This window comes from Natator depressus, chromosome 6 (assembly GCF_965152275.1).
Source record: "Natator depressus isolate rNatDep1 chromosome 6, rNatDep2.hap1, whole genome shotgun sequence".
NCBI lineage: Eukaryota > Metazoa > Chordata > Testudines > Cheloniidae > Natator > Natator depressus.
Window position 1 is genome coordinate 48,970,935 of NC_134239.1, and position 72,089 is coordinate 49,043,023.

Sequence of the window (72,089 nt, forward strand, 5' to 3'; positions counted from 1 at the left end):
TCAGTAAATGTTTAACTGAAAATGTTATGGAAAAAATGGGTTCATTTTGAACCCTGTGAAAGGGAAACAAAATAAAAAATTTTGATTTTTGTTTCAAAATCATTTTTTTGCTTTTCAAACAACTTTACCTGTGAAGAGTCCTGCAGACTCTGCTCCTTATTATATTGATAGGAGTATTTTAGTAAAACACTTCAGCCTCCAATAGTGTCGATCCAGCAAGATTTTCATGTAAAACAATATTTCTATACTCTGAGGAGATCCCAGTTCTGAAAATTCTAGGTTGCTACAGGTTAGCTCAGGATCAGATTTGATATGAAACAGTCAGGTGGAAAAAAGCAAAGGGTAAAATCACTTTTGCACCAAAATGTGTGTGAATTTTTGCACAGGGAACATCAGTTTTGACTGAGTTCAGGCTGAGTTCTGAGCATGTTTCTTATGTGAAATGGAGAGAAATGCTGGGAGTTTGAAGGAATCTTGTTTTGAGTTTTGAGTCTGTCCAAATCTGAAACTCAAATTAAATCTTGAGGGGTCAAAAGCCACATGAATCAAAATAGAAATAAAGATCTGAATTTGTATTGTTCACCTTGAAGGATTTATTCAGTTTTTGGAAGGACTTGGAGATACCTTGATATTTGCTGCTGCTGTTCCACCAGGCATCACTTCCCACTCTTCAGACATAGGCACATACAGCTTTCAGTTAAGGATTCACAGTAGTGTGGTCCAAAAGGCATGTCCTGTACTGAAAAGCACCATAATTCAAACTGCCTCTAGACATTATTCAAAATACTATGCACCTTTTTCAAACTAGTGGCATGAAAATAGTATAAAATTCAAGAATTTCCACTATTTGCAAGATGGAAAAGAAAAACCAACATTGTGCCCCTCAAAATAGCATGATTTTTGAGGCCATTTTTCTCACTATGGTTCTGACAAGAGATGCTGGAACAAACCATTGGTTGGAAATCCTTGAGAGTGGAACATCTGTAAAATATGTTGTGTTCACACACAATAGCCACCCCACTTATTTTATGAACACTGGCTGTACAGATTCGAATGCAACATGGGACAAGATCTCTAGCTTAGATCCAACTGAACTCATGCAATCTACAAAAATGTCACTCCAGCATGGACAAGAAGCCACAAGACAATTGCACAAGTCAGCAGGCTCATATAACTCCATGCCACACTGAAATCTAGCCTGACAAGAAGGGAGGAAAGGGGGACAATTGTACCAGGGTCTTGAGCTTACCTGTAACATCTATGTAAATAAAGTGAAATGGGAGGGGATGTGGCCCCAGAAAACATGATGTACAGGGTCCCCAAATTTCTCTTGACAGGCCTGAGTATACATGAGAATATTCACTGGGTTAGCCCTATGGTCCATATAGCCCATTATCAAGTCTTCTGACAGTGGCCAATGCCAGATGCTTCAAAGGAAATGAACAAAACAGGGCAATTATCAAGTGATCAGTCTCCTGTCTTCCAGTCCGATCATCCAGCAGCCAGAGGCTTAGGGACACCCAGAGCTTGGGATTGCATCCCTGACCATCTTGGCTAATAGCCTTTGATGGACCCATCCTCCATAAACTTATCTAATTCTTTTTGAACCCAGTTATAGTTTTGGCCTTCACAACATCCCCTGACTATGGGTTCCATAAGTTAACTGTGCATTGTGTGAAGAAGTACTTCTTTTTGTTTGTTTTAAACCTGCTGCCTATTAATTTCATAGGGCGACCCCTGGTTCTTGTGTTATGTGAAGGGGTAAATAACACTTCCTTATTCACTTTCTCCACACCACTCATGATTTTATAGAGCTCAATCATATCCCCCCTTAGTCATCTCTTTTCTAAGATGAACAGTTCCAGTCTTTTTAATTTGTCATCATATGGAATCTGTTCCACAGCCCTAATAATTATTGTTGCCCTTCTCTGAACCTTTTCCATTTCTAATATCTTTTTTGAGATGGGGTGACCACAACTGCATGCATTATTCAAGGTATGAGCATACCATGGTTTTACATGGTGGCATTATGATATTTGCTCTCATTATCTATCCCTTTCCTAATGGTACCTAACATTCTGTTCGGTTTTTTTGACTGCTGCTCCACATTGAGCAGATGTTTTCAGAGAACTATCCACAATGACTCCAAGATCTTTCTTGAGTGGTAACAGGTAATTTAGACCCCAACATTTAGACCCCATCATATAGTTTGGAGCATGTTTTCCAATATGCATTACTTTGCATTAATCGACATTGAATTTCATTTGCCATTTTGTTGCCCAGTCACACAGTTTTGCTGGATCCCTGTGTAACTCTTCGCCATCAGCTTTGGACTTGAGTAATTTTGTATCATTTGCAATCTTTGCCATCTCACTGTTTACCCCTTATTCCAGATCATTTATGAATATGTTGACCAGCACTGGTCCCAGAACAGATCCTTGAGGGACACTGCTATCTACCTCTCTCCATTCTGAAAAACAAATTGTTTATTCCTACCCTTTGGTTCCTGTTTTTTAACCAGTTACTGATCCACGAGAGGACCTTCCCTCTTATCCCATGACTCCTTGCTTTGCTTAAGAGCCTCAGGTGAAGGACCTTGTCAAAGCTTTCTGAAAATCCAAGTACACTATATGCACTGGATCACCCTCGTCCCCATGTTTGTTTACCCCTCAAAGAATTCTAATAGGTTGGTTGAAACTATAGTAAAAAACAGAATGATCAGACACACAGAAGAACACGATATATTGGGGAAAAGTCAACACAGCTTTTGTAAACAGAAATCATTCCTCACCAGTTTGCATGTTACTAAAGTTAGGCTTACCAGCCTGTAATTGCCAAGATTGCCTCTGGAGCCTTTTTTAAAAATTGGCATCACAATAGCTACCCTCCAGTTATCTGGTACAGAGGTTGACTTAAGTGATGGGTTACACACCACAGTTAGTAGTTCTGCAATTTCATATTTGAGTTTCTTCAGAACTCTTAAGTGAATACTATCTGGTCTTGGTGACTTACTATTGTTCAGTTTATCAATTTGTTCCGAAACCTCCTTTATTGACACCTCAATCTGGGGCAGTTCCTCAGATTGAATGACCCAGGTGTGGGAGACTCATTCACATGCTCTGCAGTGAAGACCGATGCAAAAAATTCATGTAGCTTCTCCTCTATGGACTTGTCTTCCTTGAATGCTCCTTTTGAACCTCAGTTGTCTAGTGTCTCCACTGATTGTTTGGCATATATACTTCTGATATACTTAAAAAACTTTTTGCTGTTAGTTTTTGAATCTTTTGCTAGTTGCTCTTCAAATTCTTTTTTGGCCTGCCTAATTACACTTGACTTGTCAGAGTTTATGTTCCTTTCTATTTTCCTCACTAGGATTTCACTTCCAATTTTTGAAGGATGCCTTTTTGCCTCTAACCACCTTTTTTATGCTAGTTAGCCATGGTGGCATTTTTTTTGGTCCTCTTACCTTTTTTTTTTTTTTTTAATTTGAGTTATACATTTAATCTGAGCTTCTATTGTGGTGTTTTTAAAAGTTTTTATGCACCTTGCAGGCATTTCATTTTTCTGAAAGGTAGTGCCCTATTTTTAAAAATTAGCCATTCCCAACCGCGAGGATGGGCCTACTATGGGATAATCGAATATACAGATTCAGAATGCATGGACAGAATGACTGTTCTGTACCTCCTATGCATGCACGCTCCAAAATTGTTTTGTCAGAAACAGAATATCTGTGTGGAATGCTTGAACTATTACAAAGAGAAATAAGGAAAGACCCACTTCATGCAACCAACATCCCTGCAATAGTCTCCTCGCTTAGGGCTTGATCAGAAGTCAATGGGCTTTGAACCAGGCCTTTAATGTAGATCCACCCTATGTGTGTCCATTTACATCTCTCTTTTCTATGAAAACTGAAACTCCTTCAAGGACTTTCTGAGTCCTTCAAGGACTTTCACTTTGAGTAGTGCAAAGGAGAATTCCCAGTATAAAGTAGGTGTGAGATCAGAATCACTCTCTCAGTCTTTCCCAAGAGGAAAACCTAGTATATAATTATGGCTTGTTAAATAATTACAATAATTAGCAATGCTTTGTATGCACTCACCATACCTGTTTCTATTACAGAGATAAAGGTCAATTCTGCAACTCATTCTCATACCAAAGGTGTTTTCTACTCAATGTGAGTAAAGGTTGCAAAATCCATCCCCCACCACCTCATTTTCACTTTGACTTTAATCAGCCTCAGCAGCTATTTATTGCTTTGTATGCTAGAAAACAGCAAAGATTCTCCATTAATTGACCCTCTGGAATGATGAGGAATGACAGCAAAAATTGTTTATGAACTCCATCATTCTAGTGGGAACAATGCAGGGTGCCATGTGAAGTAAAACCATCCGGCAGGGAGACCTTGCGAAGCTGGGGTGAGGGATGTCTGAACAGTAATTAGGTTAACCAAATACAAGTCACATGTTTCTAGGCAGTAGCAGCAGCAGCAGCAGCAAAAGTATTACAGTAGCTCCTAAGAGCCCCGGTCATGGACTTTGACCCCATTGTGCTAGGCATTGTACGAACACTCTGCATAGATATCTCTTATTAATCTCGTCTCACATGGAAGCTTTTCCATCCCCCCCCCCCCCAATCATTTTTGTTGCCCTTTTCTGAATCTTTTCCAATTCCGATATAATTTTTTTTTGAGATGGGGCAACCACATCTGCATGCAGCATTCAAGATGTGGGCATACCATGGATTTATATAGAGGCCATATGAAATTGTGCGCCTTATTAGCTATCCTTTTCTTAATGATTCCCAATATTGTTAGCTTTTTTGACTGCCGCTGCACGTTGAGTGGATGTTGTCTGCTATGTCTCATTTATAAAAACTAAAGGCTTGTTTCATCCACCTCAGGCTGAACTCTATATGTATTTTACATGTTATCACTCTCTGGGCTGAACATCTGTTGCCTAATTATTTGTGCAACCTGCAAGCTATAGGCCCATTCTGGTTGCTGTTGATGTGAAAGGGAGTTTTGCTATTGACTTCACTGGGAGGTGGACCAGACTCTGGCAATGAAAATCTTAGGGGCTTGTCTGATTGAGGAGTTGCTGGCCAGTGTTTCTGCAAGTGTACTCTAGAAGTTTCAAGGCACCATTTGCACTAAGAGCATAACTTCTACTCATGTGCTCTTTTGAGGTAAAACAGAACTGATGGGATGATCACTCACTGTTCAGACAACATCTACATTGAATAATATTACCTACCTCTTAGAGTACTTTTACATCAGTAGATCACAAAGCACTTTACAAAGGAGGCCAGTATCATTATCCGCATTCTACCGATGGGGAAACCAAGGGGCAGAGAGGAGAATTGAACTACCCAAAGTTGCCCAACTGGCCAGAGGCAGAGCTGAGAATTGAACCCAGCTCAACTGAGTCCCAGCACAGTGATCTAGCCAACAGGATCATACACGCACATGGTACTTGCAAAGCATTAAGTGCCAAATTCTGCCATCATTAGTGCAATTGCACTGATTTAACTGGGGTTGCCGATGTGTAACTGAGGGAGCAATCTGGCTTTATAAATAATCTCAGAATAGGGTCAAATCCTGCCTTTATATTTCATCTTAGTAACCTGCTCTGTGCAATAGTAATGGTCATCTTGAACTTAGTATTGCATAGCACTCCAAACCTCAGCAATGCGCTTGCTTACTTCTGGCATGGCTCGTTAAACAGCTCTGTCCTACTCCGCTGCTGAGATCAATCTTCATTCTCCTCATTCCTGGGAACTTTGGAGCTGGAAGTTGGAGCTAGTGAAATATCACTCCCTGTGATCTCTTCTATCTGCTTCCATTTGCAAAAAGGGATTCTTTTTGTTCTTGTGTCCAGTGGAATCTAAAAACAAAGAAAAGCATTTCAGAAGCTGATTAACGGTGCTAAACTAAATCACTTATCAACAGTGAGAGATCAATGTTCCAGTGAAGTAAGAGCAGAGTGCATACCAGTGAAAACTGAATGGGCAGAAGGCACTGGCCTGGCAGATAACTTGATGTTGTAATGTAGTCAGCAGCCTTATTCCTTGATTGTGTAGTGCATGCCAGAATATAGGCAGATCCCTTGTGGTGACACAAGGCAACACATGCTGTGTTAACCTAGGAGCTAGAATGCCACAGAGAAGCACAGGGCCTAAGTCCAGGAGTCTTAAATAAATCTCCTTTATTTTCATTAGAATGACGTCTATTCTCTGCTCAGCTGTTGGGATCTCTCTCAGCACTTAGGTACTATGGGGGTGGAGGCCAGATAATCTACTGGTAATGCTGCAGTTTGTTCTCTTTAGAGTAATAGACTCCACTCCAACCTATTGTTAAAGATAATCTACAATATAAGCCCAACTGCAAAAGGCCTGCTGATTTTAATGGAGGTAGGAACAACCCATATAAGTCACCTCTGCAGGAAAACCAAGGAATTCACAGATCCTGGACACTGACAAGGCAGACATAATCATGTGGTGGCTACTGGATAGTCTCATGTCCAGATAGAATGCACTTAGTGTGATTCTGGATTTACTATGCATATGCTAACTTGTCACTGATGTCAGGGAATGCTAATGGCCAATGGGAGCACAGCAGTTGGAGAACTACCAGCAAAAGAGAGAGACCTTATGAAATGTTAGTTTCCTTTTCAATGGCATCCTCAAGCACAATACGCTGGTAAGTGCCCAGTTTGACAGCATTTCTCTCCCACTTCTATAAAACAAGGTTTGACCCTGTTGCTTGCAGAGCAGTGCAACAGTTAATTAAATAAACAGAAACCTGAAAAGTAAGCCTAAACCAAACATACCACTTAATAAAATGACCTGATCTTGTGCACTGAAGTGAAAGGACTTGACTGGAGCCCACAGACAAGATTAGAGTGTGGACAGGACATTTTAAAGAAGTGAAAAAATAAATAGCCTTGTTAACAAGATTGGATCGATCTGCTCCAAGATGTTTGGCAGGTTTAGATGCTTTTTACACTCCTATGATTAAAAAATGGCTGATTTCTGAACAGGTGGAACATTAATTTGAAACATTGTTAATCCTTCGGGGTGGCAGTGGGGGCTCTGTTCATTTGATTTGTCTTCATTCTGTATTGTTACAATGTATAAAAACTAGCTACTGTGCATAAGGAATGAAATTCTCTCCAGGGGCCCATGCACAACTTATGTCACATTTAAGCTTTATTTTCAGGACTTTCTACTGGCTGTCCGTACAGGGGTGAATTCACCCAATAAGCACTAAATGGTGGATCTAGATATCTCAGGGAAATTTTAAAATGGTACAGAGAGACCCCAAAGAATGCAGTCATCTCAAGATATCACTAGTGACTAAAAGTCATTGCCATCTGATGGCTGTTTGGTGACTCATGATATGTGAGCTAATGATCCATTTGCTTGTGAGCTGAGATCCTTATCACAAAATCACAATGGTCACAATTGGCATCTCTCCAGCATTTGGGTTCAGGAACTTGTTTATTAGTCATTACCTGTATCAGTTTAGTAATCTTTCTAGTATCTCCATGACACTTTCCCCACCACAATAGGTGATATATTTGCTAAAAGTCCACTTAACACATCCAGATCTCTTCCATGATCACAATACTGTTTGATCATGTCTTTTAGAGTTCAGATATGATCAGTGCATCCAAACCCTTTTCTGAACCTACTCTGACTTTCCTTAAGCCTACCATTCAGCTGTACCACTTCCTTGTTCAGAAGCACTCAAGCAAACATTTTTGCAAACATTGTGAGCAGGATAATGCCTCTTGAGTTTTACACTCCTTCCTGCCACCTCCCCATTTTCTACAGCGGAAATATAATCAGTCCCATTCTGTATAACTGCATTTGAATAAAGCAGACAGGTCCTTCCGGAGCCTTGTGAAATTCTTATTCCTGCAGCTATCACGTTAACACCTTTGTCACCAATATAACAAGGAGAGGATGTGATTCTTTTGGAATCTCCTTTAACATGCCTCATTTAGGGCTCGATCCAAAGGGCACTGAAATCAGTGGGAGTCTTCCATTTACTGTAATAATCTTGGATGAAGCCCTTATAATCCCGTGTTTTATTGTACACAGATCTCCTGTTTTCTAGTTCCATTTCTACTATTTACATTTCCCATGATGCACTGCCACCATACTTTTCACCTCACTTTTTTTTTCTAATCTACATTTTTAGTCAATTTTTAAAATTTCCTCAGTGGCATTTTATGCAACGAAATGTCTCCTACCGATACCATACCATTCCATACTGAAACATTCCATACCAAAACAGTTCTAGTTATCCATGCACATGGAGGTACCTGAAAGGCCCAAAGAGTTTGATCTACTGCTTCTGTCACTTATCTTTCAAAAGGTAAAATTTTAGTAGAGGTTTGAATTTGCAAGAATCTATTTAGAAACTCATTGGGATACATTGACTCAAAGGTGGATTCATGCATCTGGAACCCAAACTGAGGTCTTAATTCAGTATGTACTCAGGCAAATCTCAAAATGGGTCAGATCCTCACCCAAAGTTTGCTCAGTCGTCACTTAGCCATTGACATAACTAGGAGTTTGCCTCAATAAATAGTGAATAAAAATATTGAGTAAGGATCTGGCTGGTGTGTGTGTGTGTAGGTATGTATGTTAAAATTATAAGCAGGTAGTATCCAGCATCAAAAAGCCAAATGTTAAAGGAATGATCTGACCAATCAACAATAATGAGGTATAATCACAGCAAGTAACACCAGTGACCAAATTAAGTCATATAAAAAGAACTGGGAATCCCTGTTTATTTTTTTGTCTTGAGTACTAGATTTCCCCAGAACTGTATCCACAGCTGGTAAAGGACTCATCAAATTAAAGATGAAGTGACCCACCTTCAGACCCAGGTTGAAATGAATGCAGATCACATTTCTTTCAATGGGAATTAGGAATTCAGCTAAAACTTTGTGATTATGGTATGTAGGGGACGGTTATTCACAAATATTGGCAAGATTCTACAGATTTCAGAGTAGCAGCCGTGTTAGTCTGTATTCGTGATAGTCTGTTATTCTGTATTCACATTTAAGAATCTTCTTCTTAGAAGTCCCATTCTAGAAAGTTTAGATTCTAGGGAGACAAACTTCTCTAGAATCTTCTTGACACTCATATCTAAAGTGTAACCATTTTCTGTTTGCTTCTTGTTGCTAATTTTAATGTTATTGCTGCCACAATAAGATGATGTTGAGATAAAATATTTTCAGTTATTGCTATTGTTTATCTTTAGCACCTACTCACCCTAATCAGGCCCCCATAGTGCTAAGCATTGTACAAATAGGTGGTAAAAAGACATCCTGTTCCCCAAACAGCTTATAATCTTGGGTAATGATGATTTATAATAAATATATTTAAAATCTTATCCTACCTAAGGTTTTGGTACTTTTGCCAAAAATTGAAAACACTATAAATCAAAAATAAAGCCAACAGCTGCTTACCACCCCAATCAAAAAATGACCACAATAAAAAAAAATAAAATAAAAGGCCTAAGAATAAATTATATTCTTTGTATGTGTGTGTGTGTGTGTGTGTGTGTGTGTGTAAGTAAGTGTAAGTAAGTGTGTAAAATATGAACACAAACTAATCCCCTCTCACCTCTAAGTATCTGAAACTTTTAGTTACAATTCCAGGGGAATCTTCAGGAAAATTTGTGACATTTTATTTCTGCTAGAAATGGAGATAAACAATTGCAACTTGTTCCAAATTCAAGATTCAAGCAAACATTTTCCTTCCATTGCCTTTTTACTTTATTCATTCTGTGCCAACTCTTATAAAATAAGATACCACAGGATTTCATTCTAAAAATCTAATATTACCGCCTTGTGGTAAACTGAATACTACAGATTCCTGCTTGATAATACTGTCTCATAGGATTCCTGCATGGTAATTGAATCCCCTAGGATTCCTGCCTGGTAACCATATCTCATATCTCATTGGCCTCTGGTAGTATTTCTTCCCATTGGATAACACCAGCCCCACCGGATAAGTGATAATAAAGCTTACACTCTCATTATTTCACATGACATTATTTTATGAGAGTCTGATGCTGCATGATTGAAGTCATTGGGGGTTTGCCACTGATTTCCACTGCAGCAGGATTAGGCCTCTAATTAATACAAAAACAGAAATTCAAGAGAAAATAATTTGTTGGAATATTTAACTTGCTTGATGGTGATAACCTAAGAAAATATTGTTTTAAAATGGCAAGAATATACAAAGACACTGCTTCATGGCTACACTATCTCCTCATTATTCTTTAATTTCTGGAGGGGTGTGCTTTCATCCTTAACAACACATGGACTAGAAAGTCTCATTGCTTATTCTGAATGAGGGAGACTATAATAACCTTTCTCTTTCTTGCCAATAAAGACATGCTCTAGTGAATGTTTTGTATGGATTACACAGATAAGTCTTGGGGAATGTTTTCCATATAAAATTCTCAAAACAAGAAATAAGATGTAAAGGCCTCTGCACCAACTATTTATTCATCATTATTATTCCATCAAAGAACCCCAGTCAAGGATATCTAGGCCCCATTGGGCTAGGCACTGTACTGATAACTAACAAAGGTCATCATTATCATGATCCCCATGTTATAGATGGGGAAACTGAGGCACAGAGCAGTGACATAACTTGCCCAAAACCGCCCAGTAAGCCAAGGAGAGAGCTGAGAATAGAACCCAGGTTGCCCGAGTCCCAGGCTAGTGCTCTATCCACTAGGAAACACTTCCCCTCTGTGCAAACCTGAGACAGATGTATGGCCAAATGGGGTTCTGTCTCATAAACAAATTGCTCAGTTGCTGACTAACTGGGGCTTTCCTGCTGGGTAATTTCTCATCCCTGAAAAGTTGAAAGACTGACTATGTAGATTGCCATGAACAGTTGAATAATCTATCCCACATTAGACATTCCTATGAGGTTCCATCTAGGTGAAGAAAGGTTTGCTGCCTTCTTTGCTCATTTACACCTGCTGAGGATTTGGCCCATTTTCTTCCTGGCACAAAATTGACTTCAATGGAGCTGCCCGTTTACATCAGCTGAGGATCTTGGCCAAATATGAGAAGTCCGTTCATCTGGGAAACTAGAGACTATTAGGATTAGAACCCAGGGACAGCAGCTCAACCTGGGACATTTGAAGACTAGAAATTGGAGATTAAAAAATGAGGTCACATCTCCCTGATAGTGTAGATTATCCCCTACAGAATATTTTCCAATGCTTTATCCAAATTAGTTTTAACTGTCTCAAATGATGGGGCTTCTACCTTTCCCCTGGGAGACTATTTCACAGTCTAAAATATCTCCCCATTTGTTAGTTTTCTCTGATGCTTTCCCCACATTTTCTTTCCTTTTCTTTTCTTTTTTCTTTTCTTTTCTTCATACCTTTACGTCTAATTTTGCCCCCTTGTACAATTCTGTCCTACCCTTGGGGTTTGTGCTAATCAGATATGCAGACAGTTACCATATTTCTTGTCAGTTGTTTTTAATTTAAACTAAACATAATATTAACAGCCCCAGCATACCACTAGATACCGCCTTTATTCTTCACTCAGGATTTGGAGACACAAACTCCTGAGTGCTAATCCTGCCTCTGACACTGACTCCTTCTGTGGTCTTGGGCGAATACCTTAGCCTCTCAGCTTCCGGTTCCATGCTACAAAGGAAATAGTAATAACCCTTACCTATTTCACATGGGTTTTGTAAGGGATAATTAATGTTTGGGTAGCACTATTAGTGGGTGTGATAGATGAACCTGTGTAGAACAGAAGAGTTCAGCATTATTACGAGTGCTTGTGGAGGGTGATAAAGGGAGTCACATTCTAAACTCACTGATTCTGTGTCTTGTAGGTGCTGCCTCAGAGGGTGCATCCTGCATTATGGCTACTACATTGACAATGGAGTGACAAAAATGTATGTGAGTGTTATGAATACAGCTGCAGTCAGCCTATGTAATAAACAAGCAAAACAAAATACTTCTTCAAAAAGTGGCTTTGGACAGCCCCTTAACAGGCCCTCATGACTTTCTTGTGAGTCACCACCCCCAAAATACTGGAAATACTATTGGCTTAGTGGGGTTAGCAACACAGGGTTGGAAACAATCTAGGGAACTCTTGTCTTCAGGTCAGTGGGGGTTGGCAACATGCTTCCAGTCTTTGGGGTTGAGGGGTGAGAGAAGGAAGGTGCAGTATGTATCTTGCTGTTAGGCACTCTGGTTGTAGAATGCTATTGCAGTACTGGAAGAGATTACTTGCCTTCCAAAAAACAAGCCCAGGGCCACATTGTCAATAGGAGTTTTATGTAGCTGAGGGTAGAACATGCCCCCCCTCCCCCCCCACCGGGGTGAGTACAGTGTTCATACAAACTGGGAGCAACTACTGGGACACATGGAGGGAGAGATGCTCCATTAGGAAGGGGAACATACAATTACTATAATCCCACCACCTCCTAATCTTAGTTTCTGCCTCATGCAAGTGACAGTCTCTTTGGTGTACATCTCATTTAAAGTCTGGAAGACCCTCTTACATGCCTGGAGCCCTTCCACTATAAAAATAGGGGAGAATTCTTAAAAGCTACCTCATATCACATATATGACAAATCTCTTCCTACAAGACGGGCAACAAGTTAAATTCCTCAATTAGAAGTCATGGTGTGGGGGTTTTTGTTTTTTGGTATGTTACAGCTAACAACGCAGCTCTTGATTGAATACCAAGGCAGTAAATCAATGGAGGATCTCTGCTACTGTTCATGAAATGCTCCAGTTGTGCTCCTAAGGATTATAGTGTCAACAGAAGTCTTGATTTGAATCACACCCTTCCCTTCACTCAGGGGCTACATATTAGTCTTGAAGAGCAGACAGTGTTTGATTACTCAAAGCAAAGAAAATCACTGAGCTGAAAATACAGGGGTGATGTAGGGGAGTAATACTGCAGAACAAACTGAAACACAGAGAACTTCAGCACAAAACTGATTTGACTCACCTTGATGTTCAAATATGGTTTAACGTTAATAAAGGAAGGGTTTAATTGGAATTCTGCTGTATATTTAGACATATAGGGCTGGGTCCTACAGGCTTTACTTATGTGAGTAAGGCTTGCTCATGGTTGCTTTATAGTGCCCATAGAGATTGTTTTCATGCGGAGTAGACTCTTGGTTAGATCTGAGCTAGTGTGATTTACCACAGTCCACTGAATTTAATGCACCAATGCCAATTTATACCAGCTGAGGATCTGGCCCTTTATGTTGAGTATTTATAAGACTGCAGTACCATTTATAAGACTGCAGTACCAGAGTCACATATTTTTGGAAACACATAAATAGATTGTATCAGAAGGGTATCTGACAAAGTGGGTATTCACCCACGAAAGCTGATGCTCCAATACGTCTGTTTATCTATAAGGTGCCACAGGACTCTTTGCCACTTTCACATAAATAGATTGGTAAGAGAAGAGCTTTGGAGAATCTTCTTCTGAATATTTTTGAAATGTATACTTCTGCTTTAAAGTTTTGTACTGTTGATGGAAAAAAGGCTGCAGTAGCTTGACAAGCATGTCTGGAAATTGTGTAAAACTTGTAGTTTTAGCTTAGGAACACACACAAAGTTGCTGCAGAATCTTCTGACAATTAGCAGGTGTCCCCTTGCAAACATTGTAATAAATGTTTAATAACCCATGTGCAATTCCACCCCCCCCAGCCGCAAAGCTGAATGCTCCTAATGTTGACCTTGAGGTTCTTGACTAGGTCACAGCAATGCTGTAATGCAGCAGTTTGTGTATGTTCTTTACTCCTTCAGACTTGTAGGAGTTGGTTGCCCCAAATGTACACATTAAACTAAATAAAATCTTGATTATCCAAACCTCAGTCATATTCCCTGTAATCTGAGTCAGATTGCCTGACATCTATTACTTACATTGAAAAGTCCCTCAGTTATTAAAAACCTTAATTATCCAAACAATCAATTTCCCTGTAACATTTGGAAGATTGAGTTTGCACTTAATATGCATTTCCAAAATTAAAACAGCAACAACAATGAAATGATCATGACAGGTCTATAATAAATGGGAAACATTCGTTACTTTACCTTAAAATATTAAAAACATTAATATTAAAACAGGGCTAATTGGATACCACATCTCACACAAATTCCAGGAATTTGATATGGGTTAGTACATTTCAGCTGGGATTTTCAAAGAAGCCTAAGGGAGTTAGGTGTCTAAATCCCATTGAAATTCAGGTTCCTTTGAAAATCCCACCCTTTACCATTCTAGTTTCCAGTTCAGGAGTGGCCGGAGCCAGATGAACTGCTTTACAGTGTTGGAAGAGACCATTCTGAAATCCAGTGGGATTGAAAATCTGAACCTGTGTTCTTATGATTAGATAATGTACATGGTTCTTAGCTTTGCTGGATCGGGAAACTATAATTTCCATCCTGGGTTTTCAATGAAGATAACAATAAAATGGCTGTCTTTGGTTTTGCTTTGTTTACTTCCTTGTTTGTGCATCAGCATCATTCATGACATCAGAGTCCTGGAAAAAGAGTTTATTAGTCAATTTGTACTCCTTATGCTATCTGACTATATTATAGGTCATCCACAAAAAGTGATTACTTAGTGGTGGATGTTAAACATGCATATATCCTTAGATGTACAATTCACTTTTTGATGGTTTTTTCTTTTTCTTTCTTTTTTTTTTTTCTTACACAGCATCCACTTTCCTTTTGGCAGTGTCTGTGTATCTTTGTGTAAATTTGATTTTCAGAAGTGTAGTTTTATCACCAAATATTTGTAGTTTTAAGTGACTCAGTAGTAACTGCAATCTCAAAAAGTAATCCTAATTTTAGTTTTAATTACAGAAATCACAATACCTGTGTCTCTCACAGTGTAGCTGATGAATGAAATGAGTTTTTGCTTGGCAAATAAGCTTGTGATATCCCATGTCTGGGGCATCCCTCTTTAAGTAAATTATTCCATTGGTTTATGTATTTCGTCTTCCTCCTTCTTCATTATAATTGTTTGTTTCTGGTGGCCCATTTTGTGCTAGGCATTATATGGACACATATGGCTAGACTGGTAACTTGCTTTCCTCGACTGTGCTTGCTTCCCTTCCTGCCTCTATGACCCACTCATTAGCAGCTGCCCCCCATAATAGCAGTCCATGTGCTCTGGACAGTGCAGCAATTGTTCACTCCTGCTCCACTTGGAGAGCAAGACAATAAAAAAGGAGTGGGGTAGGACCTTTGCCACATGCTCCCCTCTACCCCACACACTGGCCAAAAGAATGGGGCCAGCACAATGGCAGCAGTGCAATCCACTCCATGCTAATGGATGGCACAGGATGTGTTTTTCATGGTAAGCAAGGAGCAATCAGATAGTGATTTCTGCATGCCTGAGCCCTATACCATCTCCTACTTAGGTAGGCCTAGATTAAAGAATGTTGGGGGCTTGTGCACTATGGAAATTGTCCCTTTCCTTAAAGCACCTCCATCCCATACATACCCCACCTGACACACAGCCCCAAACACCCCTCTCTTTGCCACACCACACAGAGCCCAGAATGCTCACATAGACCCCCCAAATCCCTTCACCAAACCCCATTTATCCTCACAGCACCCCCCCCCACATCACAGCAGCCCTGACACACATCCCACAACACCTCAGCCTCATTGGCCACAACCCCCAATCTCACCAGCCCCATTGTCTCCACACCCCCAATATTCCCCACTCACCCCATCACCCACTCACCCCCAGTGCCTCACCCATTACTCCAGGGACCTTCCTGGCCATTCACCAGCACCTCCCAGCTCAGAGCTCTACCCGTATTCCAAGCTAGGGCAGCTCCTTTCCAGTTCCAGCTGCCTAGTTTTATTCACTCCCATTGTCCACTCCACTTTCACACGGCCCCTCATTGCTCAGATTTGGCCCAACCACCGCCCCCTGATGGAGGACCAGATGGTCCATATTTGAGTGAGTGGCCATGTGTCCGCATGCATGGGAGTTTCAGTGTCTCTCAGGATTTTTTTTTTCTGGTGGTCAGGTGCTGCTTTGAGATGTAGGGCCTGTACAAGTGCATTGAGAGCAGTGGTTAATCTAGGCATGGCAGTGCCATAAATGCCACAGTCCTGTCCAAAAGATGGCACAATCCCTGCCCTGACAGGCTAACAATAATACTAAAAATTATGTAGAAAAAGTTGTGGGGTTTTTGGTGTGGCTTGGTGTGGTTTTTTTGGTGGGTTTTTTGTTTGTTTGTTTTTTTACCAAATGCCATCTTTAAAGTGACTTTTAAACCATAAGGCTTCTGTTTGAACTCCATCCATGATAACTTCAGTATCAGGCATGATTTGGAGATAATGAATTCATTCCTGCCATGATTCAGGAGGTTAGATGAGATGGCCCAGTAGAGTGCTCTGCATGTTTAGGGGTGTGGGGAATGGAGCTGCAGGTAGTACAATGCAATACATACTGAAGAACCCTAGAAGGAACCTGGAGTGGTAATCGAGGGGAGAAGAGAGGAGAACAACAAGATGGTGAAAGAGGTCTTACATTATTTAAAATAACACAAAAACAGAATTAACTGGAATTATACTGACTGCTTCCTTACTTCAGTGAAAATACAACTCCCTTGCTCCCTCACAGAGCAAGGGAGAATGTGGGCTCATCAGTTCCTTCACCCTGGATTAGATCTCAGCTGAAGAGAGGACAGAACCCAAGAAAGTGCCCCCCACTGCAAATCACATGGCGCTGCAGCTTCTATTTGCTCCAGGACGGCTATGAGTGGCCCAGACTCCAGGGAGGAAGGGGAAGTGTAGCTGACATAGACTGCAGAAGTTAACAGAACTGTCCAGGCAGTGGAAAGGATTTTACAGACATAATCAGATCTAGTGAAGTATTAACATGTTTGTAATTGACACTATCACCTTGACTGGGGTTGGGAGAAGCCAGAGACTCTAATGAGTGAAGTGTGTCCATGAAGTATTTTTGATTTTCCATGGTTAGTCATTCAAGAGACTGTTGTGGCAGAAGGAAAGTGAACAGTGAGGGAGATTTTTTGGTGGGGGGGGGCGGGGTATGTATCATAAGATCACATGGGTGAAGGGCTGGGAGGAAGGGTAAAAAAACACAAAAAATAGAACTAATTTAGATCTTGTCAGAAAATAATGTATGGGGACTGGGGAGAGGAGAGTGAGGAAATTTGCAAAAACTCACTTCTGTTTTTCATTGAAAATTGTTTCCACTGACATTTTGTAATCAGCTCCAGAATTATTGATGGCTAATGACGCAATAGGGGCTGGTCTATTTGCCTATCTAGAACTAACAAGATTGGTGCCAGCCATCACCTTGATCACTGGCTTGTATGTTATAGCTCTTTCCCCTAAACTCTGTTTTTTCTTTGTGGATTTTAAGTGGGGGGTCAGTGCCATACCAAAAACTGAAATAATTCTGAGCTGTATAAAAGGTTGGAATTCATGTCAAATTTCCAACTCACACATTTTTCTTATGTTTTATCCTGCAAAGTTTTTTTAACCTTTTTTCCATATTTACCTTCTATGATTTGTTTTAGTCTGCTTTATTAACAGTGCTGTTTAGAAAAGAAGTACGAGGTTTCACTGTTATCCTGCAACCCTTTCCACAATTCATTTGCTAATTGTTTCAATGCGTCATCATTGACCAGAAAGATTTCTTCCTTTGCCTTGCTACCTCTTTCCTTCACAAAACCAGATTTGCTCCAAAATTCACTTTGAAATGAAGGTTATTCCGTCTTCCCAATTTCTCTTTAGAGCTGGAACCTCACATTTATATAATAATGCTGCAGAGCTACTTTTACCTATGTTTGGTCCAGGGGTACACAGATTTTTGCCTCCTCCAGATCAATAATGGTGAAATTGGTGTGTGAATGGTGCAGTTCTGACAAGATTTTTCTCACATCTCATTTTTGCTGGGTGAGACTAAAGTTACATTCAGTGTTATTTGTAACTTTCCCAGGCAAAACAATGACAATGCAAATTTAACAAGCATCCTGGCATGTATTTTTTTTTATTGAGAATGTTCTATTATCCTTAATAATTTGTATGGTATCAACAATGTGTTAGTGTTTAAAATAAGTATCATTGATCAGTCTACATTAATAGAACTTTGGATTGTACCTCAGTGAGTAGGAGTCTCTGTCAATGTACTCAAAGAATCATCTGAATTGTATTAGCCTCCATGCTAAACTGTTTCTCTGTGGGCTCCTGTCTCTTTCCAAAGAACACTTAGTTTGAATGAAATGTGAAACCGTGGTCCTGACTACTTAGGATAATTAAACCTAAATTCTGACCAAATTCCTGCTCAGGTAATTTAATTGTTGCAGCACGTTCATATTGACAAACCGAGATGGCTCTAAACCAAAACCTCAGATCTATGCAATGCAATTCAGATTCAATTTCCCAGCTTGCATCTAGCAGTGTATCTCTAATGGACCAAAACTGAGAATCCTGAAATTTGGGGAAATTCAGATTTGATTTCAAACCTCCACGTTCAAAATGTTTGGATCTTGGATTTTGTTTGATGCATTAAAGAGAGATGAAGTTCAGATCCACATTTGATTGGACCCTATTCAGAAATTAGCAAGGAAGCAAGCAAGGAAGAGGTTAATTTGTGGCAAGAGGAAAGATCACAGCTGCTTTTCTTGAGTGCAGGGATTTGCAGGGTAGCATGGCTGGGACAGCTGTGGGGAATTAATTAACCCTCCTCCCCACCCCACTCCCTACACTATAAGAGAAATGTGCTGGAGGGACCTGGGGGGATTGAGTCAGGGAATAAGGTGGGAGGAGGGTCAAAAATGTGGTTGCAGTAAGCTACATGTCAAACCTTTGCTTTGGATTTGGCTAAAGCAAGCTCTACCTTATACTATTACTTTGGCCGAGGAAAGCCTTGTTGTATTTGTGTTTTGCTCTAAAACCCATAGGAGTGGGATAGTCCTTATATTTGCTTTTCAGTAAATAGAGTGCCCACCACACAGAAGTTTCAATTTTATCTACAGAAGCAGGTTCCTTTCCTGGCCAGCTAACAGCAAATATATGAGATGTACAGGTTATAATACGGTCCAAATTCTGCTGCCTTTGTATCGTGTCTCAGCTCTTCCAAAACCTTTCTCCAAAGCAATACCTTTGGAGAGGCAGATTTATGTGTAAATATAGGGGATGGTGCACTGGGTACCAGAGAGCATTAGAAAATAAATTTAATTGTAATTTTGCCATAGAAATTTAATCCTAACATTTTTAATGGCTAACAGATTGCTGTTTCTAGCAGCAAATCTACAGATATGGTCTGTCACCTCCAAAAGAGTCAGTGCATTACTTTTTATTTCATATATGTTAGACATTCTCTCTAGGATTCAGTAACACCATTAAAAAGATCAATGCAAAATAAGGGCTGAGGGAGAGAAATAAGACACAAAGGTGAAGGAGAAAAGATAGGTTTTTAGGGGTGTTCTAAAAACACATGGAGAGGTAACATGGCAGCTAGAGGGAGAAAGTCTGTTCAAGATGACAAAAGCTACAGGGGAGAAGGCTCTTGCACCAACACCGATGAGGGGCAGGGAAGGTTGTAAATAAGTAGAGGGAGTAGGAAAGGGAAGTAGAAAGAGATCAGGCCCATAAGTAGTAATCACTGAAGGACTTCCATGTGATGCTTCTTTGTGGTGCATGTTTATTTGAATGTGCACTACATTCTCAGACACCTAATTTGCACCCCTAACTGATCTAAATAATAAGGCAAAAATAGTATCTGACACTTGGCCCAATCTTTCCATTTATGTCAATGAAGAAAACACCCTGTGACCTCTAGAGGAGCAGGATCTGGCCCCAAAGGCACTGTTTAGAACAACTGGACTTAATACTGTGGAAATTATCTTTGTTTAAGGACTCATTGGGGCATAAAGAAATTAATCAATTCCTGGGAACCCTGTTTTGCCTTGCCGGTCCCTCCCTGTAGGATCTTAGTACCACTATATTCCCCTAATAATTATTTTGAAGCCATTCGCTGTACAACTGTGGAAACACAATATGCTTTTCATTCATTTCATTAGAGGGGGAAGGAATTGGTTAATTTGATCCAGAGGATTTCCTTTGCTGCCTGCATGTGTACTACTGAATATGGCTATCAGACTCTCCAAGCAGACAGACTGCAGGACACAAATAAACTCAGTTTCTGCTGCTGTAGTTTTAGGACTGTGTTACCGTTAAGAAATGTCTAAGAATTCAAGAATAATTTTCAGCTTGCTTCCATTGTCTGAATAGCACATGCTTGCTATACGCCATGGTCTGAGTAATGTAAACCATGTATACATCATCATCCTCTCGCTATGCTGCACTGTCTGAGTAATATACACCACCTATATTCTAGCATAACCATCTCAGAGGACCCTCGCAGAATTCTTTCCTTCTAGCGCATATCTGACTTCAGAAAGTAATATTTGGTTGCCATTTTCCAGCAGAAATTTAAAGGGAAAGTGGAGCTTTGACCTGTTACTAATATTTTTCCATTAGAGCTTTGAGGAGCTTTTGTGAAGAATTGGAAGATTTGGAATGGTAATGAAAACTGAAAAATTTGAAATTCTTCATCAAGAGAAATTCCCATTTTTGTTTGTTGTGGGTTGATCAAACTGTTTCAATTCTGACTTTTTAAAATTTATATTGCATTATAATATACTGCGAAAGAAAAAACAATTCTCAACAAAAGTCATTTCAAAACAAAAACTTGAAACATTTTATTCCAAAAATATTGAGGCAGGACTTTTTGACATTGCCAGAACTTCCCCATTAGCTTTCTTCATAAATGAAATTCTGGCAAAATCAGCCTGATTTTGGGGAAGAATTTCAATTTCGTTGGAACTGCATATTCCAACAGAATATGGTCCTGTCAAAATTTCTCAGACTAGCTATGTTTTTTTCAGACCTTTGGCATGCTATTGCTAGCATCCTTCTTGGGCAGGGAAGAGAATAGAGGCAGTGGGGCTACATGAGACCTCTCCTGTTTGTATCCCTGTCCTTCATTTCCTGCATGATACTGACGTTTTTGTAATATTGATTTTTAACATGGGGACTAATGGCAGTAAAATGCAGGACAATAGTTCAGGGCCTTGGCCTGGCATCTGGCTGATCATGGCTTTTTTTAAAGAAAGAGCTACCACGTGAGGACCTTTACAATCTGATTTTCTGAGGGGTATACAATCCCAGTGCCACCATGCTTTGAGGGGGTCTGTTCCAGTTTGTATGCACTATAGATGCAGCTCTCCGGAGTCCTCTATTGAAAGGCAGGGCGACTCATTCATCTCTCTGGTGACTGCTTCTTTTAAAACAGTCTATCTCAAAGTTTCTTTGAATTCATCCAGCACCACATAATTACACTCTCCTCATTTCAGATTAAGAGATTTAACTGGGTTGCTGGCCTGAGTGTTCTGCACTTACAATTGCATTAAATAATTGAGCGTTAAAACATAGATTTAGAGAAGCTATTCCCTGTATTCATGTTTATTCCCCTTTGAAATATTAGGCAGTCCTCTAATATGCCTTTTCCTGACTGGTGACTGATCTGTAGGGGGTAAACTAGGGAAATCAAGTCTTTCACAGATACATGATATTTTCCCTTGCTCTAAATGATCAATAACTTCCTCTCCAGGGCATTTATTTTTTCCATCCAATTATATGTTTTATAGGATTTGAAAAGTATATTAGAGCTCACTATTTACCTCTACATGCAGCATCAAGATTTATGTGTAATCCCCCTCCCTACATTTGTAGGAATTTCACAAATAAACCACTGTCCCTTGGTCCAAAAGAGTACAGATTACAACAGTAATAGCTGTGTTTAGGATTAGTGCTGCAGTATTTTTATAAAGGGAAGATTATGAATATCATTGCATTTCTTTTTGTGGTCTGCATCCAGAAAGGGGATATTCTTTGGGTTTCAGAAAGGCTCCCCTTCTGCTATGCAACAGTGGCATCTAAACTATTGCAAAACTAAAACGGGACAGAGTTTTCTTTAACTGTCTAAATTTGGAGGTGGCCTGAGAATGCTAACAAAGAGGGACGGTTACCATCAACTGTTCTTTAATTATAGATCTGCTTGTTCACCTTCCCAAATCCTTCAAACCTTCCGAAAGGAAACAGGAGACATCTGAACTTGAGCTCTGCTGAAAGCTTCAAAGGCCTATTTAAAATAGCTTATATAAAAAAAAAGCCTCAGTTCAATACTTTTTTTCTATATGAAAGCATTTTACCAGTGAAAATACAGACAGGAAGTATACAGATCTTCCATAATAGAAAAGGAAGTAGATACTTGGCATTAAAGAAGAAATTGAGCCCTTACTGAATCTATTCAGTTTTGTTATGCTCATTCTTTTGGCACAACAAAATTTCATGAGTACATGTTTCTCTAGAGAGTTAGTAGGTCTGTTGTCTCATTCTCTCTGCTTGTCTTTCTGCTTTGCCCCACTGAAATGAATGGTTTTGTATAGAATGTCCTCAAAGTGATAGGCAAGGTTCTGATCTCAGTGACACGTGGAAATTGGTAGCAATTCCACTGTCCCGATATCCAAAAGCCAAGGGGCTTTGTTAGTGTAAGAGAATAAACACGTTTACTCTGGAATCCTCCTTTACTTCCTATTACATCCGCTTATGAAAACCCTGTTGTCCCCTGAACCCTGGGTAGTCTAGAGCATTGTCGCAAGGCTTTTCTCACAGGGAATGATCCAGTTCCATTGGAGATAATGGAAAGACTCCCATTGCCCTCAGGAGTTAGATGGCTGTAATAACACAAAGAAATGTTCGTTGAAATGCTGAAGTTTATGGTATCAATTCAATTAGCTACAATAGGGTGAATTCTTTAAATGTGTATTCTGCCCACTGACTTCACTGAGGATCGCACAGATGTGATTAAGAGTAAAATTTGGCCCCAGATAGATATAACCACATCAAATTCAAGTAAGAATTGTTTTTTGCAATTAAAATTGCTTAAATTTCTGTGTATATGTAAAAAAATATATCCAGCTAGTATCATTTCATAGGTCAGAAAATGTTGTTCTTCCCACCATCTTTTCCCCACCATAACATATATAGTAAGCCAGAATGAACATTTCCAGTTGTGTTTCACTTTGTGGGCCTGATTGTCAATCTTCATTATCTGCTAAGTGCAGCAGAGAGGAGCAGTCTCCATCTTTCCTCACTATCCAGCTACCTTCTTACCTTACTGCACACGGCAGCCTGAGGCAAGCCAAGCCACAACCACACCATTCCCCTCCCCAGTGTAATTTGTGCCAGGGCTTGCTGGGGCTGAGCCTTGGCACCTCTAGGCTTGGCAGTTCCTAGCCCTGGCACCTCGGGGCTTGCTGCGTCAGTTATGAATGTAAAAAAATTGCTTGAGCCCCAGCACCTCTTTCATTACAAATTAAGCATTGCCTCTCCATGACAATCCCTTCCTAATTTAGCACAGCTTTTCCTTTCCTTCACATCGCTCCTGATGTTCAAGATTCTTAGGGCTGTGAAAGCTGCTCATTTTCCACCACTTGCCTGCCCAGCCAAACTGCCTGTCTTCTCATCACTAATTCCTATGTGTTCCCACTCAATGCCTTGCTGGGGCATTTTGTGGCTGGGGTATAGGGAACATTGCAAGGCCAACACAGCATCTAAGGAAGTCATGTTGCAATCAGAGTCTAGGAGACAAGGGAATGTCTGGCCTTCTACACAGATGCAGCCAACCCTCCAAAGACGTCTTGAAATCTGTAACATCTTCCTGTGGCTCTTTGGACCCTTCATGGAGTTGGAAGACTATGCCCTCTGTCCCTCCACAGGGTTGTCTGCCAGTGAGGAACACAATGAAGAAACTCCGCATTCGCAGGACCACTGAATTTTCTGCTTAACTTGGGTCTTTCTGTGGTTCTTTATGCAGGAAGACATGATATGGCCTGATGTCTGTATTCTTCAGCCCTCATAAGGAAAACACCCCCCCCCCTTTTTTAAAAGGTTGAAAAACAATTCACGTATTTTCATCCCTTTTTACCCAGCTCCTGAATTCCCTATGTTATAAGCTGCATCATTTTTAATGTGTATGTGTTTTCGAAATGTTTTTGATATAATGGAAGCCCAGAGATCAAATAAGGTTTTGATTGGCCATCTTTCTTATTCAGCGATAGCTTTTCTTCTTTGTGAGCATAATAAAGTGGGGGTGCAGACAAGTGTGGATGAAATGGGACAAGGGAATTAAAGCTTACAAAGGTGCGATTATGAGCTCACATATGGAGGTTGGATTGAGAACATACTCTGTGTTCAATTTATGGGCCAAATACTCCCCTCTCCCTCATGAAAATCTCTCATTGATGACAATGGCAGTTTTGCATGAATTGTCCTTAAATGCCTTATTAAATGGATAGACCAAAATAGCACCTATTAATATTTATTTACTGAACAGTCTGATATGTTAAATAAATGCTTTGGTGTCTCTATTGATTTTAATGGGCCAAACTTTCAGAGTATCCACAATTCTCAATGAAATCAACACTCCCATCAGCTTCAGTGGGAAGAGGTTTAGGATCTAAGTTTGAACAATGTTTGAACCCATGTTTGAACAACTTTCAAAGAAAAGAATACCTGAATCCATTTTACTGGTTGTACTGAATCCATTGCAGTCTCTTGCACTCAGCTGTGCTATATGTGGGCTTGATTTGCCAAGGTGCTGATCACCTTGACTCCCATGCTAACATAATTTCAACATACTGATTGATAAGATTACTGTCCATGCATACCAGACACTTCTAAATCAGAATATTGCTCTGTCAATATGATCATATTGCATGCATTTGAATGCAAAGTTCCACTTTTCAAAACTAGGTATAAATTCAGAATAAAACATGACACAAACACACTTAACTTTGCAAAAGTTCACTTCCAGATTCAAATCAGAAATTGCAACTGACCCCATTTCTATAACAGATTGAACCAAAGTCCAAGATCACTGATCCAGATCTGGATTTGAACTTTGCATCTTGGATCTATCTCTATTCAAAATACAAGCATTTTTAAATAATAATAATAATAATAATAGAAAAGCCATCTTAAATCTGTTTTTGCATAGCCAAACTGATTATTTTGCTGTACTGGTTAAAATATATTAACTCCCAGAACTAAGATTTTTATATAGAAAACAGCCCAAAGAAAATGTTTGATCAAGGGTCCTCTCCTGAAGGCTAATTTTCCCAAGGTACAACTCCCAGTTGAGTTATTGACTTCAGTAGGAGTTTGGGATAGCAGTAGCAGACCCTGAGTTCCCATTCCCTTATAAGAGAGGTTTCTAATGGAAATTTGGACTCAACTTTAACATCATATTCTAGTCCTAAAGCAATGAATAAGATTCAATGTATAATAAACTGGTTTATATGGTCTTCCAACCCTTTATATTAGTAAAGCTTATATCCTTTATCAAGCTTCATAGAAAACCATTAAATAACCAGATCAGATGACCTCATGTTTTAATTAAACAAATTCTAGAACACCATAACAATGTGTAGCACTGTTCGAAATATTTCAATTCAAAGTAATCTTACAATTTCATGTTAAGTTAATTTCAGGGGAAAGAAAATGAATGATACTGACTTTGTCAAAACAAAGGTAAAAATAAATACATGTAACTTACAAAATAAACCAGTTCTGAGATTTCTGTACTCCATTATAACTTGAATATAGTCCTGTACTGGGAAACTATTGAAAGGATTATAAAAGTGCTATGCTTTCTTTCAAGAAACAGGTAACAGGTGTAAAATGTTCATAGGAGAGAATGGTTTGCTGGGGGAATACCCCATTGGAAGAACATCCTAAAGTAAGTTAGAAAAAAAATTAAATTAAGGAAAAGAAAAATGTTAAAGGCCATTGACAAAATTATTACATCCATCTAATTTACATTTGAATATGCCTCAATTTATGTTACTTGTTTTTAGCACAGGCAATAATTCTAAAATATCTAAAAGTAAATAGGTTTGATGTGACATCCAATTATATATACATTGTATCAAGAATGTCCCTGCTGATATGTCATACAGTCACAGCTGTTTGTTTTCTAGTCGCACTTCGAACACTCTTTGCTTTCAGTGCCCACCCCAGTCCCCCCCAGGAATTCATTAGTGTCCTCTCCTTCTTCTCTGATTCTTACTCGGAGGCTTCAGTAAACTCTCTCTGTATTTAACATTTGTGTGAAATAGCCGGATCATTTCATGATCTTTGTTATCCAGTACCCTGGGCAGAAAGAGAGAGGATTTCTGTGTCCTGCGGGTTTTAAAGCCCCTTCTGGGTCGGCCTTTCCCATTGATGGAGACATACCAGAGTCTCTCGGCACTGGCTTTGCGTTTGGTGTTGGCTCCATTGGGCACTGTCCGGTACAGGCGAGATGCGTAAGTATTATAGCCCAACTCATGGATCCTTTCCACAAACTCGCACTCTGCGTTGTAAGTTTCCTGGAAAGCAAATACAACAACCATCAGCTCCAGAAAGGCAGCATGGACAATAGTTGAGCAGCCTGACTAGTGCAGGAACAGGACTTACAGAGGGGTCAGTTGATTATTAAACAAAGGACTGTAGCATATAGAAGAGGAAACATGAGATTAGAATGAGAAAAGGATGGTATAAGAGGGATTCAGAACAGAATAACAGCATCTATCTACCTTTCTATCTATTAACAAGGTCTCACAGTATCAGAATATCTAGCAATTCACAAACTAATATGTGAAAAACATTCACAAACTAACCTGCAATAGAAAGGGACAATAATTCAAACTATGTTACTTTTTAAATTGCTATATGTTTATATCTATGGATTTTTTCCTCTGTAGATGATCTTTATTGATTTATCACTAAGCATAACTACCTTGCTATTACCTTGTGCTCCCCCAGATCTGTTTATTGTGTCCACCTGTTGTCTCTTTTCTTATACTTGGAACATGGGGAGGAGGTGACCAGCCCTCTGTGGAGAAAGAAGTGGTTCGGGACTATTTAGAAAAGCTGGACGAGCACAAGTCCCTGGGGCCGGATGCACTGCATCCGAGAGTGCTAAAGGAGTTGGTGGATGTGATTGCAGACCCATTGGCCATTATCTCTGAAAATTCATGGCGATCGGGGGAGGTCCCGGATGACTGGAAAAAGGCTAACGTAGTGCCCATTTTTAAAAAAGGGAATAAGGAGGATCCTGGGAACTACAGGCCAGTCAGCCTCACCTCAGTCCATGGAAAAATCATGGAGCAGGTCCTCAAGGAATCAATTCTGAAGCACTTAGAGGAGAGGAGAGGAAAGTGATCAGGAACAGTCAGCATGGATTCACCAAGGGCAAGTCATGCCTGACTAACTTAATTGCCTTCTATGATGAGATAACTGGCTCTGTGGATGAGGGGAAAGCAGTGGACATGTTGTTCCTTGACTTTAGCAAAGCTTTTGACACAGTCTCCCACAGTATTCTTGTCAGCAAGTTAAAGTAGTATGGGCTGGATGAATGGACTATAAGGTGGAGAGAAAGCTGGCTAGATTGTCGGTCTCAATGGGTAATGATCAATGGCTCCATGTCTAGTTGGCAGCTGGTATCAAGTGGAGTGCCCCAAGGGTCGGTCCTTGGGCCTGTTTTGTTCAATATCTTCATTAATGATCTGGAGGATGGCGTGGATTGCACCCTCAGCGAGTTTGCAGATGACACTAAACTGGGAGAAGTGGTAGATACGCTGGAGGGTAGGGATAGGATACAGAGGGCCCTAGACAAATTAGAGGGTTGGGCCAAAAGAAATCTGATGAGATTCAACAAGGACAAGTGCAGCGTCCTGCACTTAGGACGGAAGACTCCCATGCACCGCTACAGACTAGGGACCAAATGGCTAGGCAGCAGTTCTGCAGAAAAGGACCTAGGTGGACGAGAAGCTGGATATTAGTCAACAGTGTGCCCTTGTTGCCAAGAAGGCTAACTGCATTTTGGGCTGTATAAGTAGAAGCATTGCCAGCAGATCGAGGGATGTGATCATGCCCCGCTATTCGACATTGGTGAGGCCTCATCTGGAGTACTGTGTCCAGTTTTGGGCCCCACACTACAAGAAGGATGTGGAAAAATTGGAGAGAGTCCAGCGGAGGGCAATAAAAATGATTCGGGGACTGGAACACATGACTTATGAGGAGAGGCTGAGGGAACTGGGATTGTTTAGTCTGCAGAAGAGAAGAATGAGGGGGGATTTGATAGCTGTTTTCAACTACCTGAAAGGGGGTTCCAAAGAGGATGGATCTAGACTGTTCTCAGTGGTAGAAGATGACAGAACGAGGAGTAATGGTCTCAAGTTGCAGTAGGGGAGGTTTAGGTTAGATATTAGGAAAAACTTTTTCACTAGGAGGGTGGTGAAGCACTGGAATGGGTTACCTAGGGAGGTGGTGGAATCTCCTTCCTTCGAAGTTTTTAAGGTCAGGCTTGACAAAGCCCTGGCTGGAGTGATTTAGTTGGGGATTGGTCCTGCTTTGAGCAGCGGGTTGGACTAGATGACCTCCTGAGGTCCCTTCCAACCCTGATATTCTATGATTCTATGTGCTCTATTTGTTATGTGCGTGTGTGTATGACATCCATCACAGTGGGGCCCTGATACTTGTTTGGTGACTTCAAGGTGCTACGGCAATACACATTAATAATAATAAAAGAATGCTGTAGAGGTTCAGAAGGTCTGTGTTCCCAGTTTGAATGTGGAACTGGGAAACAGACCTTCTGAATTCTAGTCCCAGCATTGTCACTAACTCACAAGGGATTTGGGCAAATTGCCTAATCCCTTGAGTTCAATTTTCCCATCTGGAAAACAGGGACAATACATTTGTCTCAAAGAATTATGAGGATTTATTAATTAATGCCTGAAAATCACTTTGAAGATGGAAAGTGGGGTAGAAATACTCAGGCATATCATTACAATTTGTTCAGTCAAGATGAAATTATTAGTTTGCTTGCATTTCTGGACCTATAATTATATGTCTGTGCACTGAAAATATAATTCTAATTTCCTGGTGCTTATGTACTATGGACATTTTGAAACTATTAAAGAGACAAAACTGTGTATCTTGATGATGAACTATATATTAATAGGTAGATGCAATACACCTGTGGACTATTACAATGAACTGAGTCCTAAGTAACAGTTGCCTTTAAACTTTCTTAATATCTGTTTGAGGTTAAGGAGGTGTGTGCAGGGGTGGTGGTGCCCAGAACAGGTCTAAGTACCGTCCCCCCGCACACACACCTGCCTTGTAAGCCAATATATATATATTTTTAATTATGTAAAAATGTGAGGGCTCTGGGGTGCGACTGGTGATGAGGGGTTTGGGGTGTGAGAGGAGCTCAGGGCTAGGACAGAGGGATGGGGTTTGGGGGGTGAGGGCTCTGTGGGGGGGCAGGGCTGGGGATGAGGAGTTTGGGATGCAGACAGGCTGCCCTGGGACTGCGGTCAGAGAGGAGGACTCCCCCCAGTCCTTTCCCCGGAGGTCTGGGGGAGGGGCCCCCTCTCCCCCACTGGCAGCACACTCACCTCACACCACTGTCACTGCACGTGCTCCTAGGGCCCCTATCAGGTCTAGGAAGCCCCCTCGCCTGCCCTGTGGTGGGTGCCAGGGGGGAGGGGAGCTGCTATCACATGTGCGCCTCCTCCCCTGCTGCTGCCCCTCACTGTAGCCTCACTGGGGGTGGGGGTGGGGCTGCCCCTTGCCCAACATAGGGCAGGAGCAGTGACTGCAGTTGGAGGGGTCCCCTGTGCTGGTGGAGGGTCCCACCAGAAAAGGGAAGGGTCCGAGGTGGACGGGCAGGGTCAGGGTCAACCTGCCCTGGCACTAGGGGATGGGAGTCACGAGGACTCTCTGGTGGCAGTTGATGCCGGCAGAGTGGAGTGCAGCGCGGAGCTGCAGGGAGAAGCCACCAACTTGAGGCAGGGAGGCTCTGGGGCCCAGGGGAGTTGCCCGAGGCAGCAAGTGGGGTCTGGGAGACACTTGAGGGAGGTGCGTGGGGGTGGCAGGTGGGCTGGGGGAGAGACCTGGTCCCAAACATTGGTGGAGCCGGGCACCGAATATTGCTGGAGCCCGGGCACCATGGCCCATATAACTCGACGCCGCTGGGTGTGTGTACACTTCAACCTAATGGTCCTCTGAAACATATAACTCCTCTTACATGACAAAGAGTTATACAAACTCACATCCTTCCTGGGACAAATATGCCCCTTCATGCCATTCCCTCACTATAGCAGTGACAAGTTCAGTATGTCAGATCCCATACATGCTGTTCACTTAATGTATGCTCACTTTTTACGTGAGACACAGAGATTTGTCCCTTTAGCTTTATCCTCTATTGAAGGATAAAAATGGGGTTTGAGAAATCCTGCATGAGTCAATGCCTTCGCCTTGCTGTGGACAATAGAAATTGGTATGGGGGTTTTAGCTCCTAAACATTCAGGCTAGATTTGGAGGAACATCCTCCACATTGCTAAGAAGGAAAGTCCCTTCTTTTCTTTGCCATTCTCTCAACTTAAACAGGTAATATTGGTAGAACATAAAAGCAGAAAGGAACCTCTACAGCATTCTTTGTTGAACTTTTCCCTAGAACCTCTTCTTTAGAGGAAGAATTCTCCAGTAGTTACAGCATTAGCTTGGGACTTGAGAGACTTACGTTCAATTCCCTGGCCCTCCACAGACTTCCTGTCTGACCTTGGGCAAGTCACTAAGGGCCAGATTTTTAAAGGTATCTACATGCCTAAAGATGAAGGTACGTGCCTGGTGAAATTTTGAATATTCCACTAGGCATCTCCATCTTTGGACAGCTAAATGCCTTTAAAAATCTGGCCCTAAGTTTCTCTGTGTCTCAGTTTGCCATCTGTAAAATGGTAATGTTATTGCTGCCCTATCTCATAAGGATGTTGTGAAGATAAACACATGAAAGAATATGAGGTTGACAGATACCATAATGATGCGGGCAGCAATAGGCAGAGTTTTCTTTCTCTGCTTCTGTTCTTCCTCTCCTCTTTTATTCCAGAGTAATTCTTTCAGAATAAAGTCACTTTTATTTTGGAACAGAGTGTCCACAGAGGGAGTTATTCCAGAATAGCTATAGTGGAATAGTTATCCCAGAACAGAACAATGGGGATAAGGGTTGGGTTTTAGAGGGACTTGGCAGGTCTTACCTGGGACTAAGGTCAAAAGGAGTGAGACAGAGCCACTAAGGGAGTCCATAACAGCTTAGCCGGCCAATTGCATTGGTTTGACCAGGGTGGACTGAGTGACCAGGATGGACCTTTGCCTCTCTTTGCTATCCTAAAGACTTTCAGATTCTGTGTGCCAGCTGACTAATAAATTGTTACGCTGTTTTATACAAGCTGCCACTGCAAATACTCACTGGAAGCATTGTGCCTTGAAGGGGGTACAGTACAAGCCTCTGTCTGGATTTACTGCAGTGAGCCACAGAGAGAGACAGGAATCAATGGCACTGACAGCCCAGTCTTGGAGGCCATGGGCCTGCCCCTGTGGAACTGTGTGAACCCTTGGGGTTCAGTATACTAAAGGGGCACTCCCAAGGGACTGGTTCCAGACTGTGAATCATTCTAGTCAATTTCCCCATGTATAAAAGCCCATGGTGTGCCCTCTCCTGTTCTGAATTGTTGCCTGTTACTTGCCCTATGAAAAGGAGAAGTGGGAACGCAATAGCTTTTCCCACTCTGTCCCTTCCCCTATAGAAGAGAAGAAGTTGTGAACTCTACCAGGAGTAGCAAAGACAATTTTTCACAATTCAAAGGAGACTTTTGCAGCTGATTCCATCCCCGCTGGAGCTGAGACCAACATGGGGCAGCCACAAAGTGGCTTGATTGCCTTTCTCACACTGAAGGGAGAAATCCAGGAGGGAAGGCCTCTCAGGCCTATCTGTGGCTTCTCTCCATCATAAGAGATTAATCTTTTTTCCTTAGGAGTCTGTTAGCATCATTTAAATACCGCCTGGGGGAAAATATCTAATCTGAACAAGGAAAAGTAAGAATTTACTTTAATATCTTTCGTTCATTTGGGATGGACTGCTTTTCTGAGTTGGTGGAAGAACACCATTCTAGAAAAGGGGTGCTCAATCAATACCTCTAGGTGGGAGCACAGGGCTAGCCCTGTTTCTGCTGTGACATAACAGAGCCAAGAAGGGGTACATTCCACTCCAACGGTTTTTCTCTGGTGAAGCTACTTGTGACACAAATCCACTATACCAACAAAGAACCATCATCCTTACACACAACCCCTTTATAAAGCTCCAGTGGACACTACAGAAAGAATCCTGTAAACATTCACCAGAAAATACTCTTGACGTGGTGGAGGGAAATACATAAATATATTAAGTTAGTTGAGAACTCCTCTCTTTTGATGGTAATTGCGTTATGTAGGCTGCATGGACATGGAAAACCTCTCCTAGCTTAAACGTATCATAGGCTCAAATCAATAGAATTACATGTAATAACCAAGTGAGGAAAGCAAGTTCCAGGTAGCTATATTTTACCCTGCACATTTTTTTCTTTTAAAATCTGCTTTCATATCTCAGGGTTCCTGGGGAAACCGTACAGTCTAGTTGCTACATAATAATAGTTTGATCTCAAGATTGCCAGAGATTCAGTCAAGGACATTGGACCAAATTCAAAGTTGATGGATCATGAAGTGGTGTAAGTTACATGTTGGTAAATAGTTCTTTGTACCTAAGTGAGTGTAAAGGAGTCAAAGCTGAGGTATTTTACACCAAGAGTGATGTTCTGGCCAAACTGAAGTCACTGGCAAACTCCCATTGACTTCACTAGAGCCTGGATTTCACCCTAAAAGTCTGGAGGAAAGTGTAAGGTTAAACTAATGGTTTGAGGGACTTACTTTAACTTACACCTTCTTATCACTTTTTGTAGTTGCTTTTCCTGCTATATCTCTGTCTTCTGACCCCAGCTTGAGTTCTCTTACATTTGCTTGGGGCCCAATTTTGTACTCTGTAAGAGAAACGGTCCCACTGACGTCAATGAAGGGTTTTCTAGTTTTTGACTCCCTTCCATCTGACATTTACACCTACTCCTGCTGTCAAAGATATATTTCATCTATTAATTGGGGCCATTGTGAATATATATTGGTATCATATTTGTTTCTGGTGTATTTTTCTTGCTTAATTCTGTATAACCCAAAAACTTGTCAAGAGAATCTTAGCCTTTGCCAAATAAATTATTTTTGTTTCTTTGGCTGTCCAGGCAACAAGAAAAGTTAGAATACTTAGCACTTTAAATGCTGTAGCAGAAAGGTGCTATCAATCTTTTTTTCTATAAGCATTTATTCATAGCAGATAAACCTTGTCCACTCAAGATAATAGTGCTCCTTCCCCCCTCCCCATGAAAATTACTGACAACCAAATAGAACATGTTTCCATTTCAGTACAATAGTTAAGGTGCCACTGTCTTAAAATAAAACTTACTGAAGCATAAAGTCTTCCCCTTTTGTTCATGGCCAGGTAGCTGCCAGAGAACAACCCTTTGATGGCAACGACTCCAACATCAACTGCAGTTATCTCTAGAATACCTAGAAACAGAGGAGAGATGGGTTGTTCCCCTTCATATGTAACTTTCTGAAATACATCCGAATAGCTACTTACCTCCAGAATATGAGTTTGCACTTATAACTTATACACTCAAGAAGTCATACTGTAGTCATGTACATAAAACAAGACTAACATAATTAGACAATACAAAGAAAAACTAATGAGATGGGAATCGTTGGAAACTGACAGTAAATTCCTACTTGGGATTCCTACTTTCCTACTTCCTAATTCCTACTTTCCTACTTTCCTACTTCCTAATTCCTACTTGTTTGATTGAGCTTTAACTATTTTTGAAAAGGAAAGATCTGACATTGAACTGCAGGTTCACCTAATCCTATATGTATATGTATAAAAAGTTTAAATCCCCTTTAGTGCTTTTCTGAGGGATACCACAGCGCTTGACTTATTGAAACCAGTCACAAAGCTACCCACTTCAGGACAATGCTCTTTCTGAGGTCTCCAGAGGGTAAAATGGAGTAAGACGGCTGCATCTTAGAAGCACGTATATAATCATGAAAGGAACTTGTCATTTAGAAAGTTGATGTAGTGCTTGAAACAAGGACAGTATGACAATAAGGGAGGAGATATTTCAGCCCTTAGAAGATCGTGTCTAATGGACTAGACAAGAGTGAGGGGGGGAAGAAGCCCAGACAGCCTCCCAAAGGGTTTACATCCCGCCAAAGGATGCTAGGTGCAAACTATCATAGAACTCGTGTAAGGGACGAGGCGGTAGTAGGTGCTGTTGTGATACACGTGCAAACTTATCTCTTGCTTTTGGAAGCCCCCAGTTCAGCAGTTCTGGTGTCAAAGCTCAGTACTCTCTGTAACGATCTAGAAGCCGGATGTAAACCCGGGAGTGTCTTTTGACAATTAGAAAACACACACAGTGCTCAGCCTTCCTATTTCGCGGAGTTCAATTCTTGGTCTGACCTCAATCTCGACAAATACGTACAGCTGTTTTGAATCACCCGCCGTTTTGCTGTCGACTGAGCTCGGAAGAATGCCTCCTAAAAGTCTTTGATAACCAGAGGGTTTTTTCTCTAGGAAATCGTGGTTTTCCTCTGTGCACTTGAGCCAGATCTCGGAGGTCTCCCGGTCTCTGTGCGCTAAGCAGAGCAAGGGCGTAGGTTTCCCCGGAGCATCCTGGGCTCCAGACACCCAGCGTGGGATGCTTTATACAGCAATAATGCTGTACTTCCTATCCCGGGGAGTGGGAAGAAAGGAAAGTCCCGGATCTCTGGGGATTTAAGGTTCCGCTGTGAGAAGAAAGTTGTTTCCTCCCCAGAGCATCTTCCTGAGACCCCGAGTCCACATACCGGCTGCAATAGCTCCACTGGCCTGCTAAGAAAAGTATTTGAACATCCCGATCTTTCCTGCCCTCTCTCACTCACAGCCCTTTGCTCTTGACATATCCCGTTTCATCTCAATTACTGCTGATTCCCCGCACATTGCCAAGGGGGGGTAAAAGTCATTTAGTCTGTACCACCTCACATCCCCCCCGGAGGAGACGAACAAGAAGATTGGGGGCGGGGAGACAGCACACAGAGTGAGGGGGGAGAACTAATCCGAAATCCGGGTTGAGACTGAAGAAAGCCATTGGATGGTCTGCAGGCTCCTCAGGAATCAGCACTGGTCCTAGCTTGGTGACAGGGAGCTGCGAGGGAGCTTTGAAAGGAAATGTGAGGAGAGATGCCTGCAACTGTAGCAAAGATGGTTAAACAAAGTGACAGTTGAGTGCAGGTAGCCGTTGCCTCGATCCTGGTTTATCCCCCTTCTGGACACACAAAAGCCGCTTCCTACACTTAATGCTACAACCAGGGGGACTCAGCCCGGGGGGGGGGGGGGTCCTGTGTGTAAAGTGGGTGTACAAATCAAAGGGGGCTTGGGACACAAGTTGGTGCATCTTAGACCTGAGCTGCTTGTTCAGAGCATGGAGAAATCTGGGGCAAGAGAACAGATTTAAACCCCCTCCCCCCCACACACACTCAGATGCTTTGGTCAGTAGGCCCCCTCCTATTGCCAAATCAGAGGCAACTTGAAAAAACAATTTTGTTTTGACTTTTTGGAAGTCGGGGGGGGGGGGATGGGGGTACATTTCTTTCCCTTTGTCTCATTCGCTTTTAGCACAAGCCGCTGAGCAATTCCGTGGGTGGGTGGGTGTGGGTGTAATTCTGGAAGCTGGTTTAAAATTAACTAGTTATTAATAAGAGCGCCGATTCTGGAGAAAAAGGAGGACCAGATCCGACTCCCATTGATCTCAGCCATAATTCTGCCATTGACTTCACTGGGTCGGGTCCACATCTGTATTTCTCCCGTCTGTGCCTTGCATGTGGGCAGAGGAGTTTGGAGAATACGCTGCATGAAAAAGGCAGGGGCAAGGAGAGAGATGGGCTTTGTTGGGTAGTATTAAAGATCCAACAAAATCCAAACCGAGGAACTCTTGGACAGAAGAAGTGTATTACTCTTACGGTTATTAGCAGCTTCGGAATTGGTTGTTTCTGCCAGTGTTATCTGGGAGGGACAAATGTGTGCTGCAAAGAAATTCCAGCTTTGCAAGCAGATCAGGGCAAAATCTTGCTGAATTTGAATCTGGAAAAAAAATCCTAATAATAAAGGAGCAGATTCTGCCACCCTAATTCCCCTGGGGTAGCACCTTATTCCTTCAGGCAATCCTGTTGAACTCAATTAGGATATTCCGGGAGTAAGACGCCGTTCAGAGCAAGGGTGTCGGAATCTGTTTCACTGTCAAGTCTCTCTAAACACCCCCAAGCTCGTTAATCGCCTTGGTTTCTAAGGTTAGACCTGAAGGACAATTCAGTGGGTCAGAGCGAATAGTAATTGAAAGCCACCCTGCAAAGCTAATAGAGGAGGAAATGGGCAGGGGAGAGGCATGCACAGTACTTACTGAAGACGCTGTTTTTCTCCAGGGTGCCGTTGATTTTCCCATTGGAGTGGATCTGGAGGTGATACTTAGTGGCACAGTAGAGCTTCCTGCGCCTGGGTGCTCCCCCGAGATGCTCATAGACCCCGCCGCGCCCCCCAGCATCTCTGCGCAGCCTTGGGTCACACGTCTGGCCTTTGGCACAATAAGGTACCTTGGGCACCTCCGCAGCCAGCCCTTGGGACCAAGATTCCTGCAACAAACTCAGCAGCAAGATCCAAATTATAACCATTGTGGCATGATGGCCGCAGCCCTTAGTCTGCTGGGGAGATCAAGGCTTGGCGCAGATGACACCAGGGGTCCCATTAAAGAAGTCTTGCTAGCAGCCCTTCAAAGTTGCAAAGCACACACTGATTCAAATCGTGAAGCATTGGCAAGTTTTTATCTGCCTCGATCTGTCCCTTGTATCTGTCTTAGAGCTACTTAAATCAATAAAACACGGGCAGAGGCCACCGAGGCGTCCCAGCTGTTTGGATTAGATGGAGCTGCAGTGATCAGAGTTCTCCTTGGGTCTCCAGCTAGACAGACTGCACGCATGAGAGAGAGAGCGAGAGACCCACTGAATTTCAGGAAGAGACTGTGGAGAAAATTCGTTGATCGACGGAGCATTGAAATAAAGGAAGTTTCCTGCAACAATAGCCTGATCTGCGACCAATTGATACAAAGCGGGGAGGCAAAGGTATCAGTCTTGTGTGAACTCCCAGAGTGCAGCCTGGATAAAATTACACAGCATCACACACACAGAGAGAGAGACACACACACGCGGTGGCTTCTTGCGGATAACCGCATCACAGAGAGAGGGGGGAGGCAGCAGCAGCAACCCAGCTGAGGGGCAGAGAGCTGCTTCTGCCTTGGTTTCCCCCTGCTTTGAAAGATCCAAAATAGAACAATTATGCGTCTGAAAATTATGCGGTGAGGCGCTCATCCCTGGGGTCTGTCACTTCTCCCTGGCTACTCCCTATCGCAAATCACAACACATGACCGCTGGGATGACTGATCTCCAACTAAAACAACTTGGGGAAGCAGCTTTTACAAATGCACATTTTAAAAAGGGAGCATAATAAAAGGGGTTCAGACACTGGCTGCTCGGGTGGCTGAAGGGAAAATACGTATTAAAGGATTTCACTGTCAGTCTTTAGTGACTTAAACGTCTTTCTTCCCTTTGTCCTGAACGCTGAAAGAAAACAGTTATTAGTAAATCAATCAATTCACGGTTGCTAATATGCAATATTTGGATGGGGCTTTTAAGACTGACAGATTTCTAAATTCACTCATGCGAAGTGCGCCCAGCTACAGAGAAAGTATATATATTCGTGCATATATTTGCAAGACATTGGTTTTAATCTTTCCCCCTTAACTTATTATTTGTTGTTGTCTGGTAAATTACATCAGGCATAACAGTTCGGTCTGCAATTGCTAGTAGGTAGCTTCACACATCTTTATCAGCTTTTTGTCTCGTCTAGTGGAGTTACCTATACATAAAAATGGAACGCAAAAGGTTATCCAACTTCTATAAAAAAACATTATGCTGCCCAGGTGTGTTACTCAAAAGATGCTCGTCTATTAGATTTTCATATGAAACCGTCAATAATTAAAAGTTTCCTGGAAGTGTTTGAGTATTAGTTAGTATTAATGCGGCTGAAGGCCACACAAATGCGTCTTTGAAGGGAGCCATGTCAAAATTCGACCGTTTGACCTTGACCAATATGATTTTTTATTCACTGTCGGTTACGAGGAAATATATAAAATAAGGCTTTCCTACGGAAGAAAAGAAGAGTTTCTTAAAGCAATATAGAAGAAAATAAGCTTTTACTGGACGGAAAAATCACCGAAGGGAAACGATCTTTTTCTAAAAGGAATGGCAGGCGGACAAAGTGATCTAGAAAGCGATTCCCTTTTAGATATGCTTAAAACTTAAAAAGAAAAGGAGGACTTGTGGCACCTTAGAGACTACAAGTCCTCCTTTTCTTTTTGCGGATACAGACTAACACGGCTGCTACTTTGAAACTTAAAACTTAGTAGCCCTCCAACGCTAAAAGGCTTTCCATCCTTTAGTTGTCTGGAATGCAAGGAAATACATAAAGAACGAACAAGCACCCTTCTCCACCAGTACCATCCTACCTCTTTTTCCCATAAATTATGTCCCAGCCTCACAAGGAGAGTTTGATCTGAGAACTGATAAATGTTTGTATAATTAATTCTTTTGTGTTGTTGGTTTTTTTGCAATGCCACGTGCATGCAATTATGTAGGTACAGTTTATTTAGTAAAAACTTGATTAAACTATAATAGCTAATGAAAAATATGAACCTATAAACACACAAGGCACTAAACATTTTTTTTAATAAGATCATTACGTAATGGCCAAATCCTTCAGCTAACACTGAAACAAAAAGAAAAGGAAAGGAGTACTTGTGGCACCTTAGAGACTAACCAATTTATTTGAGCATGAGCTTTCGTGAGCTACAGCTTTTCTTTTTGCGAATACAGACTAACACGGCTGTTACTCTGAAAAAAGAAAAGGAGTACTTGTGGCACCTTAGAGACTAACAAACAAAAGTCCTCATTGAAACAAGCTTTCCCTGAAGGAGAATAGTACATTAGGTTTTATGAATTCTTTATCACCCACAAATTACTGCACAAAATAGCACCTAGGTACTAAGATGAGGAGGAAAATAGTTTGAAGATATATAAGCAGATAGATATAGAAGGACAAAAATAATGATTATTTAGAAATATTAGATAAGTCTCTTCATAGCTAAAGTCAGGGTGATCTCTACGATTGTTGGATCCCCATAAAGATGTGAAATTGAAAATTTACAGTTTTAGATTTCTAGGTAGTTTTTCATTAGTACTCTGGGGGGAAAAAACCCCAAGATACTTCTTCCCTCCTACAATAGTAAACCAAAAAGACTAGTGGGTGGACTTTTGCTCAAATTGCTTCCATCTTGATCACATTATGGTTACCATTTTTATAATTAGCACCATCATCTACAACTCTTTCCGCCTTGGGCATCTAACACAGACATGCTTCCCAAACGATGTGTATTCTACTTATTAGGGAAGAGAACACTTATAGGTCTGTCATTAATGGTTCCCTTTCAAATGAAATGAATACGACCTCCAGTGAAATATCAAAGGGCTATAGCTACCTTGTCTCACTTGGTGCAACATTGAATAGCAAGCAACCTTAAGTCGTTTTGCTCTAGTCAGACATCTATACAATAAAACATAAGCCCACTCTTGTATATTGTACGTTGTCTGGTGACCATTTCTGAAAACAAAAAAGGTCCCTTTGATGTGGTCTAATTCTAACAGAGGGTGGGACGTCAGATGTGGTCTACAGATTCTTTCTGGAAATATTTTTAATTATGCCCCCAAAGCTCCTTGTAGCCCCAGAGTGATAATCAGAGAGCAGTTTGAGTCTATTACTTAATGTGGAGGGAGAGAATAGGCTTGAGACAGCGTGCAGCTAAATTAGAATTACAACCTGTAATGAGCTATTAATTCACTTGAAATGTGTGATTTTAAGTGGAACACGTTAAGTGTCGGTTATTTTTTATCCTTGATCTTGTTAGCAAAATATTTCTAAATGTTCTTACATGTAAATGTCATTCAGATAATATTTCTCCTACCAAGTCACTATGTAAAGTGTTTGAGGCTGATTATGTTAGTAGTAGTGTGCTTCAATTTAATAACAGAATATATTTCCAATTCACTACCATAGAAGAATTACTGAACTATATGTACATATATAACTATATGTATATACACAGATAAGTGATGTATTATGACTAACACTGCCTTATATTATCAATTCTATTTAAATAATATATAAACCTAAATATTAAACAAATCTCTAAGCAAATAAATGGGTTCTGAAATTGTTAGATGGTAATAAATGTTACAAACACCCATTTTGCACTGATGTAGTGATGCTGTTTTAATACTGAGTGATCTACAATTTAGTTCCACTACTGGTCTGATTCATCTACTCCAAGCTCAGTGATCTGCATACTCTAGGGTACACACTATGTTTCTTTTAACATACGTCAATGATTTACAACTGAAGCTGTTAGTCTAGTGCAAGAAGGAAGTTACAATTTGTAGAGCAATAAATACCTAGGCAGTAGGCGGAGCCCCCAGTAGAAAAATTGCCTCCCTCCCCCAATTAAAAATTCATTACTAGTTCAAACATGGACCGTGGGAAGGTCTCAGAGAAAACATATTCAAAGTGATTATTAGGTGTTTGTTTGCAATTTAGTTAATAATCTCACTCTGTATATAATTCTCCTCTAAGATCCAGTTAGATCACACCTGCTGCTAATTGTTGTTGTATAGACCTCATACAATTCTATTCGGTTTTTTTCAACTAGTTTTAGTTTCTTTGTGGTTTCTCTAGTGAGGCAATTCTGCACCTTGTGATCAGTATAACTTTGCTTAAATGACTTTCCAAACAAAACAGCATCACATTACTTTGTTCCATACATGAAGGTAATATTGTTTATTAAATTGTATATTGTTTGATGTTTGTATTTTAAATAGAGTTACATATGAGGTGCTGGACATACAGTTGCATGTGAGGTGTATTTTTAAAAGTTTAGTGTACATTTTCAGGTGGATAATGTAAGATTTAGTTCATCATACACTGAATGAACATAGATAATAAGATTTCCCTGGTGGAAAAATTAGATGAATAGAAGACATGTATAAACATTTCTCTCTTTTGTTTTTTCATTTAAAATGGTTTTCAGCTTTGTAGCTATTTTAGTCTTTTTATTTATAAACAAACAATAAAAAGCCTTCACATAATGCAAGCTCTTTAATTTAAGGAAAATACAGTCAATACTATAGCTACTGTATTAACTATTTAGCTATTTTACAACTCAAATGTAATAAAGCGACCCAGAACATTTAGTTATATAAGCCTTACATGGTTTACTCATATCATTTATCTCCATAAACTCATATACATTTATGTACAAATGTTATATACATTTTAGATAATTATTATGCTTTACAGTTTTGTTAATGTTATTAAGAAGCTAGTTCTTGAGCTCCTTACTCAGGAAAATTTGTGTTTAAGTATGCAGGCGTTTGCCTGGGTAAGGATTGCAGGATTAAATGATTCTTTATGGGCCTGATTCAAAGAACATGGAATTCAGTGGGAATCTTTCCATTAACTTCATAGGGCTTTGGATCAGGCCTTATATTATTACTAAAATCATTATCTAAGAATAGGAAGAAAACAACCTCTTATTGTGTTAAGAGATTCAAAAAGAAAAATTCAGAGATGGTAAGCTAACTTTTAAAACAACTTTCTTTTTCAGTATTATTGTTTATTCCCTGTGGAAGAAAGGAACAAATTAAAGAAAAGGGGGAGCAGAAGTACACAAAACCCCATGGTAATAATATCACACAGTACGGTTGTCTGTTTGTCTGCCATATGGTCATGTCACATGGTTTAGTATTGAAGTATATCTCTCAGAGATCCAAATGGAACTGTAACAGAAATATATTGAGCAATACAATAGTGCAAGATCCAAATGGAACTGTAACAGATATATATTGAACAATACAATAGTTCAAAGTAGAGTAATGACAATAGTTCTGTGAAAGGAAAAGACTGAGTATATGTGTGTGTGGAAAGAGAGATAGGGAGAAAAATTAGAAGAGCAGAACAAAAGAAGTGCAATACATTGAAGACATGGGGACAGATTTTCAAAAATGATCATCTTCTATCAGCTCCCAGACAGACATTTAATAAGCTGAGAGCTTTTGAAAATCTGGCCCACAGTGTTACTCTGGATTTATACTGATGTATAATGTGACAAATATTAGTGTCTGGCCTATAGTTCTGAGGTGCTTGTCAGATGTGACTAATCCTGCAATTTAATTCTAGCTAATTTCCCACTGCTTTCAGAATTTGGTCCTTATTCCTTTTACAATCAGAGACTTGTTAGGATTTCACTAGATCCTGCACATTTTAGAGAACTGTATAATTTTAAGGGAACAAGATCAATCCTCTCCTCAGCTACATGGATGTGATCAGATCATCTCATACTTCATAAAATCAGATGACATACATTGTGATTTAGACTGTGATAAAGTGGCCCTTATGCAAGATATAAAATAGGTCCTGTATCCTGAGGAAGTGTCAGCTATGTTGGGAGGTAAGATGTGAGGGGAGGCAAGAAGGAGGCATGGGTGATCAGGGAAAGGTCGAGCAAGTTTCATATTTAAAAATGGCATGTTTGACAGTTTGAAACTTTCTGGAAAGCAGTATCTATTGGGGTAATACACACAACCTACCTATCTTTTTTCTTCCTTTCTTGAGGGAGCTGCAGGGCCAGCTGCTACTCATTTCCTTCTGACTACTGTAGGCAGCAGAAAAGAAATCAGCCATGACTGCTGCTACACCTATTAATCCACTTCTGGGAAGGTAGCTTTTTTTTCTTAGAATTTTTTAAATGATACTATAATATGGCTACAGTTAGGCCCTAGTAGGCCTCTCACTGTCAGGCTCTTTGAGGTAGAGTCTCCCATTGCTCAGTGCTTCTGCACCGTGCCCCTCTGTGCCTGGTGTCTTGATATCAAGGTCCTTTTTTGTTGGCATTCTCTCTCAACATTTGGTGTCATAGTGTTGTCTATTCTGATGGCCTCAATTACCTTGCTATCAGGCTCTTGAGTGTCAGTAGATCAGCCCGTAGTACCAACTATACTGGCACTGACTGTTCCTTTTTCCCAGGCATCAGGTTGAATTTTCTCAGCAATAGCCCTGTCTGCATTATCCTTACTACTGGTTTTGTCATTTTCTTCTTCCACGGACCCAAACTAGAAAAGCTCTCCTACATCCCCTTTTCAAGTGTCATGTGTACCATATCCTGAATGGTATAATGAATTTCCAGAAACACTGTGGGAGACTGGCTGAAGCTTGGATCTACAAGACGTTGTCTCCACTTTCTGTCATTCTTCAGTCAAAATTGCTTTGGCACCATAGCCTTCCCAGTTAATTAAGTTATTCAGTATCTCTGGCAGACCCGCTACTCAAAACCCAATATACCTAAGAGAGTTGGTCAGTGTTACCAGGTTTCTTTGAAAGGATTTAAATATTTTTAACACTCACCATGTCCTCAGCTCCCCAGCCATGTCTGCAGCTAAGGACAGTTCAAGTCAGTCTGACCCTGTGGCTAGATCACCTAGAAGATACCTTCTTCAGTCAGATTGCAAATGGAGAAACCTGAATAGCAAGCATTATTATCCAAATATGACTTCCAAGCCTAGGACAGATGTGTGCTCATTATTATTACTATTATTATTCTTACTGTACTGTACTGCCTTTGAGCCCTAGACATGGACTAGGATTCCATTGTGCTTGCACTGTATAAATACAGAACAAACACAATCCTTGCACAGAAAAACTTATTAGAAGAGGCTTAGAAGGTATAGGTAAAATCTGTGATTCCTGAGGATGAACAAGTGAAGAAACATGGCCTACAGGACACCTGTGATGCTGTGGTACTGCAGTGAAGGGCAGTGGTTACTTTGGTAACTATGCACTAGTACTTATGACTCATATCCTCTGGTTTACCAAGAAGAATACAGGCCACAATAGAATATCTGCCCTTTGAGCAGCTTGAATTGTTCAATGGCAAGGTGGAACACTCACTGTACCACCTTAAAGACTCCAAGCCACTTTCGGATCTTTGAGCCCCTGTACTATGTTTGCCGAATGACACACCTCCATTGTCAGATACGGGACACAGTGTTCTTTCAGGCAATACTTGGAGTAGGAGCTTGGACATAAGCAGTCACCTCACCATCAGAAAGGGAACGAACAAATCCTACCCCAAAAAAGGCCATCTTAGTAGATCTGGCTTTATCAGCATCCAGTATCAACTTCCACATTTGAGGGGTTTGTTTACGAATCTCATGTCAATCTGTTTTTGTGGACATTTTTCTCTCCTTGTTCCTTTTTGGTTATCAACTTTCTGTTTTCTTATGGTGTCAAGTGGAATTACCTCAGCAGAACAGGTCCTGGAGATAATAAAAAAGCATTATTTCATCCATTCTTATTCTCTATTGCTGCCCCCTCATCCTGCTTCTCAATCCCCTTTCAGAGGTCTGTGTTACAAGAAAGGGCACTCCTCCAAATGGGATCTATAGCAGGGGGTCTCTGAGCTTTTAAAGGGCAAGAGGTTCTACTCATTACTTTTGAATATACAAAATAAAAGGGGAGTTACATCCCAAAATCATATACGGGTCTCAGATGTGTGAACAAATACATCAGATGGCTGATGTTCCAGATAGTGACACTGGTATCTATAATTCTTTCTTTTTGGCCGCAGCATTGGTTCATGGTTCTCAGTGTATAAGGTGTGAGTTTCCATATTATGATTTGCACTGTTTATTGGAAATACCTCAGATTTTGAGGGAGACTAATATTGCCAGTATCACATTTTGCAATTTACGCTCTCCACAGCCTAACCAGTACTCGTCAAGGCCCTGATTAAGAAAGGTACTTAAGTACATGCCTAACTTTAAGCACCTGAGTTGTCACATTAACTCCAACAGACATGTGCTTAAGTATCTTGCTGAATTGAGCACCAAGTGTCTGGCAGCCCACAGGAGAGGACTGGGGACAGTACCTATATCTTTAGGACTGGCTGAGAAGACTGCTTTCTCTAATCTGCTTTCAGGACACTCTGCCAGATATTCCAATTATTGGGCCTAAGACTCAACCTCAAAAAGTCCATTTTCATCCTGACATAAGAAGTGAAGTTAACTGGGACTGTTCTGACTCCAGATCATGACCACGTACCTCCCACAAAACCACGTGATAAATAATACTTGAGTTCCAATCAACTCCTCACACAACTGTCAGATTATTTCTCAGGCTGTTAAGTCTCATAGGTTCTCAAATGTAGGTAGGCCAGATTCCACCTGAGATTATTGCAGAAATGACTGTGTATAGCCAGTATTTCAACCTCACCATGGATCAATGGGTGACATGTTTTTTCTGTTGTGGTGGATGAAACCAATACTTGCTTGCAATGGCATCCACTTCAAACTCCACATTCTGTTGTGTTGGTAACCGATGCTTTGGGACTAGGATAAGGAGCTCATAGGGGTCAGCCCACAATTCAAAGCTTCTGGACATGGGAGCAGACCTACCTCCACATAAATGTCCTTGGATTGAAAGTAGTCTGTCTGGCCTACAGGACATTTCCACCCTCATTGAAGGACAACTCTCTTCTCATTTTAATGGACAATGTGACCGCAGTATATTCTATAGCAAGCTGCTGCCAAGAGCAAACTATGTACTTGCCACTTCTATAACAGGAAGCCATAAAGTTTGGGAATAAGGGTGTCCATCTTTGTATCACACCCACAGTTTTCCACTTTCCAGGAAAAGATAGTGTCCTAGTGGGTAATCTCAGCAGAAAATACAGCACCCAGCAAAACTGACCCCTTAAAGAGACAATAGCCCTCATTCTGAGAACCTCTCTGATGGAGATGTTGATCATATCTGGGGTATCTAACAGATACATTCTTCTTGGGAAGGAGCTAGATATTTTTCTGTACATTCCCTTCAATTACCCTGGACTGGAAGGTGTTGAAGAAGATCAGACAAAATGGATCCAAAGTGCTGCTCAGAACCAAAGTATTAAATTTTTGGTAGTCCAACCTGTTAGATCTGGCAGCAAATTCTCTAGTCTCCTGAACAATCTTCTAGAACTCTTGTTCCAGTAACAGGATCAGATTCCTATCTCCACTCAGACACCGTCCAAGTAAGGCTGTATATTTTCTCATTATGAACTAGTGAGGATTCTAGTACCAAGAGGTGTTAAGAGTACATTCCATCACATCCAAGGCAAATTCATCCGCATGTATCCAAAACGTCTCTTTTGTTGAGATATGAAAAGATGCTACTTGGGAGTCCATCCATGTATTTGTGTAGCATTATTCTCAGGACTTGGCCTCTAGATCAAATTCTCTGTTCAACAGACACATTCTGGAATCTTTATTAATGTACTTTTCTTCAAATCTACCTCCTAAGGGAACTACAGGGATCCATGCAGACTATGCTTGAAGAAGAAAGAATTGTTACTCACCAAAGTAATTGTGGTTCTTTGAGATTACTGGCTCATAGTTCTTTACAACAAATTCTTGATACAGTAGAAGGAAATGAGTGTTGCTTATGGCTGCACCGCATTATACACCCTTAGTTGGGGATGTAAGTACACAGGCAGGGAATGAACACAGTTGCAAAATACACTGATTTACAAAAAGTTTCAAGCTTCTGTGCTGTAGTTCCATTCATCACCTATAATGGGGATCCATGCTTGAAATCATCTTGAAGAACCATAGCAATTATGACAATGTATCATTTTTTTCTGTGTGATTTATATCTTGGATATCAACAATTTGGCTACAAATAACCTCTTTTATATATTAAAAATCTGTTTTACAACATATTTCCATTTCAAATATTTAATTGTATTTTAACTCTTTTATAAAAAGAACAATAATTTTTATTTTTATTGTTCTTTAATTTTTATAAGGTTCTCTTCAGGTTTTCAAGTATAATTCTCACCCACCCTTATTGAAAGAATAACAGTTTAGAGACCACGCTTTAACAGTCCTTTGAATGGACAGTGAATATAGGTTTTTCATATATACTGGTTTTTAGATACTGAGCACATGTTTTTGTCATAAATAAAACAAATATACAATCAAATTTGTAAAATAAACACAGATGGAATTAAAGTCATGGGTGCCTGCTACCCTTTGGACCACTTTGTTGGTATATTGTATCTCTTTTTCCTTGACCTTTGTCAATTTTGTCTTTTTATATTGTACCATAAGCTCTTATGGGCAGGGACTGTGTCTTCTTAAATGTTTATAGAGCACCTAGTTCAATGGAGCCCTAATCCTGATTGTGGCCTTTGGGCATTTCCACAATGTAAATAATACATTAAAATAACTAATATTGACAAGGCATTCAGGAGTGATTGTTGAAGTTTACTCAAAAACTAAGGGTATTTCAGCCTCGGTCATAGAAATTTCCTTTTCTGCAATCAGAGGCTAGATCATGAAAATGAGAACCATGTTCTTCATAGGAGGAAATCTTGGCATGGACCCCAAAACATCTTTCCATTTACCTGGAAATATACCATTTCCCCGCATAAATGTACATACTATTTTCAGTATCATATTAAAGCTAACTGAACCATAAAATTTCAACAAATATTTATTATTGCGGTAAGACAGAAGAAAAGAAGAGGGTACAAAGACAGGAGTCTGCTCTGACCTCCTCCCTCCCCCTTTTCTGCTTATCTGTTCTTCTACTTCATTCAAGATGGAGAAGGTGAAGCCAAGGAACAAATTCCATGTAAGCACATCAGGCATGATTAATGCTATTTTGTACTGAGAAACTGGAGGCAAGGTCACCCTGCATCTTCCTGCAGAGGTTTATGCAAAGGGTCCATATCACCATAACTATCCTCTGACTTAGAAGGCTTTATTGAAGTCTTTTCAAAGCCACTCTTGATCCACTAGTATGGCTGACACTTTTCAACGGGAGCTAAAAATGCCAGATCAAGGAATGAGACACTCAGTTTTGGATTCAAATGTAGAGTGTGTTAGTTTCTAGTCCAAAACAATTTATAAAATATATAATTATTGGGGGGGGGCGGAAGATCCTCAGCTGGTATAAATCAATATAGTTGAATTGAAATTGAAAGATCTGTGTCAATTTACACCAGCTGAGGATCTGGTTCATATTTTTATTTATGTGCAGGATCAGTCCAATTGCTTAGGTCTGAGGGAGGTAATTATTTTCTTATATTTTAATATAATACAAAACTAATGGATTAATTTAGTCTTTCTACAAAGACTTTTTTCCCCCTGAGATCTTAGAAACAAATTTTTAAATAAAAATCTTTTCTTAGATTACTCATTACACTCCTATTTTTATTTGAAAAACGGGGCAATGCCAACCTCTGAGGAATACACACACACACAAGGAACGTCCCCAATCCAAATTTAGTGCCCAAGCCTGCAAACCTGTACTCTCTTTGTGCACTTGAAGAATTCCATGGGGCTATTCATGTGACTAAGAACTACTCACGTGAGTAAGGATTTTTCAGGATCAGGCCCTTGTTCTAAAAACAGCATTTTAATTACAGACAATCTCCAAGCAATGTGTACAAAAGAGTTTTTTCCTGGACAATAACAAGGGTTATTAGCCTGTTCTTTTTCCCTCTTGCTCTTTGGTTTAAAAGGAGGCACCAATAATCCAAACCAAATAAAACTGACCTTTGAACCTTTTCTGCTGTACTTTTTCTCATGCCATGATTTCTTTAGTGTGTTAGTGATCTGAAGGCTCGTTCTGGGCTACAGCCACTTTCCCAGACAGGACTGCCTTTCGTCCCCTGACAAATCACTGCTGAGCCCCTTTTGTCCTGCACCACTTTGATCTCACCTGCCTGTCAGGAGAAAAAGAACTCCCGTACAGTCAGAATGCATTGCAAAGAAATTGGCAACCATTTCATTCCCATACACCATTTCAACAAAGATCAAGATAGTGATAGAGAATTTTAACCCTTTCCTTGACCCACAGACCCAGAAAGGAATGCTCAGTTATGGTGGTATGATAAGATAAATTCTGAAGGTTAAATGAAATATCCTGCTAATTGTAATTATGCAGCATATTACCTATCAAATAAAAATATTCTTGCAGAGCAGACAGTGTTTTGTTCAGCTATGAGCTTAATGGAAGATCCATTCCTTTTAATTAGATGGCTGTTTAAGCATAAACTAAAGAAAAATAATAGGTATACTGTAATGTGAAAGAAATTAATCCCATAGTAAATAACCATTGGTGTATTTAGTGTCCCATATGAATCTTTTCCAGTACACAATCTTGGCCATAGGTGTGCTCCTTCCCCAGATCAATTTCTGAAATCTATTTTTTTACACTTAACCCACCCCACAAACCTCATCAATTCTATGTCAGTTTAGAAAAAGGTTAATGTACAGTGATTTTTTCCCCAGTCATTTAGTGCCTGGCTATTTATTGTTACCGAAATAAGCATATTTCATTCTTTGATATTTAAAGGTTTTCAATCATTTAATAGATCTGCTGTTTCCACAGCTAGTGGGCCAGACCTGCTCACAATGGGCCACATCATGCCTTTGATTTTAGAGCAAAATTCACCATTGACTTCAATGAAATCAAGATGAGCCATTAATAATATAGGTGAGCTCCAGCTGTTTATAGCTTCCCTACTTAATTTCTCTCATGTCTTATAATGTGCCCAGCTTCCTCCCCTCAACAATAGCAGCCTCATCCATCCTGGAGTCAGCTTTTTACATAAATATCTCTGCACCTTTTTTAGTGCTAACCCTTATGCATGGAATGTCCTCCCTGAACTGATCAATAGGATCACCACCCTTAACTTCCTCAGAACCCACCTCAAAACCCACCTTTGCTTTGATACCTATAAGGAACAGCCAATTTGGGGGGGAGGGATAGCTCAGTGGTTTGAGCATTGGCCTGCTAAACCCAGGGTTGTGAGTTCAATCCTTGAGGGGGCCATTTAGGGATCTGGGGCAAAAATTGGGGATTGGCCCTGCTTTGAGCAGGGGGTTGGACTAGATGACCTCCTGAGGTCCCTTCCAATCCTGATATTCTATGATTCTATGAATTAGTAAAGTGTACATGGAGAAGCAGATGGGGATCATTGAGGCTTACTTTATAATAACAAAAAGCCTCCAATGTATATATGGACATAAAAATTGTATACATCTGATTGCATCCCTCTTCTTTCTCCCATTTGCCACGGTAGATTTCAGACTTTTGGGGATAGGGGCTATTTCTTCTGAAGTGTTTGTACCATGACTATCACAGTTGGCCCTTATTCCGATGGGGACCTCTGAATGCTACTACAATATATTCAGTAATAGTAGTAATAAGAATGCATAATTACTAAACCTGCATTGAGTTAGAAATTCGTATTCCCTTTCCTGAAAAATGTCTTAAAACTACTTTAAAAATGGAATTGCAAGAGCCATTTTATATTTAGGTCAAGGCCTTGAAAATGGAATAAAATAACATATAGGTGGGTATAAAGGCAACCAATCTGACTGGTCTGAAAACATTAATCCTGTCATAGTTATGGAATGGTGACTCTTTGTAGAATGATCAAATAATGCATGTGACTGAGATGGGATTAAAACACATGGGGCGAAATCCTGACCTCATTAAGGTCAATAGAAAAACTTCCATTAACTAAAGTGGGGCCAGGGTTTCACCCATGCTCTAGTATAAATGGACTGTCCCAATCTTTGATGGTGCCTGCTCCCATTACAGTCACTAGTAGGTTAGCCACTGACTTCAGAGGATGTAGGATCAGACAGAACCTTTCTGGAGTGAGAGAGAGAGAGGGACTGGGAAGTTCTTCTTGCCCTCTTTGAGAGCGCTTTGGTCAGTGGACAGAAAGCATATTCTCATCTCCAGAACCTTTGGTATTTCAACATCCATATCATTACATTTTTCATTCTTGAGTCAGTTGTGGCTTCTGCTCTTCTGACTTTTGTTAAAAGTTTAAAAATTATACTCTAACCATTAGCTGACCTGTCCTATAAACCTTTTTCTCTTGTCACAAATTACAAAGATGTTGAAGCAATATGGGTCAAATCCAAAACATCTTGAAACAATTGGGAGTCTTTCCATTGATTCAGTGGTCTTTGGCTCAAGCCAGAGATTTGAATATGAAGATCAGCTCCTCTCCCAAAATGTGTATACTGAAATTATTAAAGATGCCTTCCAAAGAAGACCAAGAAATTAGTACGGATGACCCTGATGAGAATGGAAAGCTAACAGACCCCTAACTTATTCAGAATGCTTAAAAGGGTAATCAAACATAGATTTAATGCAGGAAACAATGTTACATTAGTGAGAAAAGGGGGGAAAGCACTCTGAAATTTGGTGTCACGTTGGTACATTAATAAAGTTGTGATATACTGTGGCTCATAAGTGATATCATTACTAAGCCAACATTTTTTTATTTATCTATGTAACTAGAATACACTGAACCTATGTTCATGCACTGGGTTTACTTCTGTTAAAAAAAGAAAATAGAAGCTAAAAGACATAGAGCAATAGATTTGTGTTTTGCATTTGTCATTTTTGTAAATTACAGTGATAGTATTAATTGAAACGACTTTCTTACTGCATTTTTGCTAGCTTGGTTTTTTTGTATTTTTTCTGAAAACTTGATCCAGCCATTTAAAAAAAATTACACAATAGTTACTCCATCTGGAAAGAGTATTTTATTTTTACAGTCTTTACACTCTACCAGTTAAAGAGAAAGAAGACAATGGTTACTAGCCCATTATCAGTGTCCACATGCAAAACCTATTAACAAACCAGCAAGATTTCTGCCTCGAGTATACTCAGGTTACATTGCTACTACTGAGTGCGTATAAAACCACAACAACAAATCATTATTCCTCATAACTAAGAAGCATTAAATATCTCTTTAAATTTGCTTTCTCAAGTATGACTTAGCTCTTAATAGCATACTCCCGGAACCACCTTGTAAACTCAGTATCAAACATTCTTAATGGGTTATAAATATTTGATGATCTGTGATTCTTTTGCTATAGACCATGTATGAAGAAATTAAAAGCTCCAGTTAGAATTTCCTTCAGTTTGAGCCAAGCAATAGGCATTTAGTTGCTTCTTTGTGAATGTGCCCTACCTACAGTGGAGGAGTTGGACAATTTCCCTTCAAAATTCTGTATGAAAAGAAAGCTTCTCTGACTTGAAACTGGATAGGCTTTCTTACACTTTCACCTCTCTTTGATTCTTGACTTCAAATTTCAAATAGCTTTCAGAAAGCATCAGAATACTCTACACTTTCCAACAGTGAAATCTTTGTGATGAAGGGTAACACAATCGGGCTCCTGGTGACGGTTGCCGTATCCAGCCACTAACAGGATCTGAGGGCTAGAAAATTGATAGAAGGCTACATGATTTCTAAACAGGAACTCGAATTCTAATGTCTACCAACCCTGCACTTTTGGGACACTATCTTACAAGGTGCTTTGTGTCTTCAAGTGAATTCCATCAGAGCTGAGGGTGCTCTGCACCTCCCAAGAGGTGCTCACCACTTTGCAGAATGCAGCTCATTATCAATATCAAGAAAACCTTTAGGAGTCCCTTACCATTTCAAGCTAGTCATAGCCTTGTGAGTGGGGTTTATTTTGCCCCTATGGTTGTCCTACAATTAATTTCAAGGTTCTTGTTTTCTTGGCAGGTAAGTGTCCTTAATGCAAACCCAGGTACTTAGCCTGGTGTAATCCCCTAGCCCAGTGGTTCCCAAACTTGTTCCGCCGCTCGTGCAGGGAAAGCCCCTGCCGGACTGGGCCGGTTTGTTTACCTGCCGTGTCCGCAAGTTCTGCCGATTGCAGCTCCCAGTGGCCACAGTTCGCTGCTCCAGGCCAATGGGGGCTGCTGGAAGCAGCGGGCGGTAAGTCCCTCGGCCCGCGCTGCAAATTGGACAAATTGGAGGATTGGGCCAAAAGAAACCTGATGAGGTTCAATAAGGATAAGTGCAGGGTCCTGCACTTAGGACGGAAGAACCCAATGCACAGCTACAGACTAGGGACCAAATGGCTAGGCAGCAGTTCTGCGGAAAAGGACCTAGGGGTTACAGTGGACGAGAAGCTGGATATGAGTCAGCAGTGTGCCCTTGTTGCCAAGAAGGCCAATGGCATTTTGGGATGTATAAGTAGGGGCATAGCGAGCAGATCGAGGGACGTGATCGTTCCCCTCTATTCGACGTTGGTGAGGCCTCATCTGGAGTACTGTGTCCAGTTTTGGGCCCCACACTACAAGAAGGATGTGGATAAATTGGAGAGAGTCCAGCGAAGGGCAACAAAAATGATTAGGGGTCTGGAACACATGACCTATGAGGAGAGGCTGAGGGAACTGGGATTGTTTAGTCTGCAGAAGAGAAGAATGAGGGGGGATTTGATAGCTGCTTTCAACTACCTGAGAGGTGGTTCCAAAGAGGATGGTTCTAGACTATTCTCAGTGGTAGAAGATGACGGGACAAGGAGTAATGGTCTCAAGTTGCAGTGGGGGAGGTTTAGGTTGGATATTAGGAAAAACTTTTTCACTAGGAGGGTGGTGAAACATTGGAATGCGTTACCTAGGGAGGTGGTAGAATCTCCTTCCTTAGAAGTTTTTAAGGTCAGGCTTGACAAAGCCTTGGCTGGGATGATTTAATTGGGGATTGGTCCTGCTTTGAGCAGGGGGTTGGACTAGATGACCTCCTGAGGTCCCTTCCAACCCTGATATTCTATGATTCTATGATTCTATGCTTCCAGCAGCTCCCATTGGCCTGGAGCGGCGAACCGCGGCCAGTGGGAGCCGCGATCGGCCGAACCTGCAGACGCGGCAGGTAAACAAACCGGCCTGGCCTGCCAGGGGCTTTCCCTGCATGAGCGGCGGAACAAGTTTGGGAACCACTGCCCTAGAGAGATGCACATGGCTGCTTGGATGATGCAAGGAATGGGGAAAGTCATTCGTTTTTTCCTAGTAACCAGACACCTTTTTTTTTTTTAAACCATAGCACTGACTGTGACACAAGAAGAATTTTCACAAGACTTTTCATGACTGGCCAAGTAACTCACTCATCTATCTAGACATTTATAACTTAACAAACCAGGTTGAGAGGTCCAAAAATAGTTCAAGATAGAGAAATGATTGAGATTGAAGCATTCAACTAGTTTAGACCCTAACTTACTTCTCTTTCTTTGATTGAAAGACTGAAATAGGCATAACCATACAGTGCAGAGGGAGGCTGCCATCCTCATATAACACTATCTTGTGCAGGTAGAGAGGTCATGTGGATTCAGCATACTCATCGATTAGTCTACATTTGAAGAAAAATAACAGCCAGAAAATGCCCCTTGTTACAACTTCAGGTACAGATTTCAATACATCTCTTGACGCTGGTCATTTGCAAGGAAGTTTCTGGGCTGTAAGCCACCCCAGAAGTTCAGGGATCTGGTTCACAAGTTAGTTGTGTGAATGCTGTCTGCTGCTTTGCACTGTCTAGCCCTAGAGATGGTGCAATCAGCTCAGGGAGGATCTCTCCAAGCAAAGGTGATTCTCAATGTAGTGGAGCCAACTGAGAGGCTGTTCTGCCACTTCCTTTCTCTGCTGCTGATGTAACAGGGAAAACAAGACATGACTAGAGGAAAGGCAAAGTGGCTGGGATGCCTCTTTCCTTTGCTAATCTCCAGCTATGGTTCTGGACTCTTGGGGCTGTTGGCAGCCAGCAGGGTGCTCTAACTCAGCACAGGTGGACTAGAGTTAGCAGCAGAACCAGGAAGTGCAAAAGTGAGCTTTATTTACCTTTGCATATACATTCTCTTGACTTGCAGTTGCAGCCTTGGAGCTGGTCCCATATACTTGTACAAAATATTTACAAACTGATTTTTTAAGATTTTATCTCCATGTTTTGATCCACCATCAGTGTTTTTTTTTTAAATCTCTTGTGATCCTGATTATTTATAATTAAAGATTTCTGCTCCAATGTAATTATGCTTTAAGCTGTTTCACATTTGGTTAGTTCACTGATTTTAAATTCTATTAATTGATATCCAGCGGGGAAAAAGTAAATAGTTCTTCCTCTAAACATGGCATGAATGGTTGAGTCAAAATTAGCTCCCCACTCTATTAGTCTCTGATTTTTAAGGGAATGCTGCAGTCTTCAAAAAATCAATTATCTTCAAAGCTCCAAAATGAAATGGAATGAACAGGGGCCAGGCTCAAGAGCATCCCTTGTGTGCTGAAGTTAACATTACATAAGTACCTTAAACGATCACTAATTAGTGCTTTCAATGGGCACTTTGAAGACCACAGGACTGAAATATCTTATTGTGAAATAGACAATTGTGTATAACAGACTAGATCAACTCTCTGACAGGGGGCACTGAAAAGGACCCTTCTATTACAGCTTGTAACCAGAGATGTATTTTAAAGAACCAGTAAAACCATTGGCAACTTCCCCTTTCCACTCTTCCGGGCTAAGAGGGTCCCCAGACACCAGTTTAGACAGAAAAGCAAATTATTGTGTTCATTTCATTATTTTATTTGGTCATATTCTTGTTTCAAGAAAGTAAACGTTTGTCTGCCCCTTGGTCTTTGGGAAATTATTCAGTGAGAAAAAGATCCTCACCAGATGTCTCAAATACAGCCTCTGGAGATCTTGCTCATATTAAGGGGATAGTTATATAAAGCTCAGTGAATATTGCATAAACATTCCACACATTTTTTTACATTAATTTACTTCAGGCTGTACTTACAGTACTCCACTTTTGTGTTTGCTTTCCACAAATATGCAATACAAGGAGTATTTTAAGTGAATTTTGGAGAATTTTCACTGGAAGCAAGTTTCAAATTCATAATCATGAACATTTGCTCTGTCAAACTGATTCTAAGAGATACGCCAGTTAAGAATTTGGAAGAATTGGAAATGGAATGGAAACATCCCATGTGACCTACAAGTTCAGCCAAAACTGCTTACATTTTATTTACAAATACTGAGCAGTCGCAACAAACTGCTCATGAGCAATCTGCAAATTAAGCATTTGAAAAAAAATTAGAATAATGAACACATGTGGGGAAATTGTGATGTGTTGTAGAAAATGTGCACATAGAAAAAGAAGTGGCATTTGTTCAAAGCATTACAACTTATTTGCCTACCTTCTAAATGGTATTTTGTTTACTCTTTGATCTGAAATATGCGGAGTCCCATAAGGTATACTTGGGCCACAATGGAAACCAATCAGAGAAGGAACATTGGCTTGGTTGTTCTCCCCCTTCTCACATGGGGACTGAAATTTCACCCTCCAAAATGAAAAGGAGTACTTGTGGCACCTTAGAGACTAACCAATTTATTTGAGCATAAGTTTTCGTGAGCTACAGTCCAAAATGACCTTTGTAGACAATTGACAGTTGCAATTAAATATATTTATTGATATAACACTAAACAATTCAAAAAATATAAAAGGAATCCCGAAAGAAGACATTTATGTTCCTCAAATAAACAGGTACGAAAGCAAAAATAACCACTTTAAATTAAAAATCCTCTTTGGACAACAGAAGATCAAATTTCCATGAGCTATTGTGATTTACACTAGTTGAGGTTCTGGCCTGGAATTAGGCTTGGTTGAAAATTTTCTGTGGAAACTGGTTTTCAGAAGAAAATTGAATTTTTTCACAAAAAATGTCTGCTTTCCAGGGAATGTTTTGACTTTTTGTCAAAAAATCAAAAAGTTTTCAATGTTCAGCCAAAAATTTAAAAAAAAATGAATCAAAATTTCTGAGGAAACAAATTCTGACCACAGAACTTGGCATGCATAATATTATAAAATATCATTAAATTATACTGTGGTTTCTAGTATTCATTGAACTGGTTGACATATTTGCTCTAATGACTAATGAATATTTGCTACAGCCTCCTTGGAATTCAGTGACCCCACTGATTTAAATTGTTTCAACGATCAGTAGCAGATCTGAGTGCATGATTTTCATTGCCTTGCCTTGCAAGTATAAATAAAAAATATTACTGTTCTCAAGAGCCACATCTTTGGGTTTATAATATTTTTGGAAGTCCAAAACTATATCTTCTATGAATAGTACTTCATTGTCATACGGGGGATAATTGCTTCAAAAGATGCTTTGTGGTCATCTCAAATAGCTAATGAACTATTTAAAGTCTAACAGGAATGTCAAAATATAAGAAAAGAGGTTCTACAGAAATATTAACAAAATCATCCCTAACTATTAATGGAACATATAATAATTTTCTAATTTCACAAGATCAAACTTGGATTAAGGTGAGTATTTCCTTAATATTTCAAATGAAAGGATCATTTGCTAAACAAAATATCAAAATTGTTCTAATTATTATCACTGCTTATAAAGTTTTCACAAGTAGAAAAAGCATGCACATATGGCTTTTAGTGGGACAGTGTGATAAATAAGTCATTGGCTCATCTATAACATCAACTAATAGCCAAATGTAAGTGAATTTGCCTTATTTTTGACTCTTTGTTGTGGTTAGGATTTCAGGGCTATGGGTTTACCATGCCAATTTCACAGATGAATAATAGCATGATTGTTTGTCAGTCATCCTCTGAACAGGTGTTTTGGAGATGTAGATTGCACAGCATTAAGCCTGTGGCTCAGATCTTTGCAGGGCTAAGCTCTCTTGTTACAGCTGGAAATGTTCTATTATACTGAGTTCTGTAGAGTGACCACAAGGAACATGCAATCTATAAAAAGTTAAAGCAGGGGTCATCTCTAATTGAACTAACTCAATGTTGAGGTCAGATTTTAAAGATCTTTAATGTGAGAGATCATGAAATAAAGAGACTTTAAGTAACTGTTGAAAACATATAATTTTTTAAAAACTAAATGCACAAATTGGGTTGTGCATTGTCTGTAGTGGGGGAAGCCAAGCAGCATTGCAGGCAGGATCAACAGATGATCCATGTTTTCCTCTTTCATTTCAGCAACGTCCTCATTGTGTTCATTGGGCTGTGATCAAATGCATTTTCTATTTTGGTGATTCTAATTTAAGGCCTTGTAACCTGCAAACATTTGTATTCAGTGGGACTATTCACATAACTAAAGTTTCTTATGTGTGTAAGTGCTTGCAGGATCAAACCCTTTTCTTCCATAATTCTTACAAGATTATTTTTATTCAGGTGGGACATATAGAAAATTTTTATTGAAAGACAATTGTCCTGCTGTTTTATGTCTAATTGAAGGGGTGCTGTCAACTGGTTTTTAGCCCCCAAATTAAGATTGTGTGAAAGAAAAGGTATTTTCAAAATCTAATGGAAATGTTTAAAATACATTTTTAAAACCAATAAAACTGATTTATAAAGATTTAAATAACAACCCTGCAGAGCAGTCTGAACAATAGTATTGTGGCATTGCGTGGAAAAAGGACAGCGAAACTGACTAAAACCAAAAGGGAAAATGGCCAGTCTGTATTCATTGTCCAAGATGAATGAATTCCAAAGATGGACCCACACTAAATTCCTAGATATCACTACACTGAAACATTGGGGAAGTTTGGATCTGGGCGCACAGGACTGAGGGTTTTGATCCAGCAAGGTGCTCAGTGCCTCCAAAGGGATGCTGAGGATCCCTACTCCCATTAACTTCAGTGACCCCATGTGCTTGAGAATGTTCACTTTTGTGGTTTGAGATTTTCACTGGCAGAATCCAAACATATGGCACAAATAATTAACAGTGCTTTCCATTTTCAGAGCGCTCTACAAACTTTAACTCACTAAAAATGATTAATTTCTATTAAATGTTAAAAATATTTGTAGTTCTAAGGTGCTACAGTTATTTTAGTAGCATAGGTAAGGACAACATTTTAAAAACATAATTGGAGTTGTAAGTTGACACTTTCCCTTTAAGCAAATATACAATTCGTGAGCTGCTTAGACAACATTTCTTGTGGTTATAGTCAGGGCAGAATATGAATACAATGTTTGTAACCCTACTGAAAAGGAACGGCCTTTCAGCTTTCGAACTAAAATAGCTGTCCATGTACTGCTCTAGGTCATTTGAGTCAGTATCATAAACATAGGAAGGGGCAAATGGGTTTGGATAAAACAAGAATCCCTTCCAATCTTCCCCTTCCCCTGGCTTGGGGCCCCCTTTCCCTCATATAAAGTCTCTAAGGATTACTACCAATTTTTCTTCACTTTATCCTGCCTTGTGCCTGGAGGGCTGGACTGGATGGGACTACACTGGGAACTTGTCAGTGCCACTCTTTAGCAGGCCATAGAGGACAATCACTGAGCAATGCAAGGCACTCCACCCCTTCTTCCATGCTGAGTATAACGTGTTTACAGCAGTTCTAGCCCCAGCCCAGAGAGAAAGAACCTGAGCCTGCAAACCACAGCTCTCCCCTACATAGCAGCAGAGAGCACACATAGCAGGTCAGTAAATCACCTCGCTTTCTCTTCTAGGAGCTTGAGTGTTTCTCTTAAATTCTGAAGAAATCCTACAAGCCAAGTTCTTTCCCTTCTTCATAATAATGGAAATATATTGCTGAAAAAGATACACACATATATGTCCTCATTTTCCAACAGTGCTTTGGCTAACAAGTTTTATTAGTTGCTCTACAACGGTATGTAATCACAGGTTTTTCTTATTTCTGTTACACATAGCACATCATCCATTGTTGAATGTAGAGTGGTTGTATCCGTGTCGGTCCCAGGATATTAAACAAGGTGGAGAAGGTAATATATTTTACTGGACACAACTTGTGTCTCTCACCATCAGAAGCTGATCCAATAAAAGATACCTCAGCCACTTTGTTTTTCACACAGCATATCAGGCACTCAACAATGTCTGGCTTATTTGCTTTGAGCTTGAGTTCTCCTGTTCTCCACAAGAAATCACCAATATCCTATACACAGTACCATTCTGTTACTACAGTGATGAGGGACATTTAAGTGCCTAAATAGGTGAGTTCATTTCGATACTTAGACAGACTGATGCATGCATTACATGCACATTACATGTACAAATTTAGTTCACTGAAATAGTATTTTTAAGTGAACTTTCTGTTAAAAAGACAAACAGACAGGTCCGGGATACAGGACTTTTTGAAGAGCCTCCAATCAAGAATTTGTTGGTGCCTTTTATGGGAGAAAAGGAAGAACTGAGTGGAAAGTTTATTAGTTTGCATGTGCAAAGTGTTGGAGCATTCACTGTTTTTAAAATGGCCGTACAGTGAAAATGTTTCTAAACCAGTGACATATTGTTTGGAGAGAATTTGTTGTTTTCTATAGTAGTTAATATGACTGATAAAAAGCTGCAAGAAGATGGGAGTACTCCAGATGGAAGGTAACAAGGAGATTCTGCCATAAGGTAGGGTGATTCTGCCATCTGTTTGAAGGGGGACCATTACTTAAAATAGGCAGGCTGAAGTGAACTCTGATGTGAAGTCATGAGGGGAATGAGGGTGAAGTAGGGTTGTCCAGACAAGAGTGTGATGGGGTGTCCACCCCACACAGGGCCTGAAGGGGTTAAGGTGGCTGGGTGAGCCAATTAACTGCCTAGGCTGTACATGGAGGAGGAGCCAGGGAGCAAGGAGGACTAATTAGAGATGAAGCTTCCCTGGAGAGGAACAGGAAGAGCCTATATAAAGCCTAGTAGCTGAGCACAGAAGGGGGCTGTAATCACTCTCAGGGTGAGAGAAGACAATGTATGAAGTAGCCCAGGATACAGCAGTGTAAAGTTTAGGACTGTTGAGACCTTTACTTATTGTTGTAGGATCTCTGGGCTGGAACTCAGTGTTGGGGGAGGGGCATGTGTTCACTGACCAGCCCCTGGTGAAGTGGTACCATTGAGGGGCAGTGAATTGGAAGACTGTTTGGGATGATTGCTACAAAGAGACTTTGGTACATGAATACCTTGGAGGGGGAGTGACCAGGGACTACGGTGACTAGGCTAGAGGGCCAAGTCATGAAGAGGGAGTAGTTAAATCTCAAGAAAGAGTGAGCACCAAGGAGATGCTCCAGTGGTGAGTAGAACACTGTGTGACAGAGGGTCTGAAATGCTAGGTTTGTTTAGCCATCCTGGAAGGAGCAATTCCAGATTGGCTTGAGATCAGAAAGCAAACAGATTGGTGCTATCTTGAAAAAAGCCAGATCAAGCCTAGGTATTTGAGTTCTTGGGGAGAAAAGGAGATGCCAGCCCCATGCCAAAAAGACCAGACACTTGCAGATGACTGATCTACCAGGAGTCCTATATTTGGGGAAGTTACGAGGTACCTTATGCTAACATGATTCTGACACCAATAGTACATTTGAATAGACCTAGTAAACTTATGTTTTTATTTAAAGTCTGATGTTGTTTCTTTAATATGTTTATTGCATAGAATTCTTTGTATATAGTATCTGACCTACAGAGTGGCTTGTAGCATTCTTAGAGGGCTTTCAGGAATACTTTCTTCTTCTGTGTAAGGAGTATGTAAGCTACAGGTATAAGATGCAGCTTACAGGATGATGGATGAGCTAATAGATATGTGTATTGTATTATATTCTATGGGATTTTTCCTTTCTGTGGATTTCTTTGGGGATAATTGGATGTGATAGGAAAAGGAGTGTATGCCATCTCAATATTTGGTATTAATGGCAATGTAATACAGTGATTAGTCCTGCCTTTTGGCCTTCTGCAGGGAGGGGAAATAGCTTCTGGTTGATCCTACATCACCTGTTGAATTTCTCAGTGCTTCCTGTAACCCAGGTGAAATGAATAAATATTCACTAATCCAATTTACAGCATCCAAGGTCATATGTGGGTCACTATAAAGCTGCTTGAAGCCTGAGAGTCTTAAGCCAAGTAACTGCTGCTGCAATGCATTTTGGGAGGCAATTTGTATGAAAGATGCTGTTCAGAATAAAGTAGTATTAAGTCTTATTGAGGGTAGCCACAACAGTAAAACTAGACTCTCTATCCCCTTATCACCCTGATGCCAAACACAACAATATCTGAGCATCTCACAATCTGTATTGTATTTAGCCACACAGCACCCCTGTGAGTTAGGAAAGTAGTATTATCCCCATTTTACAGATGGGGAAATGAGGTGCAGAAGACTGTGATCCTGAGCAAGTCAATGGTAGAGGCAGGAACCAGGAAATCTGTCTCCTAAGTCCGCAGCTAGTACCCTAACTACTAGACCATTCTTCCTCACTTACAGATATGCAAGCCCATTGACTTCAGGTGACTTCAGAGGGTTGGACAGATATATCTGAGAGTGGAATTTGACTTGAGATATTTTAAAATGCCAGTCATTTCCACCTACCAACTTTAGTAACTTCCTGTATCAAAATAATTCTTCTAATTAAATGCTTAAAGTGCTTAATACCTTCATATTTAATCATCTGTATAGACATCTGGTATATCTGAACTAAACTGTCACATTCATTAATGATTGTTTTTGAGATGCAGAATCAATGTAATAAGATATTGTCATCACCCACTTTTCTTTGCCTTGCCATGATGGAGGGATGACAAACTGTCTGATTTTTTTCCACTTGGTTTTTCTAACGCCGAAGTAAATTCTAAGTGAATGGAATCTCCAGAAACATCCCCTTGATTGGCTTGTTAAACTAAATTAATTAAAGGAACCATAAAACTAGAGAATACCGCTGTGCTCTAAGCATAGGCTGGAGAGACATCAGTCACACTATTAAATGTATTCTGTGGAGTTTAAAAATCACAAGGAAAACCCTCCCACAGAAATTAAATAGCACTCATGGGAAATAACCCTTCTTTCAGCAGGTCTGCTTGGGACTTTCAGAGCCATTAACAGGCCTAATATACTGCATTACCTTTCCAGTCATTTGTTTTTCCTTTGTTGTGATGCCTACTTAAAATATCAAAGCTGTGAGAGGCTCAATGAGATATAGAAAACTGAGTAACAGAAGTTTTATATGACAACCACAAATCCCTCCCTCTGTCTTTTTAAGAGTTCTTTGCTGGTATCACTAGATGAAAAAGAAATCAAAAGTCCATGGGTGGGACATCAGGACTGACAAGATATGGCCAGATCAAAAAGAAACCTATGTTAATAAATCAAAGAGGCTGAACAAAAGAACAAAAAATATTTCGAATCATATAACCTAGATGTAACCTGTCTCAACTCAGCATATTTTAAGGTTCACAAAACTGATTCTCATCCATTTCTTTGCCCTTAATACGGAACAGAATGGTGTGGAAACCAAAGATGCCTCAATCTTAAAAATAAATTAAACAAATAAAACAAAACACATAATTTGGGAGATATTCCCCTGGTGACATCTTAAACTCACTATTCTTTAACAGCCAATGAACAAAATCAACACCTCTCCTGAAGCCAGCTAACTGAGGATGGCATGAAATGCTGAAGGGCACTAAACATTTCTTTACATTTGTTAGAAACAAGTTTAACAATGTTAATCTGTGTGCACTACTGTGGAACTAAAAAAGCTAAAGAATGGGGAATTGACAAACTAATGTGTATATGTGTGCTCTGAAGCTCTTAAGATCGATCTATCTATAGTCGACACACACATTTCACTCCATTCCTCCGCTCCTTTCCCCATTTACACAGGATTGGAGGTGCCCATAATTCTTTGCCACTTCTTGCGGTCCATGGCACATTTTCATAGATCTTGGTGTTCCACTCCCTTTCTCTTCAAACTTCTCTTTGACTTTTCCATTGGATGCTTGGTCTTTCACATCCTTTCTTGCTGTCCTTTTCCTCCAATGCTTTCATTCCTGTTCTTTCTCCTCCCATTTATCAGATGTGCTCTCTAGCCTGTCTATCACTAAAAGTCCCAATTTCATCTGACCCCTAATTTCTAGGCATACTCTGTCTAGCCTCTGCTTTCCTCCCTTTCTCCTTGGTATATTATCTACTACCTGTTTCTTTTCTTCCATCTCTGTAAGACCCACTGTTTCCAAACCATAGAGCAGGCATGGATAAGCACATGCAACAGCCCATGGTACTCATGCTAACTTTTTCACTGATGTCCATGCACGTTGGGTTCTCCAGTTCTCCAGATCTCTCTGATAGCACTAAGTGTACTTCCCAAGTACACATTCTTTCTTCCGATTCACTTTTCTCCTGAAACTTCAATCAACAGCTCTTCTTCCACCTTCTCTACTTGCATAACTTCAGTTTTCTTTGTGTTTATCTTCAAACCATGGTCTTTAGACACAGATGTCCACTCTGATACCATATTTAGCAATTCCTTGTTGATGTATGCAGATCTGATAGCATACATTAGTCTTCTCTGTCTCCATGGACTTGGTACTCCTATTAATTTAACTCCATAATTAGGATGAAGAAGTGGACTCAACACGCTGCCCTGTCTAAATCCCACCATCACCTCATAGAATTTCAGAGTTCTGTGTTTACTATCTTAGCTCTTGAGCTTTGATGCAGCCCCTCTATCATCTCCACTTCCTGACGTTCCCCTTCCATCCATCTCAGTACTCCAAATGCCAGCTCCTGCAGAAACAAGTCATATGCTTTCTGAAGATCAGTAAATGCAACATGACAGTCGCATCATCCACTTATCATTTCCTCAAACATGTCTCATTGCAAACATTGCATCTATAGTATTCATAGACTCTAAGGACAGAAAGAACCATCATGATGACTTCAGGCCACAGAACCTCACCAACCTACTTCTATGTAGGCTCATAACCTGTGGCTCCATTACTGAAGTCCTCAAATCTTTATTTAAAGACTTTGAGGTACAGAGAATCCAGCATTTACTCTAGTTCAAAATGCAGGCAATCGTGCCTCATGCTGCAGAGGAAGGTGAACCTCCCCACCCCAGGGTCTCTGCCAGTCTGACATGGGAGAAAATTCCTTCCGCATCCCTAATATGGTGATCAGCTAGACCCTGAACATGTGGGTGAGACCCACCCACCAGACGTTACAGATAATTCTTTTCCTGGTAACTCAAAGCCCTCCCCATCTAGTGTCCCATCTCCAGCCATTGGAGATATTTGGTAATGGCAGTCACAGATAGCCATATGCCATTGTAGGCACTCATTATACCATACCCTCCATCAATTTATCAAGCTCAATCTTAAAAAGCATGGGTTTTTTTTGTCCTCACTACTGCCCTTGGAAGACTGTTCCAGAACATCACTTCTCTGATGGTTAGGAGCCTCCATCTAATTTTAAGCCTAAATTTATTGATAAACAATGTATATCCTTCTCTTCCCTAAGACATGCTGCTTCTCTCCTACATTTTCCTCCACCTTACACCTCAGCCTTGCCTCCAAAACTCCCTCATGGACTCTGAGAGGCCAATTGTAACAGGGTAGTGCCCTGATAGGCATTTGCATCAGCCATGTTTATAGAGCATAGTGATCAGTACCCTAATTGAAAGCCCATTGAAGACAATGGCAAGGTTCCCATTGACTTCGAATCAGGATCCTGATGCATACAGCAGTTGCACTTGTCAAAACAACTGCCTATGAACTGTTGTATCCATTTATCTACTTATCTGTCTGGTTAAAAAGAAGAAACTTATGACTAAGACCAGAGAATGCAGCTCAGGATTCATCAAATCCCCTGGTTCATACAATTTGGACGCTGACTTTTCCCTCATGCTGCTAAGGAACTTCTTCCCTTAAACGTTTGGTTGGACTAAACTGGTTTAGTGGGTAGTTAGTTTTCACTTAAACTTAGAACTAAACTGTGAGTTGTGGTCATGGGAGGTGTCACCTCAATACTAAATGATAGTATTAAGTGAATTGTGCACTATTCAGAAACATCATACAGTCACAATTAGAAAGTACATTTTATTAGAGGCATTCATTTGGGGGGATAGTAAAATGACCCTGTTAATAAACTAGCAGTCACACTGCTGGGCCAGCAGATCGTTGAGTTAAGACTCCTAATAGGTCTGAATTCAAGCCCTTATGCTGACTTCCTTCTCAGAGGAAACTTTGAATAAGGCATCAGTCGATGTCCTGTCTCCTCTGTGCTGCTTAATAAAAAAGAGACATTCAGGCATAGGCGCCGACTTCCCCTCTTTCCCGTGGGTGCTTGACCCCGCTCCTGGCCCCCCCTCCCACTCCACCTCTTCCATGAGGCCCTGCCCTCATTCCAACCCCTTCCCCAAAGTCCCCACCCCAACTTCACCCCCTCCCTGCCCCTATTCCGACTCCTTCCCCAAATCCCCGCCCCAGCCCCGTCTCTTCCCCGCCTCCTCCCCTGGGCACACCACATTCCCGCTCCTCCCCCTTCCTCCAGGAGCGTGCTAAAGCAGTGGCCAGGTGGGAAGTGGTAGGCAGAGGAGCAGGGACGCAGCATGCTCAGGAGAGGGGGAGGTGGGGTGGGGGGTCAGAGCTTGGCTGGTGGTGGGTGCAGAGCACCCACTACTTTTCCCTGTGGGTGGTCCAGCCCTGGAGCACCCACGGAGTTGGTGCCTATGCATTCAGGTAGGTTGGGGAGATGAAATCCATAGATCCAAACCAGGGTCAGGAACTGAGGCTGCAGGGCATACCCCACAGTGTCTGTATATGTACATGTGCGCCATATGAAATCTGCTATATAAATGAGATATTGTCACTATTCAAATACAAACCCACACTGATCAGTTTCTGTTTGATCCCATCCTGAAAAGGCAGATTAAACTAGTGTACTTTACTACAATTATGTTTTTAACACTTTGTAGCTAGTCTGATCTCTTCTCTCACAGTTACAAATTGAAGTTTGCCTTTTTCAATGTGTTGACTAGTATGTATTGCATTCCTGGATACGATTGATATTCAATTACTTAATATGGGAAACTGTCTTCAAAACCAGGTTTTTTTAAGATTTAATCTGTATAATCCTATTGAGTGACAAAACGGAAGTGAGACATGGTGATCCAAATGCAAAGCACCTTAGATCTAACTCCTTAAAAATACTATTAAAGTGATTGGTCTTCTGTGAACAGAAGCTTGCACCTGCTAGTTTCAGATCCAAATATACAGGTATAAACTTTCACAACTACTGACATCTTTTACCTAATCCACTGTATAATTTTTATTGGCGTCAGTCTGGAATTAAAGGTAAATGGTTTCTTTTATTACTAATTATCTGTTAAAAGTACCATCTTTTAAGACAAATCTCGTTTTTGAACATATTTTCAAATTAAACATTCATTATTTAACTTTGGCAGTGTACATTTTTTAACCTGACACTCTTTAAGGCCAGCATGATAAACCCTAATCCTTCAATGTTTAGTAATCTTTTATTTTGTAAACTCTTTTTTTAAAGAAAGCAACCTAGAAATGTCTTTGATGTAGGTTCATCCTTTATTTACCATAGCTTCTGAAAACCTTTTGAAAAATTAACCTCATCAATGGAATAGCATTGTACAATCATTCATACTTGGATGCATGCCATTAGAAGAAATGCCGTGCACCACTGCTCACTAGAACAGTCAGGAGAAAACACAGATGGACTTTAAATGTGTGTTCACATACCCTGCAGAGGAAAGCTCTGTCTGCCCTGGAAAACTGAACTGTTTCTAACTGAAATGGTTCAGTGTATTTCCACTGGACTGCTTATTCGAAGGATGAACCACTGTAGGTTTGCTCCACTCTGGTGCTGTTCTAAACAGTTTCAGTTACAGTCCTCTCTGGGTACCTATCCCACAGTACCCAGCACAGTTCTCAGAATTGGTGGATCTTGGAAGATTTCAAAGACCACTGGCACGCTGTGGGACAATAAGTGGAGGACTACTTTAACTCTTTCAATCTCAACTTTTTTAGGGCCATCCACAGTGTGTGGGCTGGCACAATTCAGACTAGGCTGGCAATTAGCCATGGTGAAAGAAAGTCTAATCCAAATGCCATTTGGCACACATGCAAACTATTTGGAGCACTTTTGTGTGCAGATAAGATTCTCTCCTGCACCAAAATATGCTCATCATAAATAGTTGGGATTGGTGGGCATCAGGGAACCAGTTACATTCACCCGAATCATAAACTTCCAATCCCCATCATCAGTCACAGCATCCCAGAGCCTGCTATAATTTATGAAAGCTGGCAACAGCCCTTAAGCCACCATACGCCAGCAATGATACAGTGAAGCTCTACTCAAGCTCAACCTCTTCCCTTCTTCCTCTACCATGTCCCCTAGAGGTGTGGGTAGGTCATTGGCATGGGAGCTCGTTTGGCTCATTTTAAACTAGCTGAGAATTTCCCACCACTAGATTGTTTACAACTGGCTAGTTAATCTGGCTCCTTTCTGCCAGGTGTAAAGGTGTCTAATCAAAAATGAAAGTTTGTTTTACAATCATGTGAGAGAGTTCCTAATGTGATCTATATGTATATAAGTAGTACCCAACTACTTATATGGCCCCTTACTATCCAAATCGCTCCAAAAAAATTAACAGTGCTAACATGGCTCTGTTTCTCTCTTCCCGCTCTGTTTCGAGGCAGGCTTTAGCAGTTCTGGTGTTTAATATTTAATGCAAATGAGGGAACTTCTATGGAAAAGATTGGATGAAGAGGTGGGTTTTGCTGTTAGATCTGGCAGTGAGTTGCATATTCTTGGTCTGGCAAATGTGATGGTCCTAAGAGGGCCAGATCCTCCACCGATGTAAATCAATATTGCTCCATTGGCTCAAATAGAGCAATGCTGATTTACATCAGCTGCAGATCTGACCCTCTGTCTCCTGGGGTTATGAACCCCTCCCCCATTGCCCATCTGTTTGTTCCAGTGCAACATAGCTATAGTAGGAAGCAGTGGTCATGGAGAGAGATGGTCTCTCAGGTAGCAAGACAAATTCCATATGAGGCTTTGTAAAACAGGACAGGAACCTTAATCTCAACTCTGTGTTCTCTACTTCTGCAGCGAACATGTATCAGGATAATGTGTTCTTGGTGGCCTGTGTTGCTGAGCAGGTGGGCTACTGCTGTCTCTAGTACAGACAATGCACCTGCTTGGGATGGAGAGTGGTACTACATCCTTGCCCCACATGCCCTTCCATGACATTTTTTTCTGCCTGCCCCGCTTTCACTCATCCCATGTGAGCTTGATCAATTGGGCTATATGTGGGAGAATTGGTTTTCATTCGTAGGAAATAAAATTCGAAGACTGGTGTCTGCAAAGTTTACCCGCCAACTGTACACCACACCCCTTGGTGTTTGAGTCAAAGAAGCATAGGTGTAATAAGCTATCAGAACCAAAAAGATTCAGAGGGAAGAAATTGTCCCTATAAACTGAGGCCTCCCAGCCCCAGCAGAATCATGACATGAAAGTGGCAACTTTGTTGGCACACTGTTGATATTCATAAATAATGCATACTGGTAAGTCAAAGTGCTCTTACCAGGCTACCTGCCATTTGTATTTGTTCTTAATTCTAAAACACTGACTGCATTCTATGGTTCAAATGTTTAGTTTTTTGTTGCAGAATGAACTGCATTCCAAAAATGTTTAGAACTAGAAATGGACATAAGCAACAATATAATAAGGCAAAGTCTATTTTGAGAATGTTAACAATGTTGGGAGTTTGTTGGGTCAGAGCCAATGTCAGCATTTGGTATAATGACTCAATTCATTTAAAACCAAGATCGCAAAGTGTTTAACTGCCAGGGGAAAGAATGGAGTTAGTTACTATAGCTGTCCTTTTCCCAAATTTTTGTCATCTTCTATGTTAAACTTTCTACTATTAATTACATTTTGGTCCTATCTCTTTATCCACAGACAACTACAGATGGGCCAAAACTGGATCCTTAAAGCTTAATCTTATCAGATTTTGTAAGGAAATGGGACAAATTTGGAATATGACAGCCTAGGACTGAAGATAGCCTTGTGATTGACTAATATATAATGTTCACTCCCAGAGTCAAAAACAGAAGGAAACTATTTTAAAACTCCTGAACCAATTTTCTTCAAACTTGTCTTGTTTAATAGGTCTCACTTGAAACTAAAAATCAAGCCAAATTAGAAGATGGTACATAATATAATGTATGCAAGGTTAAATACAATACAAATGGAAACATATGTTAAAATAATTGACAGTTTATTAAATATGAAAATATTTTCAGTTTTCCATAGTGTGATTTTTTTGTCAGTTATCTTGTGGAATCCAGTATGCATCATTCTGAATTAGAGCATCTATTCATCTAGTTCAGCTTCCCATCTCAGAAATTTCTGATTTAGAAGAAAGTGGCAGGCTGGGAGAGAACACCCACAGTGCACCTGCCCAGTTCAACAATGTTGTACCTGGAGGACAAGTGCTTTTGCAGTCTTACATAACTCTGAAATATGGGCCTTGATAGCAACTTACCTATAACAACTGAAACCTTTGGAAAGTCATCTTTTCATAAAGTTGGGACAGTTGGTCAATCAGGCTTGGAAGTTTAGGTTGTAGATCCCTCAACCGTGCAAAGGCCCATTAAGTCCACTGGCTCAAATAATTTTAGAGGATGCTAGTCAACTGGCCCAAGGCTAGCTGACTTTGCTGAGTCTCTGCTCTGGTTCTCCCAAGCGTGGCATGCAGTGTAGATGCCAAGCGTGGCGTGGCGTGCAGTGTAAGTTAGGTTCCTAAAGACTGCTTATCCCTAGTGGTGAAGCCCTTTGTTCCAGGACAAAGTGACCTGAGCTGAAATTCAGACCCTATTAAGTCAATGGGACTTTTACCATCAACTTAAATGGGGCTAAGATTTCACCCTGGGTGTAGTGAGGCTATAGTGCTGACCAGCTTTAAGGCCAATGAGCTTTGGAAGAGAAGCCTGTGCTATTCCTTAGACGGGTAGGGACACAGAGTACAAGAGGAAGGCCCAGGGCAGCACAGTAAAATGCTGTGGAATATAACTTTGCTCTTCAGTTTTGCTTAACCAAAGTGTCTGATTAAGCAAAACATGGTAAATAGTGGCTATATCATATCAATTTACACAGCAAATATTCATTTTGCAAATCTTATTAGTCATAAAATTATGCATTACTTTTAAGAAAATTCCATCCATCATATCGTTAAACACTGAGAGCCTGAACTGTATACAAAAACATCTTCCAGATTTCCTTTCCTTATGGATAGAAAATTGCCCTAACCTTGAAAGGAAAAGAGTACACTCCTCCTTAAAGGCAACTGACATAAATTCTGTCAAATAATGAATTTTGGAGAAATCCTTTCCTTACATAGTGAAGTAAACTAAAGGAGATATGAATTAGTTGCTCATACTTGGTACTTCCTGTTCCCTTCTCTCAGCCCTCACCATGTCTGTCTTCTCCTTCCTAATATATTTGTCATCTTTCTTATCTTATATGGAAGATTCTGCTTCTCTTTGTTACTTATATCCACATCATATTGTTTTTTCCTTTCCTGGGACTCTGAAGTATCTTAGATTTTTTTCCCCGCTTTTTTACATTTGTGTGGTGCACAAGTAACTCAAGTACAACACGTTTAAACTTTAATTTTAATTGGAAGGTGGGCATGGATTCTCTTAGAAATTGCTATTGAGTTGAATCTGTCTTTGATTTGGTTCGAATATTTCTGTGACAGAGCTGGGCAACAGTAGCTGATCCAGCACCCTGATCACTGCAATCTAGTTGGCCTGATGGATTAGGATGGGCTGAGGAGAGCTAAAAGGCTAATTAGCCCATTAGGCAGAAGGTAGAAAAGACACAGGAAGGGGTAAAGAGGCTTTAATAGTCAGGGCTAGAGTGATCTCCCAGAGGGAAGATCCCTTCTATCCTAGCCGCACCTTGACCAAAGGAGCTAAGGATTGAATTAGTGTAAATATAGGGCTGCATGAGTCTGTAAAGGTGGTGGGGAAGGACACTGACACAAACCACAAGGTGCTTACCAGAAGAAGGTTTCCAAGCTGTTGGTAACTTGAAAAGAGACAGGAGCTGGACCCTGCCCTGTCATAACTTCT

General features: G+C 40.5%; 1 protein-coding gene across 1 annotated transcript; it reads right to left on the reverse strand.

Annotated features, from left to right (window-relative positions):
* Positions 1-26,184: 26,184 nt before the first annotated feature.
* On the reverse strand, positions 26,185-37,374 carry FGF3 (fibroblast growth factor 3). Its single transcript, XM_074956983.1, has 3 exons — positions 36,547-37,374; positions 33,519-33,622; positions 26,185-26,517 (listed from the first exon to the last, which is right to left on the reverse strand). The coding sequence occupies exons 1-3, from the start codon at positions 36,812-36,814 to the stop codon at positions 26,185-26,187; spliced, it is 705 nt and encodes a 234-aa protein (XP_074813084.1). The 5' UTR covers positions 36,815-37,374.
* Between the last annotated feature and the right edge of the window lie 34,715 nt (positions 37,375-72,089).

Bases quoted from the DNA above. Each gene is read 5' to 3' on its own strand.
- FGF3 (XM_074956983.1), bottom strand. From the start codon at position 36,814: ATGGTTATAATTTGGATCTTGCTGCTGAGTTTGTTGCAGGAATCTTGG. The intron at 33,623-36,546 runs GTAAGTACTGTG...CTCTGTTTCTAG, and splicing joins GGAGAAAAACAGCGTCTTCA to GTATTCTAGAGATAACTGCA. The intron at 26,518-33,518 runs GTAAGTTTTATT...TTTGCTTTCCAG, and splicing joins GGGGAAGACTTTATGCTTCA to GAAACTTACAACGCAGAGTG.